Source organism: Triticum urartu, chromosome 2A, assembly GCF_056163025.1.
Source record: "Triticum urartu cultivar PI428250 chromosome 2A, HENAU_Tu73, whole genome shotgun sequence".
NCBI classification, from domain to species: domain Eukaryota; kingdom Viridiplantae; phylum Streptophyta; class Magnoliopsida; order Poales; family Poaceae; genus Triticum; species Triticum urartu.
In genome coordinates, this window is record NC_141874.1 from 206,295,338 (window position 1) to 206,367,426 (window position 72,089).

The 72,089-nt window shown below is 47.1% G+C and overlaps 1 pseudogene; it reads left to right on the forward strand.

Annotated features, from left to right (window-relative positions):
- The first annotated feature begins 5,954 nt into the window (after positions 1 to 5,954).
- On the forward strand, positions 5,955 to 33,582 carry LOC147984560 (uncharacterized; annotated as a pseudogene).
- Positions 33,583 to 72,089: the final 38,507 nt, after the last annotated feature.

Below are 72,089 nucleotides of genomic sequence, written 5' to 3' on the forward strand. Positions count from 1 at the left end.
GAGCGCCTCCCTCGAAGGACCCAAAGATGGGAAAAAGAGCGCCCAGGTTTATCCCCGAACACCCCAGCACTAGCGGCATGGGGGCAAAAGCCGATGACTCGCCATCTCTCAGTATTGATAAACAGCCGCACAGAAGGTAATATTTTAAATTCAAGCAGCATTGCTTAGCGCATATGAACAAGTTTTCAGCGCACAGGATAACACGAGAGGGTTTTACTCAAAAAATACATCCTTGGTACATTCATCCGCAACAAGGCGGGCACCCTTCAGAACATCCTAATAATAATTCTCGGGCTTGCGGTGCTCTTTCCCCGGCGGTGGCCCATCCTTCACAAGCTTCTTCGCATCCAGCTTGCCCCAGTGCACCTTAGCACGGCCAAGGGCCCTACGGGCACCTTCAATGCAGACAGAGCGCTTGATGTCTTCAAGCCTCGGACAGGCCTCCACCAGCCGCCGCACCAGCCCGAAATAGCTCCCAGGCAGAGCCTCTCTAGGCCACAGCCGAACTAGGAGGCCCTTCATGGCCTGTTCGGCCGCCTTGTGGAGCTCGACCAGTTGCTTCAGCTGGTCGCTCAAGGGCATGGGGTGTCCGGCCTCAGCGTACTGAGACCAGAACACCTTTTCCGTCGAGCTGCCCTCCTCGGCTCGATAGAATGCGGCGGCATCAGATACACTCCGGGGAAGATCTGTGAACGCTCCTGGAGAGCTCCGGATTCGGGTAAGTAACAGGTAACTCACGTTTATGTGTTTGCTTTGCATAAAGAATGCCTTACCCGCCGCAATCTTCTTCACCTCATCCAACTCCTGGAGGGTCTTCTGGGACTCGGCCTTGGCAGACTTGGCATTTTCTATAGCTGCCGCAAGCTCGGACGCTCGCGTCTTCGAGTCAAGCTCCAAACTCTCATGTTTCTTCATGAGAACCTAGAGCTCTTGCCGCACCTTGCCAACCTCAGCCTCATACCTCTCCCGCTCGGTGCACTCCACGGCCACACTCTTCTCGGCCTCGAGCAGCGCTTGCTTAAGGGTCGCCACCTCAGACGTGGCCCCTGCAATAGCCATGTCAATCCTGTCATTTTTTGCAATTGCACCTTTTTTATATACATATTCAAACAGGGTATTTCTTACCTTCCTTCTCCTCGAGCTGCTTCTTGGCATGCCGGAGCTCTTGCTCGGACTTTTCGAGACTCTGCTTCAGCACGTCCACTTCCGCAATCAGTACGGTGGACGCTAGCAGAGAAGCCTGCATATGCATATTGACTCCTTTTGTTAGAGTCTTGCGAATTCTTTGATCCTCTATTTGGCTTTTCTTCCCGAACACCCAACAGAGCATCAGGGGCTACTGTCTATGCAGTAACATTATTTGAACATTCTTTACTTACCCCAAAGCCTGTTAAAAGGCTTGTACAAGCTTCAGTCAGTCCGCTTTTGGCGGACTGAACCTTCTAGATCACCGCACTCATAATAGTGTGGTGCCCCTTGTCGATGGAGGCACCTTGGAGCGCTTCCAACATATTGTCCGGCGCCTCCGGTTGGACGGAGGTCACCGGCACGGTAGGCTTGCTCCTCTTGGAAGGAGGTCGCCCGCCGGACTCTAGAACCCTTGAAGATTCCGGAGCTGTGTCCGGCCTTAAGCCGGACTTGGAGCCCTGGGGGGTTTCATCCCCTTTACTCCTGGAGTCTAGGAGGTCGCCTTGCGGCGCCTCCAGGACCGCCTCCTCCCGGCTTGGAACCTGTTGGGACAACACTTCGGTGTCGTCCGCAGGGCGGGGGGATGAAGCCGTCGGAAGCGAGTTCACCTCCGACGGGTCCAGTGAGCCGCTCGACGATGCGTCGAGCCGGTCCTTGGGTGGGCTGCATAAACATATTCGACATAAGGAAAAGCTGTGTGAAAAACGAATACTATGAATTACCCCGATATCCGGACACTTACGATTTCGCCAGGGGCTTGGCCCTGGGCTGCCACTCCTCTTCATCGTCGTTGGTGTCAGTGGAGCAGTCCGGAGGAAGGGTTTTCCCCTTCTTGGACCCTCCGGCCTCCTCGGAGAGGGCGGCCTTCCTTTTCCTCTCTCCTCCCGCTGGAGGGGGAGAGGTCTCTTCTTCTTCCTCATCGTCTTCACGAGAGGAAGGCGCTTCGGGACTGTCGGATGACGAATCCGACACCTCCTGGCGCCGGGCACTCTTTCGAGTCCCCATGGCCCTTTTTGTGGCCTTCTTCTCCGGCACCACATAGGGTGCTGGAACCAGCAGCTTCGCGAAGCGAGCGTCCGCTGGGCCTTCGGGCAGAGGAGCCGGACAGTTGATCTATCCGGACATCGCCACCCAATCCTATCAAAGATAAGGGAACTCAGATCCTGCATAGAGTCAAACTATGAAAAACTGATACCCTGTAAAAGGAAAAAAACGGCTTACCGCATGAGCGTGATGCTGAGTACTGAATCCGCGATCCTCGGCAGCGGATGCGGGAGCCTCGGTGCCCTTGAAAAGCACCCTCCAGGCATCTTCGTACGTCGTGTCAAAGAGCCTGTTTAGAGTTTGATGCTGCCGGGTCGAACTCCCACAGATTGAAGGCCCGTCGTTGACACGGGAGGATCAGGCGGATGAGCATAACCTGGACTACATTGACAAGCTTTGTGCTTCTTGTCCACCAGGGTTTGGATGCATGTTTGGAGTCTGGTCAGCTCTCCTTTTTTACCCCACGACAGGCCGGTCTCCTTCCAGGAGGTGAGCCGCGTAGGGGGTCCGGACCGAAACTCAGGGGCTGCGACCCATTCGGGGTCGCATGGCTCGGTGATGTAAAACCACCCCGATTGCCACCCCTTCAGGGCCTCCACAAAGGAGCCCTCGAGCCACAGGACGTTGGCCATCTTGCCAACCATGGCACCGCCACACTCCGCCTGGCTGCCGCGCACCACCTTCGGCTTGACGTTGAAGGTCTTTAGCCATAAGCCGAAATGAGGGCGGATGCGGAGGAAAGCCTCGCACACGACGATAAACGCCGAGATGTTGAGGATGAAGTTCGGGGCCAGATCGTGGAAATCCAGGCCATAGTAGAACATGAGCCCCCGGACAAATGGATGCAGAGGGAAGCCCAGTCCGCGGAGGAAATGGGGGAGAAATACCACCCTCTCATGGGGCCTAGGAGTGGGGATGAGCTGCCCCTTCTCGAGGAGTCGGTGCACGATGTCGCTGGCCAGATATCCGGCCTTCCTCAGCTTTTTTATGTGTCCCTCCGTGACGGAGGAAACCATCCACTTGCCTCCCGCTCCAGACATGACTGGAGAAGATCGAGGTGGTAGTGCGGACTTGGGCGCTGGAGCTCGAGTGTGCAAGAATGGATAGGCAAAGGAGGAAGAAGGCGTGGGTGAAAAGGTGGATCCTTATCCCCTTATATGGGTGGGCGCGACTACATGCCCCCACCAGCCTGGTAAAACTTGCTTATCTCCAAGCGCCGTAATCAAAGGCGCGGTTGGGTTACCCATGCCCGTATTGATGAGAATCCCGGAATAAAGGGACACGATCTCTGCTTTGACAAGACGTGCCAAGGAAACCGCCTCGCATAACTCGCTGAGGTGGGATAATGAAACGATTTGGATAAAGGCTTGGCCGTGGCGTGTCGCACCACGGAATACGTCAGCAGATTAGATTTGTGTTAATATTATTATTCTCTCTATGGCAATATGTGGAAACTTATTTTGCAGAGAAGGACACTATCTTTATGTTCAGAATCTTCTATGAAGTGCTTGGAGGAGGAACCCGCCTTGCAATGCCGAAGACAATTTGCGCGCCGGACTCGTCGTCATTGAAGCCTGGTTCAGGGGCTACTGAGGGAGTCCTAGATTAGGGGGTGTTCGGATAGCCGAATTATACCTTCAGCCGAACTCCTGGACTATGAAGATACAAGATTGAAGACTCCGTCCCGTGTCCGGAAGGGATTTTCCTTGGCGTGGAAGGCAAGCTTGGCGATACGGATGTTCAGATCTCCTACCATTGTAACCGACTCTATGTAACCCTAACCCTATTCGGTGTCTATATAAACCGGAGGGTTCTAGTCCGTAGGACAACATACACATCAACAATCATACCATAGGCTAGCGTCTAGGGTTTAGCCTCTCTGATCTCGTGGTAGATCAACTCTTGTACTACCCATACCATCAATATTAATCAAGCAGGACATAGGGTTTTACCTCCATCGAGAGGGCCCGAACCTGGGTAAAACTTCGTGTCCCCAGCCTCCTGTTACCATCCAGCCTAGACGCACAGTTCGGGACCCCCTACCCGAGATCCGCCAGTTTTGACACCGACAGCACCCCATAGACACAACAATTGATCATTGATCTCTTAGCCGCGTGCGGTGCCCCCCTCCACCATAGTCCACCTCGATAATACTGTAGCGGTGCTTAGGCGAAGCCCTGCATCGGTAGAACATCAACATCGTCACCACGCCGTCGTGCTGATGAAACTCTCCCTCAACACTCGGCTGGATCGGAGTTCGAGTGATGTCATCGGGCTGAACGTGTGCTGAACTCGAAGGTGCCGTACGTTCAGTACTTGATCGGTTAGATCGTGAAGACGTACGACTACATCAACCGCATTGTGCTAACGCTTCCGCTTTCGGTGTACGAGGGTACGTGGACAACACTCTCCCCTCTTGTTGCTATGCATCACCATGATCTTGCATGTGCGTAGGAATTTTTTTGAAATTACTACGTTCCCCAATAGTTGCATCCGAGCCTGGTTTTATGCGTTGATGTTATATGCACGAGTAGAACACAAGTGAGTTGTGGGTGATATAAGTCATACTGCTTACCAGCATGTCATACTTTGGTTCGGCGGTATTGTTGGATGAAGCGGCCCGGACCGACATTACGCGTACGCTTACGCGAGACTGGTTCTACCGACATGCTTTGCACATAGGTGGCTGGCGGGTGTCAGTTTCTCCAACTTTAGTTGAACCGAGTGTGGCTACACCCGGTCTTTGCGAAGGTTAAAATAGCACCAACTTGACAAACTATCGATGTGGTTTTGATGCGTAGGTAAGAACGGTTCTTGCTAAGCCCGTAGCAGCCACATAAAACTTGCAACAACAAAGTAGAGGACGTCTAACTTGTTTTTGTAGGGCATGTTGTGATGTGATATGGTCAAGACATGATGCTCAATTTTATTGTATGAGATGATCATGTTTTGTAACCGAGTTATCGGCAACTGGCAGGAGCCATATGGTTGTCGCTTTATTGTATGCAATGCAATTGCCTTGTAATGCTTTACTTTATCACTAAGCGGCATCGATAGTCGTGGAAGCATAAGATTGGCGAGATGACAACGATGCTACGATGGAGATCAAGGTGTCGCACCGGTGACAATGGTGATCATGACGGTGCTTCGGAGATGGAGATCACAAGCACAAGATGATGATGGCCATATCATATCACTTATATTGATTGCATGTGATGTTTATCTTTTATGCATCTTATCTTTCTTTGATTGATGTAGCATTATAAGATGATCTCTCACTAAATTTCAAGATAAAAGTGTTCTCTTTGAGTATGCACCATTGCCAAAGTTCGTCGTGCCTAGACACCACGTGATGATCGGGTGTGATAAGCTCTATGTCCATCTACAACGGGTGCAAGCCAGTTTTGCACACACAGAATATTCAGGTTAAACTTGAAGAGCCTAGCATATGCAAATATGGCCTCGGAACACTGAGACCGAAAGGTTGAGCGTGAATCATATAGTAGATATGATCAACATAGTGATGTTCACCATTGAAAGCTACTCCATTTCACGTGATGATCGGTTATGGTTTAGTTGATTTGGATCACGTGATCACTTAGAGGATTAGGGGGATGTCTTTCTAAGTGGGAGTTCTTAAGTAATATGATTAATTGAACTTAAATTTATCATGACCTTAGTACTTGATAGTATCTTGCTTGTCTATGTTTGATTGTAGATAGATGGCCCATGCTATTGTTCCATTGAATTTTAATGCGTTCCTTGAGAAAGCAAAGTTGAAAGATGATGGTAGGAATTACACGGACTGGTTCCGTAACTTGAGGATTATCCTCATTGCTGCACATAAGAGTTCTGTCCTGGAAGCACCGCTAGGTGCACCTCCTGCGCCAGCAACCGCAGATGTTGTGAATGCCTGGCAATTGCGTGTTGATGACTACTCGATAGTTCAGTGTGCCATGCTTTACGGCTTAGAACCGGGACTTCAATGACGTTTTGAACGTCATGGAGCATATGAGATGTTCCAGGAGTTGAAGTTAATATTTCAAGCAAATTCCCGGATTGAGAGATATGAAGTCTCCAATAAGTTCTACAGATGCAAGATGGAGGAGAATAGTTCTGTCAGTGAACATATACTCAGAATGTCTGGGTACCATAATCACTTGACTCAGGTGGGAGTTGATCTTCCGGTTGATAGTGTCATTGACAGAGTTCTTCAATCACTGCCACCAAGCTACAAGAGCTTTGTGATGAACTATAATATGCAAGGGATGAATAAGACAATTCCCGAGCTCTTCGCAATGCTAAAAGCTGCGGAGGTAGAAATCAAGAAGGAGCATCAAGTGTTGATGGTCAACAAGACCACTAGTTTCAAGAAAAAGGGCAAAGGGAAGAAGAAGGGGAACTTCGAGAAGAATAGCAAGCAAGTTGCTGCTCAGGAGAAGAAACCCAAGTCTGGACCTAAGCCTGAAACTGAGTGCTTCTACTGCAAGCAGACTGATCACTGGAAGTGGAACTGCCCCAAGTATTTGGCGGATAAGAAGGATGGCAAGGTGAACAAAGGTATATGTGATATACATGTTATTGATGTGTACCTTAGTAGAGCTCGCAGTAGCACCTGGGTGTTTGATACTGGTTATGTTGCTAATATTTGCAACTCGAAATAGGGACTACGGATTAAGCAAACACTGGCAAAGGACAAGGTGACGATGCCCGTGGGAAATGGTTCCAAAGTCGATGTGATCGCGGTCGGCATGCTACCTCTACATCTACCTTCGGGATTAGTATTAGACTTAAATAATTGTTATTTGGAGCCAGTGTTGAGCATGAACATTATATCTGGATCTTGTTTGATGCGAGACAGTTATTCATTTAAATCAGAGAATAATGGTTGTTCTATTTATATGAGTAATATCTTTTATGGTCATGCACCCTTGAAGAGTGGTCTATTTTTGATGAATCTCGATAGTAGTGATACACATATTCATAATGTTTAAGACCTCGGTGAAGCTGCTTATATATTGGGCATTAAGATCTATAGAGATAGATCAAGGCGCTTAATTGCACTTTCACAAACCACATACCTTGACAAAGTTTTGAAGAAGTTCAAAATGGATCAAGCAAAGAAAGGGTTCTTGCCTGTGTTACAAGGTGTGAAGTTGAGTAAGACTCAATGCCCGACCACTTTAGAAGATAGAGAGAAAATGAAAGATGTTCCCTATGCTTCAGCCATAGGCTCTATCATGTATGCAATGTTGTGTACGAAACCTGATGTGTGCCTTGCTATAAGTCTAGCAGGGAGGTACCAAAGTAATCCAGGAGTGGATCACTGGACAGCGGTCAAGAACATCCTGAAGTACGTGAAAAGGACTAAGGATATGTTTCTCGTTTATGGAGGTGACAAAGAACTCATCGTAAATGGTTACGTTGAAGCAAGTTTTGACACTGATCCGGACGATTCTAAATCACAAACCGGATAGGTGTTTACATTGAACGGTGGAGCTGTTAGTTGGTATAGTTCTAAACAAAGCGTCGTGGCGGGATCTACATGTGAAGCGGAGTACATAGCTGCTTCAGAAGCAGCAAATGAAGGAGTCTGGATGAAGGAGTTCATATCCGATCTAGGTGTCATACCTAGTGCATCGGGTCCAATGAAAATCTTTTGTGACAATACAGGAGCAATTGCCTTAGCGAAGGAATCCAGATTTCACAAGAGAACCAAGCACATCAAGAGACGCTTCAATTCCATCTGGGATCTAGTCCAGGTGGGAGACAAAGAAATTTGCAAGATACATACGAATCTGAATGTTGCAGACCCGTTGACTAAGCCTTTTCCATGAGAAAAACATGATCAGCACCAAGGCTCCATGGGTGTTAGAATCATTACTGTGTAATCTAGATTATTGACTCTAGTGCAAGTGGGAGACTGAAGGAAATATGCCCTAGAGGCAATAATAAAGTTATTATTTATTTCCTTATATCATGATAAATGTTTATTATTCATGCTAGAATTGTATTAACCAGAAACATAATACATGTGTGAATACATAGACAAACAGAGTGTCACTAGTATGCCTCTACTTGACTAGCTCGTTGATCAAAGATGGTTAAGTTTCCTAGCCATTGACATGGGTTGTCATTTGATTAACGGGATCACATCATTAGGAGAATGATGTGATTGACAAGACCCATTCCGTTAGCTTAGCACACGTTCATTTAGTATGTTGCTATTGCTTTCTTCATGACTTATACATGTTCCTATGACTATGAGATTATGCAACTCCCGTTTACCGGAGGAACACTTTGTGTGCTACCAAACGTCACAACGTAACTGGGTGATTATAAAGGTGCTCTACAGGTGTCTCTGAAGGTACTTGTTGGGTTGGCGTATTTCGAGATTAGGATTTGTCACTCCGATTGTCGGAGAGGTATCTTTGGGCCCTCTCAGTAATGCACATCACTTAAGCCTTGCAAGCATTGCAACTAATGAGTTAGTTGCGGGATGATGTATTATGGAACGAGTAAAGAGACTTGCCGGTAATGAGATTGAACTAGGTATTGAGATACCGATGATCGAATCTCGGGCAAGTAACATACCGATGACAAAGGGAACAACATATGTTGTTATGCGGTCTGACCGATAAAGATCTTCGTAGAATATGTAGGAGCCAATATGAGAATCTAGGTTCCGCTATTGGTTATTGACTGGAGACGTGTCTCGGTCATGTCTAGATAGTTCTCGAACCCGTAGGGTCCGCACGCTTAATGTTACGAGGACAGTTATATTATGAGTTTATATGTTTTGATGTACCGAAGGTTGTTCGGAGTCCCGGATGTGATCACGGACATGACAAGGAGTCTCAAAATGGTCGAGAAATGAAGATTGATATATTGGAAGCCTATGCTTGGATATAGGAAGTGTTCCGGGTAAAATCGGGATTTTACCGTAGTACTGGGAGGTTACTGGAACCACCCGGGAATCAAATGGGCCTTAGTGGGCCTAGGTGGAAGAGAGGAGAGGAGGCAAGGGCTGGCCGCGCACCCCTCCCCCCTAGTCCGAATAGGACAAGGAGAGGGGGCGGCGCCCCCTTCCTTCCTTCTCCTCCACTCCTTCCCCCTCAAGTCCTAATCCAACTAGGAAAGGGGGAGTCCTACTCCCAGTGGGAGTAGGACTCCTCCTGGCGCGCCCTCTCCCTTGGCCGGCCACACCCCCTTGCTCCTTTATATACAGGGGCAGGGGGCACCCTATAGACACAACAATTGATTAGTGATCTCTTAGCCGTGTGCGGTGCCCCCCTCCACCACAGTCCACCTCGATAATACTGTAGCGGTGCTTAGGCGAAGCCCTGCATCGGTAGAACATCAACATCGTCACCACGCTGTCGTGCTGACGAAACTCTCCCTCAACACTCGACTGGATCGGAGTTCGAGGAACATCATCGGGCTGAACGTGTGCTGCACTCGGAGGTGCCATACGTTCTGTACTTGATCGGTCGGATCGTGAAGACGTACGACTACATCAACCACGTTGTGCTAACGCTTCCGCTTTCGGTCTACGAGGGTACGTGGACAACACTCTCCCCTCTCGTTCCTATGCATCACCATGATCTTGCATGTGCGTAGGATTTTTTTTGAAATTACTACGTTCCCCAACAAATGCTACTATCCTTTTTCCACACTTGTGCTTCAAAGTAGCACCATGATCTTCATGCTAGAGAGTCTCTTATTTTGTCACTTTCATATACTAGTGGGAGATTTTCATTATAGAACTTGTCTTGTATATTCCAACAATGGGCTTCCTCAAATCCTAGGTCTTCGTGAGCAAGAAATTTGGATGCACACCCACTTAGTTTGTTTTGTTGAGCTTTCATACATTTATAGCTCTAGTGCATCCGTTGCATGGCAATCCCTACTCACTCACATTGATATCTATTGATGGGCATCTCCATAGCCTACTGATACGCCTAGTTGATGTGAGACCGTCTTCCTCCTTTTTGTCTTCTCCACAACCACCACTCTATTCCACCTATAATGCTATGTCCATGGCTCAGGCTCATGTATTGTGTGAAAGTTGAAAAAGTTTGAGATTACTAAAGTATGAAACAATTGCTTGGCTTGTCATCGGGGTTGTGCATGATTTGGATATTTTGTGCGACGAAGATGGAGCATGACCAAACTATATGATTTTATAGGGATGAACTTTCTTTGGCCATGTTATTTTGAGAAGACATAACTACTTTGTTAGTATGCTTTAAGTATTATTGTTTTTATGTCAATATTAAACTTTTGTCTTGAATCTTTCGGATCTGAACATTCATGTCACAATAAAGAAAATTACATTGATAATTATGTTAGGTAGCATTCCACATCAAAAATTCTGTTTTTATCATTTACCTACTCGAGGACGAGCAGGAATTAAGCTTGGGGATGCTTGATACGTCTCCAACGTATCTACAATTTTTGATTGTTCCACGTTATTATATTATCAATCTTGGACGTTTTATATGCATTTATATGCTATTTTATATGATTTTTGGGACTAACTTATTAACCTAGAGCCTAGTGCCAGTTTCTGTTTTTTCTTGTTTCTGAGTTTTATAGAAAAGGAATACCAAACGGAGTCCAATTGACGTGCCATTTTTTTATGATTTTTATGGACCAAAAGAAGCCCCCGAAGTAAAAGAGTTGGGCCAGAGTAGTCCCAAGCTGAGGGTGGAGGGCGCACCCTACCCCCTTGGGCGCGTCCCCCTATCTCGTGGACGACTCAGAGATCCCCCTGATGTGAGACCTACGCCAAAAATTCCTATAAATACTGAAACCTCTAGAAAATAACCTAGATCGGGAGTTCCGCCGCCACAAGCCTCTGTAGCCACCAAAAACTAATTGGGACCCTGTTCCAGCACCCTGCCGGAGGGGGAATCCATCACCGGTGGCCATCTTCATCATCACGGCGCTCTCCATGACGAGGAGGGAGTAGTTCACCCTCGGGGCTGAGGGTATGTACCAGTAGCTATGTGTTTGATCTCTCTCTCTCTCGTGTTCTTTATATGTCACGATCTTGATGCACCGCGAGCTTTGCTATTATAGTTGGATCTTATGATGTTTCTCCCCCTCTATCTCCTTGTGATGAATTGAGTTTTCCTTTTGAAGTTATCTTATCGGATTGAGTTTTTGAGGATTTGAGAACACTTGATGTATGTCTTGCATGTGCTTATCTGTGGTGACAATGGGATATTCACGTGATCCACTTGATGTATGTTTTGGTGATCAACTTGCGAGTTCTGTGACCTTGTGAACTTATGCATAGGGGTTGGCACCCGTTTTTGTCTTGACTCTCCGGTAGAAACTTTGGGGCACTCTTTGAAGTTCTTTGTGTTGGTTGAATAGATGAATCTAAGATTGTGTGATGCATATCGTATAATCATACCCGCGGATACTTGAAGTGACATTGGAGTATCTAGGTGACATTAGGGTTTGGTTGATTTGTGTCTTAAGGTGTTATTTTACTACAAACTCTAGGGCTGTTTGTGACACTTATAGGAATAGCTCAATGGATTGATCGGAAAGAATAACTTTGAGGTGGTTTCTTACCCTACAATAATCTCTTCCTTTGTTCTCCGCTATTAGTGACTTTGGAGTGATTCTTTGTTGCATGTTGAGGGATAGTTATATGATCTAATTATGTTATCCTTGTTGAGAGAACTTGCACTAGTGAAAGTATGAACGCTAGGCCTTGTTTCGAAGCATTGCAATACCGTTTTCCCTCACTTTTATCATTAGTTACCTTGCTGTTTTTATATTTTCAGATTACATAAACCTATATCTACCATCCATATTGCACTTGTATCACCATCTCTTCGCCGAACTAGTGCACCTATACAATTTACCATTGTATTAAGTGTATTGGGGACACAAGAGACTCTTTGCTATTTGGTTGCAGGGTTGTTTGAGAGAGACAATCTTCATCCTACGCCTCCCACGGATTGATAAACCTTAGGTCATACACTCTAGGGAAATTTGTTACCGTCCTACAAACCTCTGCACTTGGAGGCCCAACAACGTCTACAAGAAGAAGGTTGTGTAGTAGACATCAACTCTTTTCTAGCGCCGTTGCCGGGGAGGTTAGTGCTTGAAGGTATATCTTTATATCTTGCAATGAATCTTTTAGTTTCTTGTTTTATCACTAGTTTAGTCTATAAAAGAAAACTACAAAAAATGGAATTAAGGTTGCCTCATATGCTTCATCTTTTTAATGTCTTTCGTGAAAATAAGGATTCCGATAATTGTGCCAAAGTGTTAGAAGAAGAATGTATTAAAATGTTTGGCACTAAATCTTTGGATGGTGAACATGATTGCAATGTTGTTAGTATGAATTCTTTGAATACCCATGATGCTAATGATATGCAAAGCCACAAGCTTGGGGATGCTATGTTTGATGAAGATGATATTTTTTGTCCCCCAAGTTTTGATGAGCAAATTCATTATGATGAAAGCATCCCTCCTATCTATGATGATTATTGTGATGACACATATGCTATAAAGAATAATGATATCCATGAAACTTGTCATCATGATTTTAACTTTCAATTGGATTATGCCTCACATGATAGTTATTTTGTTGAGTTTGCTCCCACTACTATTCATGAGAAGAAATTTGCTTATGTGGAGAGTAATAAAAATTCTATGCTTGTAGATCATGAAAAGAATGCTTTATGTGATGGTTATATTGTTGAATTCATTCATGATGCTACTGAAAATTATTATGAGAGAGGAACATATGCTTTTACATATTGCAATAATATCAAGTTTCCTCTCTATGTGTTGAAAATCTTGAAGTTATCCTTATTTTACTTTCCTATGCAAGTTGATTCTTGTTCCCACAAGTTGTTTTCTCACAAAATCCCTATGCATAGGAAGTGGGTTAGGCTTAAATGTGCTAGTTATATCCTTCATGATGCTCTCTTTATATTTCAATTCCTATCTTTTATGTGAGCATCATTGTCATCATCATGCCTAGCTATAAAGGCATTAAAGAAAAGTGCTTGTTGGGAGACAACCCAATATTTACACCTACTGTTTTTATGTTTTCACATGATTAAGCTACTGTAGTACTCATGTTTTATAGCTTTTGTTTCAATAAAGTGCCAAGTAAGACCTTTGGGATGATCTATGGTGATAGTTGATTTGATCTTGCTGAAAAACAGAAAGTATGCACTCACAAAATAATTATCATTTTTTTACCAGAGAGCGATAAAATAACAATTCCAACTGCAGTAGATCAATATACATTTTATACTGGTCTTCCTAATTTTTCAGAATTTTTGGAGTTACAGAAGTATTCGAAATCTCCAGATTACTACAGACTGTTCTGTTTTTGACAGATTCTGTTTCCAATGTGTTGTTTGCTTATTTTGATGAATCTATGAGTAGTATCGGAGGTTATGAACCATAGAGAAGATGGAATACAGTAGATATTACACCAATATGAATTTAGAATGAGTTCACAACAGTGCCTAAGTGGTGATTTATTTTCTTATACTAACGGAGCTCACGAGATTTTCTGTCGAGTTTTGTGTTGTGAAGTTTTCAAGTTTTTGGGTAAAGATTTGATGGATTTTGGAACAAGGAGTGGAAAGAGCCTAAGCTTGGGGATGCCCAAGGCACCCCAAGGTAAAATTCAAGAACAACCAAAAGCCGAAGCTTGGGGACACCCCGGAAGGCATCCCCTCTTTCGTCTTCGTCCATCGGTAACTTTACTTGAGGCTATATTTTTATTCACCACATGATATGTGTTTTGCTTGGAGCGTCTTGTATGATTTTAGTCTTTGCTTTTTAGTTTACCACAATCATCCTTGCTGTACGCACCGTTCGGGAGAGACACGCATGAATCGGAATTTATTAGAATACTCTATGTGCTTCACTTATATCTTTTGAGCTATACAATTTTGCTCTAGTGCTTCACTTATATCTTTTTAGAGCATGGTGGTGGTTCTATTTTATAGAAATTATTGATATCTCATGCTTCACTTATATTATTTTGAGAGTCTTTTAGAACAGCATGGTAATTTTCTTAGGTTATAAAACTAGTCCTAATATGATGGGCATCCAAGATGGGTATAATAAAAACTTTCATATAAAGTAGGAGAAGTTTGATAGTTGATGATTGTTTTGAGACATGAGAATGGTGATATTAGAGTCATGCTAGTCGAGTAGTTGTGAATTTGGGAAATACTTGTGTTGAGGTTTGCAAGTCCCGTAGAATGCACGTATGGTAACCATTGTGTAACAAATTTGAAGCATGAGGTATTTCTTTGATTGTCTTCCTTATGAGCGGCGGTCGGGGACGAGCGATGGTACTTTCCTACCAATCTATCCCCCTAGGAGCATGCTCGTAGTGCTTGGTTTTTGATGACTTGTAGATTTTTGCAATAAGTATGTGAGTTCTTTATGACTAATGTTGAGTCCATGGATTATACGCACTCTCACCCTTCCACCGTTGCTAGCCTCTCTAGTACCGCGGTACCATAAACCCACCATTTACCTTCCTCAAAACAGCCATGCAACCTTCCACTGTTTCGTTTATTATGACACGCTTCATCATTGTCATATTGATTTGCATGATCATGCAGTTGGCAATGTATTTGTGGCAAAGCCACAGATCATAATTCTTTCATACATGTCACTCTTGATTCATTGCACATCTCGGTACACCGCTGGAGGCACACATATAGAGTCATATTTTTTGTTCTAAGTATCGAGTTGTAATCTTTGAGTTGTAAATAAATAGAACTGGGATGATCATCATTATTAGAGCATTGTCCCATGTCAGGAAATAAAAAAAGGAGAAAGGCCAAATAAAAAAAGAGAAGGCTCAAAAAGAGAAAAGAAAAAATGAGAGAAAAAGAGAGAAGGGACAATGCTAGTATCCTTTTCCACACTTGTGCTTCAAAGTAGCACCATGATCTTCATGATAGCGAGTCTCTTATTTTGTCACTTTAATATACTAGTGGGAAATTTTCATTATATAACTTGGCTTGTATATTCCAACGATGGGCTTCCTCAAATTCCCTAGATCTTCGTGAGCAAGCAAGTTGGATGCACACCCACTTAGTTTATTTTGTTGAGCTTTCATACATTTATAGCTCTAGTGCATCCGTTGCATGGAAATCCCTACTCACTCACATAGATATCTATTGATGGGCATCTCCATAGCCTATTGGTACGCCTAGTCGATGTGAGACAATCTTCCTCCTTTTTGTCTTCTCCACAACCACCACTCTATTCCACCTATAGTGCTATGTCCATGGCTCACGCTCATATATTGCGTGAAAGTTGAAAAAGTTTGAGATTACTAAAGTATGAAACAATTGCTTGGCTTGTCATCGGGGTTGTGCATGATTTGGATATTTTGTGCGACGAAGATGGAGCATGACCAAACTATATGATTTTATAGGGATGAACTTTCTTTGGCCATGTTATTTTGAGAAGACATAATTACTTTCTTAGTATGCTTGAAGTATTATTGTTTTTATGTCAATATTAAACTTTTGTCTTGAATCTTTTGGATCTGAACATTCATGTCACAATAAAGAAAATTACATTGATAATTATGTTAGGTAGCATTCCACATCAAAAATTATGTTTTTATCATTTACCTACTCGAGGACGAGCAGGAATTAAGCTTGGGGATGCTTGATACGTCTCCAACGTATCTACAATTTTTGATTGTTCCATGCTATTATATTATCAATCTTGGACGTTTTATATGCATTTATATGATATTTTATATGATTTTTGGGACTAACCTATTAACCTAGAGCTTAGTGCCAGTTTCTGTTTTTTCCTTGTTTTTGAGTTTTATAGAAAAGGAATACCAAATGGAGTCCAATTGACATGCACATTTTTGATGATTTTTTATGGACCAAAAGAAGCCCCCGAAGTAAAAGAGTTGGGCCAGAAGAGTCCCGAGCCATCCACAAGGGTGGAGGGCGGGCCTACCCCCTGGGCGCGTCCCCCTATCTCGTGGACGACTCGGAGACCCCCCTGATGTGAGACCTACGCCAAAAATTCCTATAAATACAGAAACCTCCAGAAAATAACCTAGATCGGGAGTTCCGCCGCCGCAAGCCTCTGTAGCAACCAAAAACCATTCGGGGCCCTAATCCGGCACCCTGCCGAAGGGGGGATCCATCACCAGTGGCCATCTTCATCATCCCGGCGCTCTCCATGACGAGGAGGGAGTAGTTCACCCTCGGGGCTGAGGGTATGTACCAGTAGCTATGTGTTTGATCTCTCTCTCTCTCTCGTGTTCTTTATATGTCACGATCTTGATGCACCACGAGCTTTGCTATTATAGTTGGATCTTATGATGTTTCTCCCCCTCTATCTCCTTGTGATGAATTGAGTTTTCCCTTTGAAGTTATCTTATCGGATTGAGTTTTTGAGGATTTGAGAACACTTGATGTATGTCTTGCATGTGCTTATCTGTGGTGACAATGGGATATTCACGTGATCCACTTGATGTATGTTTTGGTGATCAACTTGCGAGTTCAGTGACCTTGTGAACTTATGCATAGGGGTTGGCACCCGTTTTTGTCTTGACTCTCCGGTAGAAACTTTGGGGCACTCTTTGAAGTTCTTTGTGTTGGTTGAATAGATGAATCTAAGATTGTGTGATGCATATCGTATAATCATACCCGCGGATACTTGAGGTGACATTGGAGTGTCTAGGTGACATTAGGGTTTGGTTGATTTGTGTCTTAAGGTGTTATTTTACTACAAACTCTAGGGCTGTTTGTGACACTTATAGGAATAGCTCAATGGATTGATCGGAAAGAATAACTTTGAGGTGGTTTCTTACCCTACAATAATCTCTTCCTTTGTTCTCCGCTATTAGTGACTTTGGAGTGATTCTTTGTTGCATGTTGAGGGATAGTTATATGATCTAATTATGTTATCCTTGTTGAGAGAACTTGCACTAGTGAAATTATGAACGCTAGGCCTTGTTTCGAAGCATTGCAATACCGTTTTCCCTCACTTTTATCATTAGTTACCTTGCTGTTTTTATATTTTCAGATTACATAAACCTATATCTACCATCCATATTGCACTTCTATCACCATCTCTTCGCTGAACTAGTGCACCTATACAATTTACCATTGCATTAGGTGTGTTGGGGACTGCTACCTCTTGAGCACTGCGTTGGTTTTCCCTTGAAGAGGAAAGGGTGATGCAGCAAAGTAGCATAAGTTTTTCTCTCAGTTTTTGAGAACCAAGGTATCAATCCAGTAGGAGGCCACGCTCAAGTCCCTTGCACCTACACAAACAAATAAGAACCTTGCAACCAACGCCATAAAGGGGTTGTCAATCCCTTCACGACCACTTGCAAAAGTGAGATCTGATAGAGAAGATAAGATAATTTTTTTTGGCATTTTTATGATAAAGACTAAAAGTAAAGAAAGCAAAATAAACGGCGCAAGAAATAGCTTGTTGATGGGAGATTAATATGATGGAAAATAGACCCGGGGCCATAGGTTTCACTAGTGTCTTCTCTCAAGATAGTATAAGTATTACGGTGGGTAAACAAATTACTGTCGAACAATTGATAGAATTGAGCATAGTTATGAGAATATCTAGGTATGATCATGTATATAGGCATCATGTCCATGACAAGTAGACCGACTCCTGCCTGCATTTACTACTATTACTCCACACATCGACCGCTATCCAACATGCATCTAGAGTATTAAGTTCATAAGGACGGAGTAACGCTTTAAGCAAGATGACATGATGTAGAGGGATAAACTCATGCAATATGATATAAACCCCATCTTTTTATCCTCGATGGCAACAATACAATACGTGTCGTTTCCCCTACCGTCACTGGGATCGAGCACCACAAGATTGAATCCAAAGCTAAGCAATTCTCCCATTGCAAGAAAGATCAGTCTAGTAGGCCAAACCAAACTGATAATTCGAAGAGACTTGCAAAGATAACCAATCATACATAAAAGAATTCAGAGAAGATTTAAATATTGTTCATAGATAATCTTGATCATAAACCCACAATTCGTCGGATCTCGACAAACACACCACAAAAGAAGATTACATCGAATAGATCTCCAAGAGAATCGAGGAGGACTTTGTATTGAGATCCAAAGAGAGAGAAGAAGCCATCTAGCTAATAACTATGGACCCGAAGGTCTGAGGTAAACTACTCACACACCATCGGAGAGGCTATGGTGTTGATGTAGAAGCCCTCTGTGATCAATGCCCCCTCCGGCGGAGCACCGAAAAAGGGCCCAAGATGGGATCTCACGGGTACAGAAGGTTGCGGCAGTGGAATTAGGTTTTCGTGGTGCTCCCCGATGGTTTGGGGGTACGTAGGAATATATAGGAGGAAGAAGTAGGTCGGTGGAGCCACGAGGGGCCCACAAGGGTGGAGGGCGCGCCCAAGGGGTAGGTGTGATCCCCTGCCTCGTGGCCTCCTCGTTGATTGCTTGACGTCCACTCCAAGTCCTCTGGATCACGTTTGTTCCAAAAATCACGCTCCCGAAGGTTTCATTCCGTTTGGACTCTGTTTGACATTCTTTTTCTGCGAAACACTGAAATAGGCAAAAAAACAGCAATTTGCTACTGTCCTACAAACCTCTGCACTTGGACGCCCAACAATGTCTACAAAAAGAAGGTTGTGTGGTAGACATCACATGACAAAGATCACACAGGCAATTTTACACAGGTTCAGGCCACCGTGAGGCGTAAAACCCTACTCCTGCTTTGGTGGATTGATGGTGGAATGGTGGTGGTAGAGCGTAGTACACTTGCCCGGCAGTGGCTACACGCGTATGGGGGTGTGAGTTATCCAACCTTCTAACCCTTCCTACGGTTGCCATGGGCCTCCTTTTATAGATTAAGGGGTCACCACAATGGCAAAGTAGTCATTATGCACTAATAAGATAGCAAACAGTGCTATCATACCTAACTCTGCAGGCTAACAGGGCGCATTAAATGCGCCGCTCGACGTCACGTCGTTGGTTGCCCGGCAAGCCTTGCCAGGATGTTTTTCCAGCTCTGTGCCTGCTCGCTTGACATGTCGCAGGACGGCTGTCTTCTATAGGAATTTCCTGTAGAAAGAGGCCGCCATGTGGCGAATGGATGCCACTTAGTCACCTTGCGGCTTGACACCGCACTGATTGACGACATGGGTCATGGCAGAGCAGTTGGTAAGGTGGTTTTGCCTTCGTGAGTCCCAACAGGCCCTGCCAGGACGTTTTGGACATCTTCTTCCGAGGGTGACCTCGCCCTTGCCGAGCTCACTTGCTCGGCAAGGGAGGCTTTTCTCCTGGTGGCTTCTTGCTTCCCTGGCTTGACTTTGGTCCTCTTGATCTGCATACCGGGCCTTCAATGCTCTTGGCCCCTAGTACTCTGACTTGGGTTGGCGCCTTAATCCTATTCCCGCGCCTGTGCACAGTCTGGGCAATAGACCCAGGGTTTGTTGCACCGACAACCTGAGTCTAATCAGCTCTACGTTGAAGGAGAACAGGGTGAAGAGAGTTTATCTTCTGTGTTAAGTCACAGCCCCTCCAACCAGACATAGCCCTTTGGCGGAAGGGTGAACTAGTCTACCAAATCTCTTGTCATGTTCGAGCACCACTAGTTAAATCTAATATACTGTATTTCCTTCAGTAGTTTTCGTTCGCGCTCTATACCGATAGTTTACCTGATCATTTATCTTGTTCTGTGGCCCTCATCCTGTGTATTTGTGTTTATTCCTATCATTATCCTCGACTATATTCCTTCGTTTGTCAGTAGGTACTTTTGTTCTAGTTGTCTAACCTTCCAGTTGCATTTCTCTCAGTTTCAGCTATGATGTGCCTTATCCTGTTACATCTGTGTGCATGTTGTATAACTCATTGTTACATCTGACAAAGAAGATTGATTTAGTATATTTCCTTCGACATTCTGTTCCGCTGCTGTGATTGGGTTAAGATTCAAAGCTTTTGAAAGAATTTTTGAATCTCCCATTCACCCCCTTTGGTCGATATACTCTCGGTCCTAACAATTGGTATCAGAGCATGTTCTCTCTGTCTCGGTTTATTAAAGGTCTAACGCCCTTGGAGTTTTGAGTATGTCGCTTGTAGGTAGATCCTCGCACTCTGAAAGGTTTCCCATCTTTGATGGAAATGACTATCTATACTGGAAGGAACGACTGAGAATCAGAATTCAAGCTGTTAACTATGATCTGTGGCAGATTGCGGAAGATGGCTACACCATTCAGCAACTTAATGATCTGACTTCCAATGATAAAGCAAATCTCCATTTGGATGCTCAAGCAAAAGATATCATCCGTGGCAGTCTATCAAAAGACATTTTCCTTCAGTTTCACAGGCTCAACACAACAAAACAAATTTGAGGTGATCTCAACAGTGCCCATGAAGAGTTTGTCACCCGACCAGATCCTCACACTAAAATCATTCATGCTATGTTCACTGGATTCAGAGGTCTTCGTAAGGAAAGTGTCATGTAACTCACTGATTGTTTGACAAAAAAATTCGAAAGATTACGTCAGCAAGGAATAACTGATATCAATGATAGAGATGTTGTCAACAAGCTTCTGAGTGCACTTGATGAATCCTCTGACTCTATTGTGTCTGAAATCAAGCAAAGACCTGACAATGAAGAGCTTCTATGTTGAGGTCATGACACTGTTGTCCATTCATGAAGAAAAGATGGAGCTGGAAAATGCTAATCAGGAATCTTCTTCAGAAAAAGAAGGAGAAATTCTCTCACATTATGGCAGTTCTAAAGAAGAGGAAGATGTCGAAAATCATCACCCAAGAACTTGAAATGCTCACTCAAAGGCTAAGTGATCTAAAGAGACACAATATCTATCTCGTCAATGATGAAGAATTTCATGCACCAGAATCATCAGGAAGATGTTTTCCACCGAAAGACATGAAGTGCTTCAAGTGCAAATTATATGGTCATGTCATCACCGATTGCCCTGGTTGGGAAGGAAAACCCACCAGCAGATGGAAATACCTTCACTGCACTGGTTTTACTCGTATGGATCGTCATACTAAGCTCTTGAAGTAAGTTGCAACTCCATCATCTTCTTCACCGAGACCTGTCACTGATTGCTCTCTAACTATAGCGCTAGAAAAGCTCCTGTCTGCTAGGACTACTTTGGTATTTCCCTAAAGAGGAAGGGATGATGAAGTACAGCGACAGTAGGTTTTTCCCTAAGTGAATAAAACAAGGTTATCGAACTAGTAGGAGAACCAAGCAACACAACATAAACAGCACCTGCACACAAATAACAACACCTCGCAACCCGACATGTTAAAGGGGTCGTCAATCCCTTTCGGGTAACGATGCCAGAAAATTGTAGTAGACTGAAATAATAGATCGCAAATAAAATAAAGTGCAACAATGTATTTTTGGTTTAATAGATCTGAATAAAAATGCAAAGGAAAAGTAGATCGCAAGCAAATATATGAGGAAGAAGACCTGGGGGCCGTAGGTTTCACTAGTGGCTTCTCTCGAGAAAGATAGCAAACGGTGGGTAAACAAATTACTGTTGTGCAATTGATAGAACCTCAAATAATTATGACGATATCTAGGCAATGATCATTACATGGGCATCACGTCCAAGATTAGTATACCGACTCCTGCCTGCATCTACTACTATTACTCCACACATCGACCGCTATCCAACATGCATCTAGTGTATTAAGTTCATGGAAAAATGGAGTAATGCAATAAGAACGATGACATGATGTAGACAAGATCCGTTTTTCTATTGTGTAGATATAGATCCCGTCTTTTTATCCTTAGTAGCAACGATACATACGTGTCGGTTCCCTTTCTGTCACTGGAATCAAGCACCGTAAGATCGAACCCACTACCGGGCACCTCTTCCCATTGCAAGATAAATAGATCAAGTTGGCCAAACAAAACCCAAATACCGGATAAGAAATACGAGGCTATAAGAGATCAAAGAAGCTCAAATGACCTTCATGGGTATAAAAAGATATGACTGATCATAAACTCAAAGTTCATCAGATCCCAACAAACACACCGCAAAAAGAGTTACATCATATGGATCTCCAAGAGACCATTGTATTGAGAATCAAGAGAGAGAGAGAGATGAAGCCATCTAGCTACTAAATACGGACCTGAAGGTCTACAAGGAACTACTCACGCATCATCAGAGAGGCACCAATGGAGGTGGTGAACCCCATCCGAGATGGTGTCTAGATTGGATTTGGTGCTTCTGGACTCTGTGGCTATTGGATGAATATTTCGTCGACTCCCCTAGGGTTTTGGGAATATTTGGGTATTTATAGAGGAAAGAGGCGGTCCTGAGGGCACCCGAGGTGGGCACAACCCACCAGGGCGCGCCTGGGCCTCCTGGCACGCCCTGGTGGGTTGTCCCCTCCTCGGGACTCCCCCAGGTGCAACCAGGGCCCAACATGTTCCTTCTGGTCCGTAAAAAATCTCCGTAAAGTTTAGTGGCATTTGGACTCCATCTGATATTGAATTTCTATGATGTAAAAAAAGAAGAAAAAGTAGGAACTGGTACTTGGCACTATGTCAATAGGTTAGTACCAAAAATGATATAAAATGACTATAAAATTATTATAAAACATCCAGGATTGATAATATAACAACATGGAACAATAAAAAATTATAGATATGTTGGAGACGTATCAGCATCCCCAAGCTTAACTCCTACTCGTCCTCGAGTAGGTAAGTGATAAAAACAGAATTTTTTACGTGGAGTTCTGTTTAACATGGCATATCATATTATTTTCTTTATAGCATGGACAATTGGACTTTTTATGTGATTTAAAGCAATAGTCTAGTTTTAACATGATGATGTAGATACTCAAGCATATCAACAAGCAACCATGTCTTTCAAAATATCAATGCTAAAATAAGTTATCCCTACAAAATCATATAGTCTTGCCATGCTCTGTCTTCTTAACACAAAGTATTTATCATGCACAACCCCGATGACAAGCCGAGCAATTGGTTCGTACTTTTTAACGCGCTTCAACTTTTTCAACTCTTACGCAATACATGAGCACAAGCCATGGATATTGCACTACGGGTGGAATAGAGTATGATGATAGGGGTAAATATAGAGAAGACAAAAAAGTAAGAAAGTCTCACATCGATGAGGCTAACCAATGGGCTATGGAGATGCCCATCAATCGATATCAACGTGAGGAGTAGGGATTTCCATTCAATTAATGCACTAAGAGCTATAAGTGTATGAAAGCTCAATATGAAAACTAAGTGGGTGTGCATCTAATCCTATAATGAAAAATTCCCACTAGTATATGAAAGTGACAACATAGGAGACTCTCCATATGAAAAACATGGTGCTAGTTTGAAGCACAAGTGTGGTAAAGGGTACTAGCAATGCCCCTTCTCTCTTTGTTTATTTTTTCTTTTTCTTTCTTTTTTTCTCCTTTTTTATTTTTCTTTTTTCTTTTTTTTTCTTTTTCTCTCTCTCATTGTTCAGAGTCTCATCCTGACTTGTGGGGGAATCATAGTCTCTAGCATCCTTTCCTCACTGGGGCACTGCTCTAAATATGAATAATGATGATCATCACACTTCTATTTACTTATAACTGAAAAGAAATAAAAATTACAACTCGATACCTATGACAAAGTATGACTCTATATGAATGCCTCTGGCATGTACCAGGATGTGCAATGATCTAGCGTAACATGTATGAAAAATGATGAACGGTGGCTGAGCCACAAACACTATGTCAGCTATATGATCATGCAAAGCAATATGCCAATAAATGCTCAAGTCATCAAACGGAAGCGGTGGAAGTTGCAAGTCAATATATCTCGGAATGGCCATGGAAAAGCCATAATAGGTAGGTATGGTGACTGTTTTGAGGAAGATATAATGAGGCTTATGTGTCATAGAGCGTATCATATCACGGGGTTTGGATGCACCAATGAAGTTTGCACCACATCTCAATGTGAGAAAGGGCAATGCATGGTACCGTAGAGGCTAGCAAATTGCAAAAAGGTAAGAGTGCGTATAATCCATGGACTCACATTAGTCATAAAGAACTCACATACTTATTGCAAAAGTTTATTAGTCCTCGAAGCAAAGTACTACTACGCATACCCCTAGGGGGATAGATTGGTAGGAAAACACCATCGCTCGTCCCCGACCGCCACTCATAAGGAAGGCAATCAAAAATAAATCATGGTCCAACATCATAGCATAACGAGAGACTATACGTGCATGCTTCGGGAATCACAAACCTTAACACCAATATTGCTACTAGAGCACAGTTACTCATTAACATAACTCACATATCACATCATCATATATCAAAACTATTACTAAGAATCAAATTTATTTTGTCCAATGATCTTCGTGACATTTTTCTTTTCTTTATCCTTCCTAGATATCTATCACTTTGGGACTAATTTTCATGTGTTGCATTTTATAAGCTCACACAAATATAAGTGAAGATCATGAGCATAATATTTCTTTCTCTCAAAATAATTTATGTGAGGCAAGAGAGATTTTCTTCAAAATTTTACTACCTCTCAAATAAATCTAAGTGAAGCAATAGAGCATTTCTTCAAAAATACTATGCACACCGTGCTCAAAAAGATATAAGTGAAGCACTAGAGCAAGTCCTAGATCATAAAAGTTTTAAGTGAAGCATAGAGAGCAATTCTAACAAGTCATGACATAATTTTGGCTCTCTCAAATAACCGTGTCCAGCAAGGATTGATGACTTAAAACACAAAATAAAAAAAGCAAAGACTCATATCATACAAGACGCTCTAAGGAAAACAAATATCATGTGACGAATAAAAAAATAGTGTCGAGTAAAATACTGATAGTTGTTGGAAGAAAGCGGGGATGCCACTCGGGGACAGCCCCAAGCTTAGTTGGTTCCCCATTCTTGGATAATAGCTTGGGATGCCGGGGCATCCCCAAGCTTAGGCTCTTCCATCCTTCCTTCATCCATCGTTACATAACCCAAAACTTGAAAATTTCAATCACACAAAACTCAACAAAACCTTCGTGAGATCCGTTAGTATAAGAATAATAAATCACTACTATAAGTGTTGTATCAAACCAATTCATATTTTGTTTTTTATTATATCTACCGTATTCCAACTTTTCTATGGCAAAAACTCATCAAAGAAAAACCATAGAGCCATCAAAATAAGCACATAACACAAAAACATAATTTTTCAAAACAGAACAGTCTATAGAAATCTGACTATTTCGAATACTTCTGTAACTCAAATTTTTTTGCAAAATTAGGACCGCCTGAGCAATTTGTATGTTTATCTATTTCAGGTGGAATGGGTATTTTATCGCTCTCTGGTAAGAAATGAAAATTAAATTCGTGAGCATAAAAGTTTCTATTTTTTGAGCAAGATCAAACAACTATCACCTAAGAAGACCCTAAAGGATTTACTTGGCACAAACACTAATTAAAACACAAAAAACACAATCATAACAGTAGAATAATTGTGCTAACACAGAAAAACATAAAGCAAAAGGCAAAAATAAATTTTATTCATTGGGTTGCATCCCAACAAGCGCTATCGTTTCACGCCCTTAGCTAGGCATAAATTTTCAACGAGGCTCACACAAAAGATAATAATTGAAACACAAAGAGAGCATCATGAAACATGTGAAAAACACATTTAAGTCTAAGATACTTCCTATGCATAGGAATTTTATAAGCAAACAAATTAGCAAGACAAGAAACATCTAACACATGCAAAGAAAAGGAATAGAATATTAACGATGTCAACATAACAAGAGGTAAATTAGTAACATGAAAATTTCTACTACCATATTTTCCTCTCTCATAATAATTGCATGTAGGATCATAATAAAATTCAACAATATAACTATCACATAAAATATTCTCTTCATGATCCACATGCATGCAAAGTTGACTCTCTTCTAAAATAGTGGGATTATCATCAAATAAAGTCATGACCTCTCCAAACTCACTTTCATAAAAAATTCACAAGATTGAACACTCTCCAAATATGAGAAATTATTTTTACCTAGAGTTGACACTCTTCCGAACCCACTTTCAATATTACTGCAAACATATTCATCATGAGGCTTAAATAAATTTTCAAGATCATAAGAAACATCACCCCAATCATGATCATTGCAACAAGTAGTGGACATAGAAAAATTAGCATCCCCAAGCTTGGGGTTTTGCATATTATTAGCACAATTGACATTAATAGAATTTATAGTAAAATCATTGTAAACATGCTTTTCATTCAAGGAGCTATCAAGAATCACTTCATAAATTTCTTCATCACAATTTTCAGATTCGCGAATCAAGCAAAACTTCATAAAGATAATCAAGTGAACTCAATTCACTAGAAATGGGTTCATCATAATTGGATCTCTTGAAAAGATTAGCAAGTGGATGAGGATCCATATTAATTGATTTTTAGCAAGCAAATAGAAGACACATGGCAACACAAGCAAACATGAGATCTGACGAGCAAATGGTGAACGGAAAAAAGAGGGCGAATAAAAGGGCAAGTTTTTGTGAAGTGGGGAGAGGAAAATGAGAGGCAAATGGCAAATAATGTAAATTGCGAGGAGATGAGATTTGTGATTAGGAACCTGGTTATGTAGAATATCCTCCCCGGCAACGGCGCCAGAAATTCCTTTTGATTGCTCTCTGACTATAGAGCTAGAAAAGCTCCTGTCTGCTAGGACTACGTCGGTATTTCCCCAAAGAGGAACGGATGATGCAGCACAGCGACGGTAGGTATTTCCCTCAGTGAAGAAACCAAGGTTATCGAACTAGTAGGAGAACCAAGCAACACAATGTAAACAACACCTGCACACAAATAACAACAGCTCGCAACCTGACGTGTTAAAGGGGTTGTCAATCCCTTTCGGGTAACGATGCCAAAAAATTATAGTAGATTGAAATAATAGATCGCAAATGAAATAAAGTGCAACAAGGTATTTTTGTATTTTTGGTTTAATAGATCTGAATAAAATGCAAAGGAAAATTAGATCGCAAGCAAATATATGAGGAAGAAGACCCGGGGGCCGTAGGTTTCACTAGTGGCTTCTCTCGAGAAAGATAGCAAACGCTGGGTAAACAAATTACTGTTGGGCAATTGATAGAACCTCAAATACTCATGACGATATCCAGGCAATGATCATTACATAGGCATCACGTCCAAGATTAGTAGACTGGCTGCTGCCAGCATCTACTACTATTACTCCACACATCAACCGCTATCCAGCATGCATCTAGTGTATTAAGTTCATGGAAAAATGGAGTAATGCAATAAGAACGATGACATGATGTAGACAAGATCCGTTTATCTATTGCGTAGATATATATCCCATCTTTTTATCCTTAGTAGCAACGATACATACGTGTCGGTTCCCTTTCTGTCACTGGGATCAAGCACCGTAAGATGGAACCCACTACTGGGCATTGAGGGAGTCCTAGACTAAGGGGTCCTTGGGCGTCCGGCCTGTTATCTATGGGCCGGACTGATGGGCCGTGAAGACATGAAGGCCCAAGACTGCACCATGTCCGGATTGGACTCTACTTGGCGTGGAAGGCAAGCTTGGCGTCCGAAGATTCCTTCTTATGTAACCGACTCCATGTAAACCCTAGATCCCCTCGCTGTCTATATAAACCGAAGGGGATAGTCCGGAAAGGACACCGCATATATTCATTACCATACCCACATAGGCTAGACTTCTAGGGTTTAGCCATTACGATCTCGTGGTAGATCCACTCTTGTAACACTCATAATCATCAATATCAATCAAGCAGGACGTAGGGTTTTACCTCCATAGAGAGGGCCCGAACCTGGGTAAACATTGTGTCCCCCGTCTCCTGTTACCATCGATCCTAGGCACACAGTTCGGTACCCCCTACCCAAGATCCTCTGTTTTGACACCGACATTGGTGCTTTCACTGAGAGTTCCACTATGTCGTCGACAAAAGGCTCGATTGCACCCTCAATCATCAATAATGACGCTTTCCAGGGAGGAATCTTCCTTCCCGGACAGATCTTCGTATTCGGCGGCTTCATACTGCAGGCCAACTCACTTTGCCACCTGGAGCAGGTCGATAGCTACGCCCCTGGCCATCAGGTCGGATTCGAAAGCTTGAACTACGCCACAGGCATCCGTGGAGACCTGATCTTCGAGGAATCAGAGCCCCCGGCGTTCGCTCCCCCTCATACCGATGAACGTGACTTAAATCTGTCATCGGATCACACCCAGGAGATGGTTCCTATGGCTGCAACGACCTTAGAGCCGAAGCAGATCGAGCCATCCAAGGCCTCAGAGTCCGCGGCATTGGAACCGCACATGGACTCGACGCCCTGCAATATTCGGTTTAACGGAACTTCAGACTTGTCTCTGGCTATAAGTTTCGGACTGTGTACGCCTGCGGACACCGAGCTAGATCGATTATCAATCTTCGAGTTCAGCACCGCTGACGTTTTCCAGCACTCGCCCTTGGGTGATGTGCTAAAATCTTTAAAGAATCTGTCCTTGGAGAAGGACTCGCAGCGGAACTACATCCGGTTCGAGATAGAGACGGATGATGAGGAATTCTTCTTCCCACCCGCCACCCACTTCATAGCCACGGTCGATGACTCAACCGACGTGCTTGACTATGGCTCTGAAGACATCGACGCCATGGACGACGATGCCGACAAGGAGCAAGGCCAGGACCCGCCATTCACTGGACGTTGGACGGCTACCTCTTCGTACGACGTGTACATGGTTGATACACCTAAAGGATCTGGCGACGACAAAGAAGAGTCGGATGCGAACAAAACCTCCGAGACACAGTCCAAGCGCCGGCGGCCCAAACGCCGCCCTAAGCCCCGTCACTCAAAGGACGGCAACACTTGCACTGGAGAAAATAGTACCTCGGGCGCCGCCAAAAATAGTGAAGACCCCGCCGGGGCTACATCCGAACAGGAACACGATAGCAGGCATGACAACACTGACGAACATGCCATAGAAGATGACCTGGAGGATGATAGTTACCGTCCACCCTCCGAGGAGGAGACAAGCCTTGGCAACGAAGACTTCATCGTGCCTGAGGATCCTCTCGAGCAAGAGCGCTTCAAGCTTCAACTCATAGCCACCGCAAGGAGCCTCAAAAAGAAACAACATCAGCTTCAAGCTGAACAAAACCTACTCGTCGACAGATGGACAGATGTCCTGATAGCCGAGCAATACGACCTCCACCGCCCAGCCAAGAGCTACCCGAAGCGCAGACTACTACCTCAATTCAACGAGGAGGCGCCAGAGCACATATCTCCCTCACGTAGTACGGACCGACCACCATGTGGTCGGGACAGGGCGGTTGAACGGCCACCTTGCGGTCGGGATAAAGCGGCAATTCAGGCCGAACAGCAGCCCGCCCCACTGCCTCGCAGAAACAAGGATAGACCAGCTCGAGACCGTACATACGATCTTCGGCAGGAATTGGACAATAGAGAAGGACACAACAGATCTATATACGGATCACGAGGACGTTTCCATACTCGTGACGACATCTACCTATTCGGACGTGACAAACTTAATCACACCCGTGTTGATAACCACAGATGAACGTCATCGGAGACACCCCGTGACGCGACCCTCTATAGAGGTGCCGCACACCCCCTCTGTTTCACAGACGAGGTGTTGGACCATGAATTCCCCGAGGGGTTCAAGCTTGTCAATATTGAATCATATGACGAAACAACCGACCCCGCAGTGTGGATTGAAGATTTTATTCTCCACATACACATGGCCCGAGGAGATGACCTCCATGCCATCAAATACCTCCCATTAAAGCTCAAAGGACTAGCTCGACACTGGCTAAATAACCTGCCTGAGAACTCCATCGGCAGCTAGGAGGACTTAGAAGAAGCCTTCCTTGACAACTTCCAAGGTACATATGTCCGGCCACCCGATGCCGATGACTTAAGCCACATAGTTCAACAACCTGGATAATCAGCCAGAAAATTCTAGACTAGGTTCCTAACCAAAAAGAACCAGATCGTTGACTGCCGAAGCCCTAGTGGCCTTTAAGCATAGCATCCATGACGAATGGCTCGCCCACCACCTCGGCCAAGAAAAGCCGAGGTCCATGGCAGCCCTCACGACACTCATGACCCGCTTTTGCGAGGGAGAGGACAATTAGCTGGCTCACAGTACAAACACAGCCAACGAAGCAGGCCCCTCTGAGGCCAAATGCAGTACCAGCAAGCTCCGGCGCAACAGACACAAACGCCGAAGAAATGGCGATAACACCGATGACACTACCATTCACGCCGGATTCAGTGGTTCCAAGTCCGGCCAACGAAAGAAGCCCTATAAAAGGAATGGTGGAGGGACATCCAGCTTGGACCGCATACTCGACCGTCCGTGCCAGATACATGGCACCCCAGACAAACAGGCCAACTATACTAACAGAGATTGCCGGGTCTTTAAGAAAGCCAGCAAAGTAAACAACGTAAACAAGGAAGGGGAATCGCAGAGCGAGGACGAAGACGAGGAGCCCCGGCAGCCTAACACTGGGGGCAGAAGAAATTCCCACCTCAAGTCAAAACGGTGAACATGATATAGGCCACACACATCCCCAAAAGGGAGTGCAAGCGCGCACTCAGGGACGTTTATGTGGTAGAGCCAACCGCCCCCAAATTTAACCCATGATCGTCAGTCCCGATCACCTTTGATCGTCGTGATCATCCAATTAGCATCCGTAATGGCAGTTCGGCCGCATTGGTACTCGACCCAATCATCGACAGATTTCACATGACACGAGTCCTAATGGACGGTGGTAGCAGCCTCAACCTGCTCTATCAGGATACAGTACGCAAGATGGGTATTAATCCCTCGCGAATCAAACCCTTGACAACTACCTTTAAAGGAGTCATACCAGGTGTAGAGGCCCGCTGTACGGGCTCGATCATGCTGGAGGTGGTCTTCGGTCCCCCGGATAACTTCCGAAGCAAAGAACTAATCTTCGATACCGCCCCATTTCACAGCAGCTATCACACCCTGCTCGGACGAACCGCATTTGCTAGATTCGATGCGGTACCACATTACGCTTATCTCAAGCTAAAAATGCCCAGCCCACGTGGCATCATTACAGTAAATAGAAACACGGAACGCTCCCTTCGTACAGAGGAGCACACTGCCGCCCTAGCAGTAGAGATACAAAGAGGCCTTCTCAAGTAGCATTATAATCCGGCTGCCGAGCCCCTGGACATCATCAAGAGGGTCCGGACCACACTGCAGCAGGACAGCTCAGCTTTACAAGAGCCGAATTAGCAATATGACCTCCGTCCCAGCCCCGATAAGGCAATGTCACTAATACCGCACATACATAAACTACACATACAAAACACCACAGGAATCGACGGAGGTATAACTCGTCCGCAATCCACTGTATGGCTCGACCGACACCGAGATTCACACGCCTTTACTTTTGCTTTTTATTACGGTTTTTTCTCTTTTTGAGGTCTATGCAGACGACTCGTTTGCAGAACACACCAAGGAGGCAAGGAGCTCTGGCAGACAAAGGAACACCCAGGTGGTCTCTATTAACAATCGCCATACTTGTTTTACATACCCTCAGGCAGCCCGCCATGGTTACGGCATGATAAATAGCTTTACTCGCTTATTGCATTATTTGCACAAAGTACGCCTCGATGTACCAAGTACATCACAATGGTGAATGAATGGTGGCATCAGCTCATTACCTAATTTTCCTGTTTTCTCACCTTTGTACATATTACTTATTGCACACGTACACCATGGTACGTATCACTGCGCCAGGGGCTTCATTACACCCAACACTATGACAATAAAAAGTCTGAACACTTTTTTAGTATAATTTGGCACCCCAAACTTATAGCATTATATGCATCGGCTCCGAATCATGTCTTTGGTCAATAGTTGGGTTGCCCGGCTCCTGTGCTTACTACCTTACGTTCCGCTATATCGGCTAGGGTAGTAAAGGGAGAACTACTGCGATTGTGTCCCGGTTCTTCTGGATGAGCACCTCAGTAGAGAAAGCCGAAAACTGACTGTCATGATGCGGCGAGAGCTGGTCAGCTGTTCGAGAGGTTCCAAATCGTTAGATATTTTTTTTCCTCTCCACGCGAAGAATCGGTCCCTCCAATTAGGCGTGTATAGCGCCCCTAGTTCGGCCTTCCGAATACTAGGGGCTTTGCCAAATTTTTTTGTCAAACTCCTATAGCTAAGTGAGGGCGGTAAAGGCCGCATAGTCTGATTGCCTTGTTCGTTGCGCTAAAAACCTCCTTTAAGGACCAGAATGTGGAGTAAAGAGTGTTTAGATTTATCCCGAACACCCCCGTACTATCTATGTGGGGGCATAAGCCGACAACTAGTCAACTCTCAGATTTCATAAACGGCCGCACAATAGGTAAAAATGTAAATCATAAGCATTATAATACATAACATCACTACTCCATATTATAGGATAGTATAATACAAATGTTCTCATGGGAAAATGATATCCTTCAAACATTGTTCCGCCACAAGGCGGGACCCCTCCAATACGCTGTCAAAATTGAGCTCGGGTCGACGATGCTCCTTGCCCTCCGGCGGTCCCTCAGTCATCAGCTTCTTGGCATCTAGCGTTGCCCAATGCGTCTTGACGCGAGCAAAGGCCATACGCGCACCTTCGATGCAGACCGACCACTTCACGGTTTCAAGCCGCGGACAGGCGTTAACAAGCCGTTTTACAAGTCCGAAATAGCTGCTAGGTATAGGCTCAGCATGCCACAACCGGACTATCAGGTCCTTCATGGCTAGCTCCGCCAACTTGTATAGCTCGACCACCTGCTTCAGCTGGTCAATGAAGGGCAACGGATGTTCGGGTCCAAGATACTGGGACCAGAATAGCTTCTTTGTAGACATTCCTTCTTCGGCTCTGTAATATTCAGCAGCATCCGATATACTGCATGGAAGATCCATAAATGCCCCTGGAAAACCCAAATTCGGATAAGTACAAGGAACGTTACTTACACACACTTGCTATGCAGGGCGAAAGATTTACCCGCCGTAATCTTCTTAGCCGCCTGAATCTCCTGGAAAGCGTCTTGGGCTTCGGCTCGGGCATCCTGTGCGCTCCGGCGGGCCATCGCCAGTTCGGATTCCTGCGACTTACAATCGCGCTCCAAGGACTCAATTTTCTCGATCACTCCCTTGAGCTGTTGCTGCGCCTCGGCAACCTAGGCCTCGTGCTTCTCGTGCGCGATGCGTTCCGTGGCCTCTTTGTCCTCAGCCTCGGCTAACGCCTTCTTAAGTGCCGCCACCTAGGTCGTGGCCACTAATAAAGTTTATGACACTTTAGTCCGGCTGGACTGCTCATTTTTTTTTGAAATATACCCATAGGTTATTGCATACCTTGGCTATCGTCCAGCTACTTCTTCACGAGGCCGAGCTCCTCCTCGGCCCGCTCCAGTTTCCGCTTCAATCCGGAAACTTCCACAGCATGAGCAGTGGCAGCCCGCAGCGATACCTGCTTATTCACATAGACAACTCATGTTAGACTCCTGGGATATTTATTCTCGATCCTCTGTTTGGCTTTTCCTCCCGAACACCAAACAGAGCATCAGGGGCTACAGTTTATACAACGATATTTTTCCTACAATCATATTACTCACCTCAAAGCCCATTAGAAGGCTGGTGCAGGCTTCGGTCAGTCCGCTTTTGACAAAACGAACCTTCTCTATTACCATGTCCATAAGAACACGATGCTCATCCATGATAGAGGCGCCCTGTAGCGCCTCCAGCAGATTATCCGGTGCCTCTGGTTGGACAAAGGTCACCGGTGGAACAGGAACGTTCCCTCCTTGGGGGGAATGCAGTTTGCGGGACCCCGGAGCCATGTAGATCTCCCAAGTGGTATCCGGCTGAGGCCCGAAGGGAACTCAAGCCCCGTCACCGGTCCCCGTGGGGACTTTTTCCCCGTATGTCCGGCGGCCGAGGAGTCATCCTGGGGCGTCACCCCGATGGTCTCCGGAATCTTCCCCCGGCCTTGGAAAGTCTTTTTGGACGCCACCTCGTCGTCACCCTAGGGTGAGATGGAATGAGCAGGTGGCGGAGACATGCTAGCCATCTCCTTTGAGTCCAGCGAATCCTCTGTCGAGGATCGCGGGGAGCCGTCGCGTGCCGGACTGCAACGACAAGGTTTAATACGCATCAATATTATTAACCAAGAAGGTGGGATGTTTTTGATTCTGGTACTCATGAGGCGGCCCGAGGTTTGGTCCGACGAGGTCGCTCCGGATTGTTGTCAACATCCCACGCGGAGTTATCCGCGAAGGAGCCTCTCCCCCTCTTGGGCGCCTCCACCTCCAAACTCGTAGAGGCCTCCCTTTTCTCCCTTCCTCTAGCAGGAGGGGAGTCGCCTCCCTCCTTGTCATCATCGTCAGCGGCTGAGGGGTTTGTCTCATAGTCAGACAAGATGACCGAGATGCTCCTTCGGCGAAGCCCACGCATGGTCCCCTTGACTGTGGTTTTGACCTTCTTCTCCGGCACGTCGTAAGGCGCCACAAATTTGCTACCTCTTGAGCACTGCGTTGTTTTTTCCCCGAAGAGGAAGGGATGATGCAGCAAAGTAGCGTAAGTATTTCCCTCAGTTTTTGAGAACCAAGGTATCAATCCAGTAGGAGGCTACGCGCGAGTCCCTCGTACCAGCACAAAACAAATAAATCCTCGCAGCCAGCACGATAAGAGGTTGTCAATCCCTACACGGCTACTTACGAGAGTGAGATCTAATAGATAAGATAATATTTTTGGTAATTTTTATGATAAAGATGCAAAGTAAAATAAAAGCAAAGTAAATAACTAAGTATTGGAAGATTAATATGATGAAGGTAGACCCGGGGGCCATAGGTTTCACTAGTGGCTTCTCTCAAGAGCATAAGTATTCTACGGTGGGTGAACGAACTACTGTTGAGCAATTGACAGAATTGAGCATAGTTATGAGAATATCTAGGTATGATCATGTATATAGGCATCACGTCTGAGACAAGTAGACCGACTCCTGCCTGCATCTACTACTATTACTCCACTCATCGAGCGCTATCCAGCATGCATCTAGAGTATTAAGTTCATGAAAACAGAGTAGCGCCTTAAGCAAGATGACATGATGTAGAGGGATAAACTCATGCAATATGATGAAAATCCCATCTTGTTATCCTCGATGGCAACAATAAAATACGTGCCTTGCTGCCCCTACTGTCACTGGGAAAGGACACTGCAAGATTGAACCCAAAGCTAAGCACTTCTCCCATTGCAAGAAAGATCAATCTAGTAGGCCAAACCAAACTGATAATTCGAAGAGACTTGCAAAGATAACCAATCATACATAAAAGAATTCAGAGAAGATTCAAATATTGTTCATAGATAGACTTGATCATAAACCCACAATTCATCGGTCTCAACAAACATACCGCAAAAAGAAGATTACATCGAATAGATCTCCACAAGAAAGGGGGAGAACATTGTATTGAGATCCAAAAAGAGAGAAGAAGCCATCTAGCTAATTACTATGGACCCGTAGGTCTGAGGTGAACTACTCACACTTCATCGGAGGGGCTATGGTGTTGATGTAGAAGCCCTTCGTGATGGATACCCCCTCCGGCGGAGCTCCGGAACAGGCCCCAAGATGGGATCTCGTGGATATAGAAAGTTGCGCCGGTGGAATTAGGGTTTTGGCTCCGTCTCTGATCATTTGGGGGTACGTAGGTATATATAGGAGGAAGGAGTACGTCGGTGGAGCAACAGGGGGCCCACGAGGGTGGAGGGCGCGCCTGGGGGGGTGGGTAGGCGCCCCCCTACCTCGTGGCCTCCTCCTTTGTTTCTTGACGTAGGGTCCAAGTCCCCTAGATCATGTTCGGTGAGAAAATCACGTTCCCGAAGGTTTGATTCTGTTTGGACTCAGTTTGATATTCCTTTTCTTCGAAACCCAAAATAGGCAAAAAAACAGCAATTCTGGACTAGGCCTCCGGTTAATAGGTTAGTCCCAAAAATAATATAAAAGTGGATAATAAAGCCCAATAATGTCCAAAACAGTAGATAATATATCATGGAGCAATCAAAAATTATAGATACGTTGGAGACGTATTAAGCATCCCCAAGCTTAATTCCTGCTCGTCCTCGAGTAGGTAAATGATAAAAACAGAATTTTTGATGCGGAGTGCTACATGGCATAATTTTAATGTAATTCTTCTTAATTGTGGTATGAATATTCGGATCCGAAAGATTCAAGATAAAAGTTCATATTGACATAAAAATAATAATACTTCAAGCATACTAACTAAGCAATTATGTCCTCTCAAAATAACATGGCCAAAGAAAGTTCATCCCTACAAAATCATATAGTTTAGTCATGCTCCATTTTCGTCACACAAGAATGCTCTCATCATGCACAACCCCGATGACAAGCCAAGCAATTGTTTCATTCTTTAGTAATCTCAAACCTATAAACCTTCACGCAATACATGAGCGCGAGCCATGGATATAGCACTATGGGTGGAATAGAATATGATGATGGGGGTTATGTGGAGAAGACAAAAAAGGAGAAAGTCTCACATCAACGAGGCTAATCAATGGGCTATGGAGATGACCATCGATTGATGTTAATGAAAGAGTAGGGATTGTCATGCAACGGATGCACTTGAGCTATAAATGTATGAAAGCTCAACAAAAGAAACTAAGTGGGTGTGCATCCAACTTGCTTGCTCACGAAGACCTAGGGCACTTGAGGAGGCCCATTGTTGGAATATACAAGCCAAGTTCTATAACGAAAAATTCCCACTAGTATATGAAAGTGACAAAACAAAAGACTCTCTATCATGAAGATTATGGTGCTACTTTGAAGCACACATGTGTAAAAAGGATAGTAGCATTGTCCCTTCTTTATATTTTTTTATTTGGCCTCCTTTTTTTGGCCTTTCTCTTTTTTTAGGACAATGCTCTATGAATGATGGTCATCACACTTCTATTTACTTACAACTCAAGAATTACAACTCGATACTTAGAACAAGAAATGACTCTATATGAATGCCTCCGGCGGTGTACCAGGATATGCAATGAACCAAGAGTGACATGTACGAAAGAATTATGAACGGTGGCTTTGACACAAATACTATGTCAACTACATGATCATGCTCAGCAATATGACAATGATGAATGTGTCATAATGAACGGAATGGTGGAAAGTTGCATGGCAATATATCTCGAAATGGCTATGGAAATGCCATAATAGGTTGGTATGGTGGCTGCTTTGAGGAAGATATAAGAAGGTTTATGTGTGAAAGAGCGTATCATATCACGGGGTTTGGATGCACCGGTGAAGTTTGCACCAACTCTCAATGTGAGAAAGGGCAATGCACGGTACCGAAGAGGCTAGCAATGATGGAAGGGTGAGAGTGCGTATAATCCATGGACTCAACATTAGTCACAAAGAACTCACATACTTATTGCAAAAATCTACAAGTCATCAAAAACCAAAGCACTACGCGCATACTCCTAGGGGTATAGATTGGTAGGAAAAGTCCATCGCTCGTCCCTAACTGCCACTCATAAGGAAGACAATCAAATAACACCTCATGTTTCAAATTTGTTACATAACGTTTACCATACGTGCATGCTACGGGACTTGCAAACTTCAACACAAGCATTTCTCAAACTCACAACTACTCAACTAGCACGACTTTGATATTATTACCTCCATATCTCAAAACAATCATCAAGCATCAAACTCCTCTTAATCTCAAAACACTCATAAGAATTTTTTTATTAATCTTGAACACCTAGCATATTAGGATTATTTAATCAAATTATTATGCTATTTAAGACTCTCAAAATAATCTAAGTGAAGCATGAGAGATCAATAGTTTCTATAAAACAAATCCACCACGGTGTTCTAAAAGATATAAGTGAAGTACTAGAGCAAAACTATATAACTCAAATGATATAAGCGAAGCACATAGAGTATTCTAACAAATTCCAAATAAAGTATGGCTCTCTCAAAAGTTTTGTACATCAAGGATGATTGTGGTAAACTAAAAAGCAAAGACTCAAATCATACAAGACACTCCAAGCAAAACACATATCATGTGGTGACTAAAAATATAGCTCCAAGTAAAGTTACCGATATAAGTAGAGAAAAGAGGGGATGCCTTCCGGGGCATCCCCAAGCTTTGGATTTTAGGTGTCCTTAGATTATCTTGGGGGTTCCATGGGCACCCCCAAGCTTAGGCTCTTGCCACTCCTTGTTCCATAATCCATCAAATCTTTACCCAAAACTTGAAAACTTCACAACACAAAACTCAAAGTAGAAAATCTCGTGAGCTCCATTAGCGAAAGAAAACAAAAGACCACTTCAAGGTACTGTAATGAACTCATTATTTATTTATATTTGTGTTAAACCTACTGTATTCCAACTTTTCTATGGTTTGTAAACTATTTTACTAGCCATAGATTCATCAAAATAAGTAAACAACACACGAAAAACAGAATCTGTCAAAAACAGAACAGTCTGTAGTAATCTGTATCTAGCGCAAGATCTGGAACCCCAAAAATTCTAAAATAAATTTCTGGACGTGATTAATTTATCTATTAATCATATTTAAAAGAATTAACTAAATAACACTTTCCAAATAAAAATTGCAGCAGTTCTCGTGAGCGCTAAAGTTTCTGTTTTTTTACAGCAAGATATCAAGACTTTCCCCAAGTCTTCCCAACGGTTCTACTTGGCAGAAACACTAATTAAACACAAAAAACACAACCTAAACAGAGGCTAGATAAATTATTTATTAATAAACAGGAGCGAAAAGCAAGGAACAAAATTAAAATTGGGTTGCCTCCCAACCAGCTCTATCGTTTAACGGCCCTAGCTTGGCATAAAAAGCAAGGATAGATCTAGGTATTGCCATAATAACAAGATAGATCATTAAAACTCATTTCATATTCTCTATGCTCGGCAGCAAGTTTTCTTTGAGGCAAGCAAAAATAAACAAAAGGGCTAAATTTAATGGGACAAAAGTCCGCAAGATCAACTTTAGGAGGTATAGGTTCCTCCTTCGGCCCTTCGTATTGCACAACCAATTCATCATTATAAGCATTCTTTTGACAGAACTTTGTGAGCTTATACTCAAGAGAGTATCCTAGCTCATTATTTTGAATAGAAAAATCATTATTAAGTTTAGAAAGTCTATCAATTAAAATATTGGTGGGAACCTTTTTTCTAAGGTTTTCATTAAAAGCAACATAATCTAGAGATTGAAAACGCATTATTTCCTCTTGATAAAATAGGATAGTTTCTATGGGAGGACGGCTAGCGTCCACCCTATAATGTGCAAAGATTTCTTTGGCTTCTCTTATTATAAATCTGAATTCAGTAGCCAAGAAGATAGTAGTGGCACGCTTGACAGAAGAATGCTCAATATTAGAAAATTCTAGGAAAATTGTTTGTATGCAAGGATGCAAGTGCATAAATTGCCTTTCAAGTTCAACTACAAGCATGGCAATAGCGTCCGCAAGACAACTAGTTCTATGAAGGATATAAATACCCATAGAAGGTAAAGCACCGACACAAGTAAAGAAATCTTGGATAACTCCTTTTCCAATAATATTACCGCTACCAATACGGAATTTTTTTTATGTAAGATAGGGGGTTCCTCAGTAGGAGCATCAGAATTTTTCATGATATTATTGTCCATGTCGACAATAGTTTCCCCAATTTTATACATAACAGCATAAGGTGCAATGGGCAAAGGGAGGCAAACAGGAAAGAGAGGGAGGATAGAGAGAGAGAGGGCGAATAAAACGGCAAGGGTGAATTGGGGGAGAGGAAAACAAGAGGCAAATGGCAAATAATGTAATGTGGGAGATAGGGATTGTGATGGGTACTTGGTATATTGACTTTCGCGTAGACTCCCCGGCAACGGCGCCAGAAATCCTTCTTGCTACCTCTTGAGCACTGCGTTGGTTTTTCCCCGAAGAGGAAGGGATGATGCAGCAAAGTAGCGTATGTATTTCCCTCAGTTTTTGAGAACCAAGGTATCAATCTAGTAGGAGGCTATGCGCGAGTCCCTCGTACCTGCACAAAACAAATAAATCCTCGCAACCAACACGATAAGGGGTTGTCAATCCCTACACGACCACTTACTAGAGTGAGATCTGATAGATAAGATAATATTTTTGGTAATTTTTATGATAAAGATGCAAAGTAAAATAAAAGCAAAATAAATAACTAAGTATTGGAAGATTAATATGATGAAGATAGACCCGAGGGCCATAGGTTTCACTAGTAGCTTCTCTCAAGAGCATAAGTATTCTACGGTGGGTGAACGAATTACTGTTGAGCAATTGACAGAATTGAGCATAGTTATGAGAATATCTAGGTATGATCATGTATATAGGCATCACGTCCGAGACAAGTAGACCGACTCCTGCCTGCATCTACTACTATTACTCCACTCGTCGACCGCTATCCAGCATGCATCTAGAGTATTAAGTTCATGAAAACATAGTAACGCCTTAAGCAAGATGACATGATGTAGAGGGATAAACTCATGCAATATGATGAAAACCCCATCTTGTTATCCTCGATGGCAACAATACAATACGTGCCTTGTTGCCCCTACTGTCACTGGGAAAGGACACCGCAAGATTGAACCAAAGCTAAGCACTTCTCCCATTGCAAGAAAGATCAATCTAGTAGGCCAAACCAAACTGATAATTTGAAGAGACTTGCAAAGATAACCAATCATACATAAAAGAATTCAGACACTACGAAAAGAGACACATCCATGACATTTTGGGCCGAACAAATTTTTTTCTGTCATACATATGACACTTCTATGACGATAATTGTGAAAAAACCCGATATTATCATAGATGTGGTGGGCTCCTACTTCTATGACAAAAAATCATGACAGAAAATGGGCTTTTCGTCCTGGGTGGGCCGGAGACGCAACTGCATGACATTCTTTGGGCCGTCCATGACGGAAAAAACCATGGTAGAAGCGAGGGGGAGGAAAATTTCAGGGAGTTCCCGGTTACGGTGGGAGGTCAGGGGCCGAGCGATCCGCATTTCTCTCGTACAGGTACGCGCGTGTGTGCGAGGCGTTGGCTCTTACTGAACTCGAGCGGGGCGTTGGGCTCTAACTGAACTCGAGCGATTGCACTGTAGGCTACGCGTTACAGGGCGACCGATCGATGGTTGTTAACTGAATCCGACCGAGCGATTCCTTCGCTACTGCTGCTAACTGAAGCCGATCAATTGGATGAACAGTGAGCGCTGCGGGAGGGGGGGGTGGATGAACAATGAGCGGTGGCGTTGCCTCTAGATGAACAGGACCCCATGGTGTGGAGGGCTGGATGAACTGTAGACGGTGGAGGGGTGCTCGTGGAGGGGTGGTTGAACAGGACCCCGTGGTGTGGAGGGCTGGATGAACAGTAGACGGTGGAGGGGTGCCCGTGGAGGGGTGGTTGAACAGTAGCCGGTGGAGTAGCGCGCGGTGGAGGCTGGATGAACAGGAGCCCGTGGAGGCTGGAGGAGGTCGACGGTAGCCCGTGGAGGCTGGAGGAGGTCGACGGTGGAGATGAACAGTATCCCATGGAGTCCCGTTTTGCGGTACGCCACACCCCTCCTGATGAACAGGACCCCCGTCTCGACCGTAGGAGGTCTGTTTTGTCCGTTTTGCGGTACACCACACCCCTCCCGATCAATAGGACCCCCGTTTCAACCGTAGGTGGTCCATTTCATTCGTTTTGCGGTATGCCACACCCCTCTCGATCAACAGGACCCCCGTTTCGACCGTAGGAGGTCCGCTTCCTCCGTTTTGCGGTACCCAGACCCCTCCCGATCAACCGGACCCCGTTCCGAACGTAGGAGGTACGTTTCCTCCGTTGTGCGGTACGCCAGACCTTGTTTCCATCGCCTGTTCCATCCAAGCCCTCCCGATGAACACGACCACACATTCCGTTCCGACCCAGCCGGTTGGCTCCCACGCGTTCCATTGCCTCCCGATGAACACGATGCATTCCATTACCTCCCCATGAACACGACGCATTCGGTTGCCTCCCCATGAACATGAGGACGACGCTGTTTCTTAGTTCCGACCCAGCCATGTACACGAGCCCTGGCCATACGTATGCGCGAGTAAGCGTTCGAGTCCCCGCCCGTATGTACACATACGTGGCCATTTTTTCTTTCTTGCACTCCGGTCGATGTACGTACGTGTACATGCTACGTGCGCGCCTCTACTACGACACATACGCGCTTCTACTACGACACATGCGCGCATCTACATCCACCAGTATATATGTATGTACATGTTCGCGACCAGAATGACAACGCTACGTATGCTTCGACCAGGTGGGTCCCAACTGTCAGGCACTTCCTTGCCTGCGAAGATGTAGCTGGTGGGTCCAAGTAGTCAGGGGGCGAATCATTTTTTTTGCCCGGACAAACTTCCTTGCATGGGAAGATGTAGCTAGTGGGTCCCAGCAGTCAGGGGGAAACGTTTTTTTCGTGAAATACAGTGGCCCGTCCGGTGGGTCCCATCTGTCAGGTGGATGAATCATTATTTTCCGCGTAGTAAGGAGGCACTTCCTTGCTGCGGCCGTGGACCCAGCTGTCAGCCTCTCCTTGTACAGTCCACGTCCGATGGAAGTCGTTCCTTGACCACGTTGACCAGGCCGCGGCGAGAGCACCATGGCGGTGGACGACGACGAGGCTTAGGAAGGGGACGACGCGGAGTCGGGGAAGACGCGGTAGTGGAAGCCCGCGCGGAGAGGAGTACAAGGGTTCACTAGTTCGGCTGCGGTCGCCACAGGGCCTGGCCAGCGGTGGGAATAGTAGTAGGCGGTGAGGCCTCCGCGGCAGCATAGTCGGCCATGGGAGGCAGGAGCATGCGGCACAATCGACGCTACTTTGGGTGGCTGGAGCAAGAAGACTAGAGGTTGAATAAGCACTACGGCCGTTGGATGGACATCGTACGGTCACTAGAGCTAGAATCGTTCATATTGACTAAGTTGACAAAGCCCTCCGTCCCCGTCAACTTAGTTGGCCCACAAGTCATCCTCCCATTATGGTGGGTCCCAGCTAGCAGGGGTATTCATTTTTTGTGCGTAATAAGGAGGCACTTCCTTGTGTACGAAGATATAGCTGGTGGGTCCGACATGTCAGCGGGGGGAACATTTTTTCGCGAAATACAGAGGCCCTTCCGGTGGGCCCCGGCTGTCAGGTGCAGGAATCATTATTTTGCGCATACAGTCCACGGCCGATGGATGTCGTTCGTGGACCACGTTGACCAGGCCGCGCTGAGAGCACCATGGCGGTGGACGAAGGCGAGGCCTAGGAAGGGAACGACACAGAGCCGGGGAAGACTCGGTAATGGTTGCCCACGCGGTGGGGAGTACGTGGGTTTACTGGTCCGGCTGCCGCCGCCAGAAAATAACAGGAGGTGTGGGTGAGTAGAGGAATGGCCTGGCCAGCAATGAAGTAGGGTGGGGCGGTGCGGCCTGTGTGGCAGCACAGCCGGCCACAGGAGGCGGGAGCAGGCAATATCACCGGAGCTGGTTTGGGCGGCTGGAGCAAGAAGATCAGATATTGAAGAAGCAGCACGGCCGTTGGATTAACATCCAACGGTCACTGCTGCTAGAATCGTTTGTGGACTAAGTTGACAAAGCCAAAGTACACGTCAACCTAGTAGACCCACAAGTCAGCCTCCAAATCTGTCCCAAACAACATATAGCCCGAAATTTATAGCCAGATTCAAATAAATTTTAAATCTAAATATATCTTAATTTAAATTCAATGAAATTTTACCGCACAAAAACAATGAAATTTAAAATATCAAAATCCGAAAGAAAACAGTATTTTGGAACTAATTGCCTGTTTGCTGTATTTTTTCATTTTACAGCCTATTTATTATTACTTATAGCCCATTTTCTGGGCAAAATGCATCCCTCCTCGTCTTGAAAGATTTCCGGCCCAGCAGGGCATAGAAAAGCAAGTAGGCCTACGTTGGTTATTCTGCAAAAAACAAAATAGCTGGCTAGCCATTTTCAGAAAGGAAAAAAAATCAAACTAGGATGGTCATGTGCTAAACATATGAAATAAAAGCCTGGGCTAGACGGGCCACGGGTCCCGCACAACCCAGTTGATACCCTTCTCCGTCCCGAAAAAACAAAATTATTGCGCGCGCTGCTGGGTCCCTACTATCATCCTCACCATGTACAGTCATCTCCTTATTCCTCTCGGTTGCTGACCATGTTGACAACACCAGAGGGCGGCGCCGCGGCGAGCGAACCAAGGCGGAGGATGATGGTGAGGCCTCGGACGGGAACGAACAGGAGCCGGGGAAGATCACAGCCAGCCGTGGGAGGCGGGAGCAGGCGGTCCCGCCGGCGCTGGTTTGGCTTTGGCGGCTCGAGGAAGAAGAGATTGAAGAAACGCGACAGACGTTGAATGTCAATCCAACGGTCAAGGTTGGCACAATCGTTTGTTTACTAAGTGGACACCAAGTAGCATACTTTTTTATATATAGGAACGCGTTCGTCTGCCGTCCTCCTCACAGGGAACGTTCGCCACATAAGTGACTAGCACCTTTGGTTTTCAACCAAGAGGTATTGGGTTCGAGTCCCAGGAACTCTCAATTTTGTCCTCCTTCCTTCCTCGCAAAAAAGGGAAAGAAAATCAAAGACTTGGGAAGGCGTACATAACAAGCTAGTGTACCAGTAAATAGACGTTGCCGAGTTTTATAAAAAAGAAAGATGTGCTCCTGTAGCTGGTTCGAATCCAAACCTAGACTATGACTATATATGGTGCTATGCTACTCTGCAAGTAATGAAACTAACATATCCAACATTCGCTTCTCCTCTTCTCTACTTACTCTGCCTAGCATCAGAAGCTCTGGCCGCAGCAACCATGTCCGCTAGCTGCTCGTCCACTTGCTCTTCAGTAGGCAACAACCAGATATGCGCCAAGTCGCCACCCGTACCATCGCCTATGGGTCTCATCACACCCCCGCCGGCACGCACACCGCAGCCGATTGCTCATCGCAACCCGCTGCCGTTGGTGTGGTGCCACTGCTGCAAATCACACAGAGTCATCCGTCGCGTCTCAACCACAATCCGCAACCCTAGTCGAGTCTTCTACAAATGCCCAAATCATGGGGTAATAATATGTTTAAGTGTTGTTCTACTGCTTTCAGTTGCTAATTTTTTTAATAGTTTGGTTGATGATCTTCCAATTTGATTCGTGTAGAAAAGGGAAGATTCGTGTGATTTGTATTTCTGGGAAATTGCTGATGTGGGGGAATGCAACTACGCTAATTATTTGGTTAGCCGAGGAATCCCAATACCAGCAGGTTGGGGTGTTGGACAAGTAACTGAAGGAACGGCAGAAGAGGAAGATGCAGAGCAGAAGGTTAAAGATGCAGTTCCTCTGATCATGGCCAAGCAACAGCTGCTGAACGACCTTGACAGCAATGAGGAGATGAAAGAGCTTGTGAAGATACTGGGCAAAACCAATCTGCTCTGTAGGATGATTGTCTCTTTATTTGTAGTGTATGTAGCACTCGTGATGTATTCAGTGGCTACGACATGAGCACTTTGCTGAAACTAGTAATGAATGAAACATGTGTAGCAGGCTGGGCGTAGTGTTGTGAACATCTAATGATTTCTATTAATGGAAATCAGGGGGTATCCCCTTTTGCTCATATAAATAAATAAATAAATAAATAGTAGAGGCCCTATTCGGTCAGCATTGTTCTCATTCGAAGACGTCGAGCAAATTGCAGTCCAACAACAAACTATGTCATCAAATTCAAGTTTCACAGCCAAATATGAGTACAACTAAACAACAATGTCATCATGTTTTAGTTGTCATACAATCACCAAACACAAATCAGCATACATAACAAGTGATGTTCTCACAGCAAAATACTAAACAACATGTCCATCAGGTTTCAGTTGTCATAGCAAACACAATTTCACATAGTAGGTAAAAAACGTCTTCTGACAGGCAAATACGACAAAAGCAATGTAATCATCATCCGCAACAGCAGCGTGAACATCTTCGCCATGTGTATCAGTCTGAATCGTAATTCCCCACGGTGTCATCTTCTTCTTCGTCCTCAACGTCCTCGAACATTGGCTTCTTCTTGATCAACTCTTGTATGTCCACAGCACGACAGACAATCTTTTCGCCGGCGTCATTGACGTGATGGTTCTCAAAGATATTAGGAACATCTGTGTTCTCTTGTACATCAGGAGCAGTGTAAGTATCGTCTTGTTGTGCAACTTAATTAAACGAATTCCTCTGCTCAAACCTTTGCAATACTCTCCAGTCATCGCTACGTGCAAATGTGTCTTCCAAGAAAAATATTTGTGTTGCTTGATTTACCAAAATAAAAGGCTCGTTGGTCTGGTACGCCGCCTTGACATTGATGGATTTGAAATAATCATCAGCTCTGGGTTTTGCGATCCTGGAAAACAGGTTATACCAACGACACCACAACAGAACCACACACCGATGATCCTCGAAACTACAGATATACTGCAACTGAACAATGTCTGTTATGTTAGCATACATTTCAGTTGTCTCTTTATCATACGTATCCGTGCTCATGATGGCACTATTTTGTGTCTTCCTGCCTTCGTCTCGTTCAAGGGTGTTATAGCGCACATCTCCAACAACGCAAGATTCATAATGTCTTACCCAAGTATCAAGATCCATTGCTAGTGAGTAAAGGGCATCATCAACTGCCTGCCCATCCTCCCGCATCTTCTTAGCCTATGGTTAGAAAGTAGACAAGCTGATCATCTTATGTACTCAATATATTAAAAAAACTGACAGTGCACTTCAAAAGCTTACATGGTTCTTGAACCATTTCGCAAATCCGGCCATAACTAGTTTGTCAATGTTTCTTGGATTTTGCAGCAGTAACTCCTCTTTGTAGATGCTGCACAACATAGTGATTGCATCAAACATCTAAAAATATAAGAATGTGCTGCAAGTTTAGTAGATTACGATGTATAAGCTGCAGTACTGCACTTACTTGATATAAGGTAGTATCTCAGGACAGTTATTCAACACATACCAAACCATTTTGTCCAAATCTTTAGGTTTGTCCTCTTGTCGACTCTTCCCTGTAACTCGAACAGAATAATCGAAAACATTGAGCCCGGGATTGTCTTCACCCGCCTCTTTAGTAAGATGATCAGCTGTTTCAATGTATTTTGAGCAGAATGTCAACACTTCTGTAGCAATGTAAGCCTCTGCAATGGAACCCTTGGGTCTAGCTCTGTTCCTAACATAGCCCTTGAAAGTGCCTAGCCGCCTTTCAATAGGGTACATCCAGCCATACTGTAATGGACCTCTAAGTAGTGCCTCATCAGGTAAATGAACAGCCAAATGCACCATCACATCAAAGAAGGCTAGAGGATATATCTTCTCAAGGTCGCATAGGATAGTTGGTATCTTGTCTCTAAGACACTCCAAAGCATATATCCTGATATTCCTACTGCAGAGTTCCTTGAAGAATTGTCCCAACTCTGCAACTGCTCTATATAAGTCAGGGCGGCCCAATCCTCTAAGGATAACAGGTAAAACCCTTTGAAGTAGGACGTGGCAGTCATGAGTTTTCAACCCTTGTACCTTGTTTCCATCTGCACTAACTCTCCTTTCAGGGTTGGAAGCAAATCCATGTGGGAATCTCACACGTGACAGGACCTCACAGAATTCTTGTCTTTTTACCTTGTCCAAGATGTACACAGCTGGTGCCATATCCCGTGGTTTACCTTCATCTTGCACCTGCAAATCCTTTCTGATACCCAGGTGTGTCAAATCAATCCTAGATTTTAAGGTATCTTTCGTCTTGCCTTCAATATTAAGAAGTGTGCCGATAATGCTGTCACATATATTTTTCTCGATGTGCATCACATCAAGATTATGCTACAGATCCAAATCTTTCCAATACTCCAAGTCCCACAAAGTGGACCTGTGGGTAAACAATAATCTCTCTTCTACCCTGCCATGCTTCCTTTTCCCGCTACCATTACCAGGATGGTTTCCTGGTGTAATATTCCCGACCTTCTCTAATTCCACTTGCAACTCATCGGCGGTGAGCCTCTTTGGCGCATCACGGTTTTCATGCTTTGCATTGAACACATGTCTTCGGTATTTTCTAGGATGCGGCTTGTCCTTGGCAAGGAAATGGCGGTGTCCAATGTAACAGATCTTTCTAAGTATTGTGTATGACAGCGGATTCCTGTCACAGCGAACACATGCATTGTAACCATGTCTCGTTCGCCCTGACATAGTGCCCAAAGCCGGATAATCATGGATGCACCAAATTATAACAACACGCAGAAAGAAATCAGCTGGTGGGCTGCTATATAGGTCTCGAGTGAGAACACCCTTCCATAGCTGTTGAAGTTCCTCCACAAGAGGCTCCATGAACAAATCAAAATCCTTTCCAGGACTTTTTGGACCTGGGATGAGCAAGGCCATCATGTAGTTTGATTCTTTGGTGCAGACATTTGGAGGCATGTTGTAAGGGATAACAAGCATTGGCCACATGCTATATGTGGCGCTCTGGTGGCCAAATGGGTTAAATCCATCTGAAGCTAAGCCAAGTCTAATGTTTCTTGGGTCAGCAGCAAACTCTGTGTGTTTATCATTGAAGCTTTTCCACTCACTACCATGAGATGGATGGCTCATTATATTCTGATCTCTGTACTCCTAGTTCCTAGAATGCCACAGTACATCCTCTCTTTTCAGCATCATGAAACAACCTCTGCAATCTTGGTGTAATTGGAAAATGTCTCAGAACATTATGAGGAATCCTCTTCACAACATCGGCATCTTTCCATCTTGATGATTTGCATTTCGGGCATTCATTTAAGTTGGCATAATCCTACCGGAACAGAACACAATTATTCTTACAAACATGGATCATATCATATCCAATTCCAACTGCATGAAGGAAATTCTTCAGTTTACTGTAGGTGTGTGGTAGCTCAGACGCATCTGGGAAAGATTTGCGGAAAGCAGCCAACATCGCATCGAATGATTTGTTGGTCATCCGCTCAGATGTCTTCACCTGAAGAAAGGTGACCATAGCTAAGAATACTGACATCTTATTTCCTGGGGTGACAACAACGTTGCATTGTTCCAACATGCGGGCCCACCATTTTTCTTCTGCAGGTGAAAGTTCACGGAATGCACGAGCATTTCGTAGCATTGTTTCAATGTTGGTCAAACTCACTGGCTCTGCTACTACCACCTCCTCCTCCTCTTCCACCTGAGCATCAGGCAGATCAAGATGGTGATCTGCTACTTCCACGTAGTCAATAACATTGACGTTCACAGCTTCACCATGATGAACCCACCTAGTATATGTGACCGACATCCCATACAAGTGTAGATGATTTTGCACAGTTGACTGGGGTCTTGTAACTGAATTCATACAACTGCTACACGGGCAGAGCACATCTGATTTCGGACCACCGTACTCAGCTCTGATAAAGTTCATGAAGTTTTCAACCCCCACGACATATGCAGCGGAGAATCTTCGAGCAGAAGTTATCCAAGTCCTGTCCATCTGTTAGACATACAAATTAGTTCTTCTACTAGATATTACAGGAAAAACATATATGCTTTTTTATGAAGTCCAGAAAAAAATAACCTAGGTCGATGTCTAAAGCTATGGCAAGATATTTGGACGAGCAGATCTAAGTAACGAAATATATGTAAAGCTAATTCAGCAAACAGATTTGAGTGCCAAATTATGGCAGGCTGTTTCAGCAGTCCATGAGGCCGAGCACACAGCCATCGAACTATCGAAGGCCATCGCAGCAACAAAGATCGAGTATAAAACGGTGTAGAGCTATTTCACCTAACAGATTGGCTACTAGACCATGGCAATCTACGTCACAATAAATATATGGTAGGATATTTTAGCAACTAATCAGCCTTGGCATGCCATCTCAGCTAAGCAGATTGAGTGCAGAATAGGGCAAGGAAGCTTCTTAAGCAGAGCATATTGACAGTAAACTACTTCAGAAAATAATGAGATTAACAACGTCTATCAGCTAACATTCAGCGCTACACCGACATGAACGGGGCCTCAGTCTAGAATGCGCGTACCATGGGAGAAGCTGACCACCGTGCGTCTCCACAGGAACGTCGCCAGCGGTGGCGGCGCTGACCGCCGTGCGCCTCCACAAGAACGTAGCTAGAGGTGGCGGCGCGGCTAGAGGAGGCAGTCTACAAGAGCGTACTGTGGGAGCGAGAGGATCGCCGAACCGCGGTGCCGACGTTCGGTGCGGTGGGGAGGGCGGCTTTGGCAGAGCGAATGGAGTGGAGGGGGACAACGGGGGAGGAGGGTTTGGGGAATATTATTGGCTAGTTGGCCGAAGGGCGGTTGAATCGGATTTGGGGGGAATTTTTGGGTGTGGGGGGGAGGGAGGATTTTCGCACGGTGGGCGGGGGGAGTTTGGCGCATGGTTGATTTCTCCAAGTGCAGTCCCACGTGTAAGTGAAGAGGCAAGCCGAAGCACGTTCCGTTTGCGTGAGCCGTGTGGAGGACCGAACGTGTGTGGGGTGCAATGTGACCGCGACAGGAGTGTTGTGAGTGTACCGCCTTTTTTCCTTTTAAACTAGGTGCTTCGCCCCTCAAAAAAAAATTTGTTGCTTCGCGCGATCCATCGATACTACTACTAGTAATCCGGTAATCCCGACTAAAACGGCGCGGCCGGGTCTTTTCCCGTGCGATATGCTGGGTGGTTGGCTTAGTTGGGTTTTTTAGGACGAGTAATGCTACACCTACGTAATCCCAGTTACGTAATTAACGTAATGTGAAACGTGTGAGCTGTTGATTTTAGATTGGGGGGAGGGAGGGGCCCGCCACCATGAAAATCAGGGGAGGAGAGAGAGAGGCAATTTACGTTAACCCTTTTGTAGGTTCCCGTAGATGTAGAAAGATGTGAAATGCGTGAATGTGTAGTGGACGTACTATTGGAGTGCCTAAGATAATGTGTGTATGTATAGACCCTATGTGTTTATTTTACTTCGCATGTTAGATTTGTCTCGGTTCAATAAAAAGCAGAGTTGGTGATGATGGTGTGCCTGTCATCATGCAATATAGGCCGTCCGATCTATATCTAACGGATAGGGAGGAAACTATGACAATTTACCCGCACTCCTCTCCACATTTGCAGATAAGGCTTTCCCTCGTTCGTCCTTTTCTCCCACAAGATCTTGATCTTCTGTGCAACGCACGGGCATCTTGCTAGTACTCCTACAATATGTATATTATTGTGAAATTTCATATACACCGGCGGAGATTAATGCAAACACGGCAGATTTTCATTACATTTCGAACTTTTATAAGATAGAAAAATAAAAGAAACCCGACCCTAAACCTATTCTACGGCGGCGACCGATGTCCTCCATCTGCGATCTCTATGTACGGGGGCGGGGTTCAAGACCCGTGAAGTGAAGGTGCGGTCTCCGGCGAGGAAGAGTGGAACACGGGATACGGACCGGCCAGTTGGCACACCATGCCCTACCGCCTCCCATGCCCTACTCATCCTCGGAGAAGTCCCCGACCTTGGCAGTGCGGGACGTTGGACGGCGGCAAGTAGGACGCGTGGCTGACGGTGCTCCCGTCATCGGCCACCAGCGTGGCCACCGCTTGTGCGGTCGCGTCCGCGTCCGGCTATGCCGCTATTGCGTCGCGAGAGGCGACTTGAGCGAGGGCGGCGACCTCGAGCTTCATCCCCGAAGACAAGCTCTCCGGCAGAACGTTCGCACTTGCGGTCATGGCAGATGTGGTGCCAGGTAGGAGGATGATGCGCTATGGTGTGGAGGTTAGTTGGGCGTTGCCGCTTTAAGTAGCGCATTCCGGTGAGGCCAAGAGTCCGGGTGCGTCATTTAGTCGCCGGAGTTGGTTCCTCGGGCACCGAGCCTCTTAACGACGACATACGAATGGACGGCATGAATGCGGGCAGCTGGCGCCGGTTGGGAACGCACCGTGTGACGATGCGAGGGACGAGGGTTTTGGTGTGCCAGGGTAGTCAGCTGCGGTCGTGGCAACGTTGGAGATGCCCTTTGCTCACATGCGATCCCCGCATGTCATTGAAAAAGGAAGACAACCCGGCATGGTCTCAGGTCCAGAGGATGCAGTTGGCCGCGCTACACCACTCCGCGGACGCGGCGCGGCGCCACGTGCATCCTCGACGAACCGGGTGTTGGGGTGTGTTTGGATTGTGGCCAAAGGGCACCTTACCAAAATTTTGGTCATGACCCAAAGATTGGTCTTTGTTTGGATGGTTGCCATTTTTTTGGCATGCCAATGAACTCTAGCCAACTCTAGTTCATTTTTCTTGCCAATGTCGGCCAAATCATGGGCAACCAATACCTCAACCAAAATTTTTGTCGTGACCCAAAGATTGCTCTTTGTTTGGATGGTTGCCATTTCTTTGGCATGCCAATGAACTCTAGCCAACTCTAGTTCATTTTTCTTGCCAATGTCGGCCAAATCATGGGCAACCAATACCTCAACCAAAATTTTGGCTACCCAATGCTTTGATGGGGCAACCTTGGGCACAAACCAAACATACCGTTGGTCATGCCACAACACTAACGCCACCCTCGGCACACTGAAACCGACCGTTTCTAGCGACGATATGAGTGTGTCGCTCACCGCGGTCGCCGTGTCCAGAGGCGTTGCTGGAGCTGCGCCCCATTGTTGGCCCCAACGACCCACATGAACGGTTCTCGGTTGCGAGGAGGTCGTGGGCCAGCTCCTCCATTGGACTAGTCTGCGCTACGACGTCCCGACGGGTGTGCCCCACATGTCGGTTTCCCTATTTTCCCGGCCATATTCGAGCGTCAGTGCTCCGCGTTGCGCATTAGGCCTTTCACTATGTAGGCCAAGCGAGACAACTTATTGTTTATTTGAGCCGTTCAAGTATAATCATGTGGCGTTTGCTTATTTCTCATTCCTCTCCAACCCTCTTCTCCATCGATCATGTCGCCCTCCAGTCGAGTCCATCCTCCCGCATGCCTCATTTGAACATTCCACCGAGTATCATTCGCATGTACCCACCATAGTCCTCTTTCAATAGATCTCCGGACCTCGAGATGAAATCGAGAGGGAATGAGTGGGGGCACGTGATACCTAAGGCGGATTCAGAATTTTGAACCAGTGATCATAGCATCCGTAAATCATATATAAAGGGTATTCAATGTTTGTTTCGTTTTTGAATGTACAATATACTCCCTCCAACCTTTCTAGTTTACATATAAGTTTTATGTGTAGTCAAAGTATCTCTACTTTGATCAAAAAGGTATCAACATTCAACAATGCCCAATCAATATTGTTAGATTCGTACGTACTCCTAGATTTGTACTCGAGATGGTTTCCAATTTGACTATTGACAAGATTAATAGTACATGAGATGTATAATGTGAAAATTATATCATTGGAAACTCCTTTCACATACGAATTTGACCGTACGCTTTGTGTAAGTTGCATGTCATATATTATTACTCTAACATTTGGTCAAAGTTAGCCTCAAAAAACGCATTAGACCATGTATGCTTTGTGTAAGTTGCATCCCATATATTATTACTCTAACATTTGTGTTAGTTGCATGTCATATATTATTACTCTAACATTTGGTCAAAGTAGTATAGTGGAAGTGGATCCTCTGACGTAGGTATCCCTGCCTTACCCTCCCTTTCGGTCACTTACTGGCGGACCCCATGCTTGCTAGGCCCCGCATGTCAGTTACTCAATGGGTTCGGCCATGTCAGGGGATCCTCATCCGTAGTATACTCCCTCTATTTTTATTACCTCCGCATAAAACGAAGGGAGTGGTGGTATAATAAATGACGCGGGCGGGAGAGGGGGAGGGACGTCGGTTTGCTCTCAACTGAGCGAAAACGCAAGACGAAGGACGTTCCATTAGGTGAGCGACGTGGAGGGTCCAGTGTGCCGGGCTGCAACACGAACACGACAAGAGCGATGTACAGTCAAAACTGATTGACCGGTCATCACCGGAACCACTATTCACACCAGAACCTTCTCTGCTCGGCCTATGCCAGCCACTGCCCTAAAACCACACCAAATCTCCAGCCCATTCCCCCGCCTTTCGATACCCTAGCCCGCATCAAGTGTCCCCTAGTTCGCCGGAAAGCCATGGTGCACCGCAAGATCACTTACTACAAGATGCTGACGCCGGAGCGCCGTGCAGAAATCGCGGCGGCGGTCGGCGCCACAGACCTCCGTTCCCAAGCTCGCTTTGCGGCGGGCCAATCCCCGACTTCTCTGGAGCCAAGCTACGAGGAGGAGGAAGCCGATCCAATGTTCATGGCGGAGGTCGCGGCGCAGAAGGCCCCTGATGGGTATGAGACGATGGACGTCGACTTCGTGCCGGCGTCCGAGTCCCCCATGGTGCAGGCGGACTAGCGGTTCAACATGGCGATACTGAAGGAGGACCGGGAGGCAGAGGCTCAACTCGACGTGGAGCGCGCGCATGCTGCTGCCATCGAGGCTCTCCTGCAGGCAGAACCGGATGTCGTGGATGTGAACCGGGCGGCGGAGGCTCAACTTGAGGCGGAGCGCGCGGATGCCGTTGCCATGGAGGCCCTCCTACAGGCGGAACCGGACGTCCTGGACTTGAACCGGGTGGCAGAGGCTCGACTCAATGCAGAGCGCGCGGATGCCGCTCACATCGACGCCCTCCTGCAGGCGGAACTGGACGTCCTGGACTTGAACCGGGAGGCGGAGGCTCGACTTGACGCGGAGCGCGCGAATGCCGCTGCCATCGAGGCCCTCCTGCAGGCGGAACCGGACGTCCTCGACTTGTACCGGGCTGTGCTCTCGTCCGTGCAGAGCGCCCGCACACTCCGCTTGAACGAGTAGCTGGAGGCCGAGGACAACCACAGTGCGGAGACACACGTCGGCAGTGACGACTGGTTCGCGTTGGCAGCCAAAGACGACGAGGCTGTCTCTTTCCACGAGCAGTGATAGTTTTTCTTTATGTTGTTGTTTTTATGGATCTTTTGCTGTGTAAAAACCTATATTTGTTATGCAAGTCGCCTGACTTGGGTCAGTCTACCATTTCAGGCGGTTGGATGAATATCCTACGTCTCCTAACCCTTCTTTCCTTCTTCCTCACCTCTTCTTCTTCCCCAACAGACCACCGCACGGGCCGTACGGATACTCCCCAACATGTGGTTGGATAAACATACTCTATGAACAAAAATAATGTGTCAGCGATAGGATGGCTGAGTTTGGTTTGTTCACATGAGACAACACGTGTCAGTGAGGGTGCGTTCCCTTGGTTGGGTTTGCGGCGTGCAGGAGCGACTATGTGAGGGTGCGGTGCGACCGCGGCGTGCAGGAGCGACCGTGTGAGGGTGCGGTGCGACCGCGACAGCCGTGCGCAAGTGTACCTCCTTCTCATTTTGAAAACTTTAGGAGAGCTTGGCAAAAATGTATGGTGAAGTTTGGCAATGCAAGGCCTAGACCCAAACAGGATAAGTACGTACATACTAGGAGTACTAGTGTTAAAAAAGAAAGGCGGGGTTTTCCTTCGCAGGATTTAATCAATACAAATCCTCGTTTCATGTCTCAATTAATGCGTATTTTTTTCTCCAAAGACCAAAGAGCTAACCATCTCACTCCTCATCGCTTGATTAATACAGCGCCATGCAAACCAACCTTCTCACTTCCGCATGCATGCAGGGGATATTAATGTCCTTGGTTGCTAACCCCATCAATTTTGCCTTGATTAGTGTTAGTGGCCCTTTGCAAATTGTAATTTTGATATACTGGCCTTGTGTACAAAAAAAATGGAGGTAGTAACTATATTTGACTTCCTTCCCCATTGCGGTGACGTCGACGATATCTTTTTTTTGGTGGTTTGGCGAAGTGCGTTCGATAGAGAACACCATTGAGGGAGACCACGGTAAGTCGTTCGCAAGTGCCTCCTGCAAGCCGAGACAACCGCCTGCAAGCCGAGACAACATTATTTGCATCCAGGAAGTCCTTTACTAGTACTACTAGGAGTACTAGTGCGGTGAGATGGTTTCTCAAAGAAGACGATGGAGAAGCGGAGTCAGCGAAGAGTGAAATGATGGTTGCTTCGTCCGTGCTTTTGTGATGTGACGCCTCACTGCTTTGTGATTTGTGATAGAAGGGACAGGGGAGTAGACTCTGTGCTCTATACTATACTACATGTGTCCAAGCATGGGATAAAGAGGAGAGACGTTGCATTTTTCTATTCCTTCAATCAATCAATCAATCAATCAGGGAGCTTCGGTTCCATCTTTTTGGCTTTGGCAACACCGTCCACAATGGTTCCCACGATGCCAAAAGCTATTTTCACATTTGGCTACACATTGTGGATGCCCTAAACCGTACCACTTGGTTTTGCTCCTGTGTGCTATCTATACAAATCTCAATTAAATTGATCTAAAAAAATATAGAATCGAGATTAGTAAAAAGGAGGTGATTTTGCCGCGCGGATGGCGGGGGAGGTTTCTTATTTGAGCAATGCTACATCCACGTAATGGTTTACGTAAAGTTACAAACTGATGTGATGTGGGACTATTTGATTGGATTAAAGGAGAGGATTAGGCCCACCCCACCTGAAAATCAGGGGGCATATATAGATTAGATGGAAAGTATACGTATCAGTTATGTAGCCCTTTGTAAGTCTAGCATTAGGCTTCTTATTTTTGGAGGACGTTGTCCTGGCGGTTTGCTAACATGTGGTCCCACGTGTCAGTGCTTTACCAAGCCGATCTGCGTCCCACATGAGGCAGAACAACGGCAGAAGCAACACGTTGTTAACTTGAAGAAGATGAGGGAGAAGCGGATTCAGCAATGAGTGAAATGATGGTTGCTTTGTCCCTCCAACTTAACTGCGGGAAAGGTGCAGCTTTGTGATTTGACGCCTCATTGCTCATTACTACGCCAGCGCCATGACTGGGGTGCTTCACCCCGGCTGCTCTGCACTGTATTCCGGTATGGCATGTGGACCCGGTAGCTTGATGTCCCACATGTCGGCGAAAGGGACTAGAAGATTTATGAAAGCGAGCGCTCCACTCTTACGACGGAGGAGTAGACGACACGACGGCCCAGTGAACTGTCACTTGTACTGTATAGTACTATAGTTTTGCTGTTTCGCACGATTGATCGATACAAACCCGATTAAACAGGAAAGGGCGTGATTTTTCCCGCGCGGTAGATGATACTGGCCATACATTTCAAAGGCAATTTTAATGTATGCAAACTGAATAATTATAAGTAACAATATGATATCTAGTAAAACTAAAAACACATATGATTTATTGTGTTAGAGTGTAGTAGTAGTCCTGTATTGCATAGTTGTTAGATGTAACATGCGAGAACGTGTAGAGATGTAGTTTTGGAGGGCCTACAGAGAGAAAAGTGTAATACGGTCACCGAACTTCAGAATAAGCCGATTACGGTCACTATATACGTTTTGCGGTGATTATACGGTCACTTGCTCACAGTTTAGCATCAGATTGCACTCTGTTGACCGGCCAAATAGTCTGCGTGGTGCCATGTTGACTAGTTAAATTGACCACATTCCTTTTGGGTCCCACCTGTCAGTTCGCATAGGCAAAAGGTCAGATAAACACAAATTTACGCAGGCGCGACAAGGCTCCAACCTGTGCGCGGGAATCACCTGGTTGTGTATGTGTCTGTCAGGGCCTGATGTGTGCGCATGCACGTGTAGGTTGAGCACTTGAGCATGAGAGTGTGTGTTGGTCGTGTGGTGTACTGGTGTGTGCATGCATGCGTGTGTGCGTGTGAGTGTTGCGTGCGTGAGTGTGAATGTTGCGTGCGTGCATGGCTGCATGTGTACGTGTGAGTGTTGCGTGCGTGCGTGGGTGCATGTGTTTGTGTGAGTGTTGCGTGGATGCAGTTCGTGTGCATGCGTGCGTGTGTGTATAATCACCACACCAGCTCCTGTGTGTTAAACCAGACGGGTCAGCATACCAATACAAGGCCACCTTGTCAGCTGTGCCCGCGGTCATGACTTTGAACCACCGTCCAAATATTTTTTTTGTCGTTTTTTTTTCATTCTTACTAGCAAGATGCCCGTGCGTTGCACGTAACATCTAGATGCATTTGTATGACTTGTTTATCTTATGAGAGAAAAGGATGAATGAGGGAAGGCCTTATTTGCAAATGTGGAGAGGTGTGTGGGTACCTTGTTGCAAAATTGCCATAGTTTCTTTCCTATCCGTCAGATATAAATCGGACGACCTATATTGCAGGATGGCAGGCACACCATCATCACCAACTCTGTTTTTTACAAGAGTGTATTTTATGTATTTTATAAGAGTGTATATGTAGAGTAGATACAAGTCGACAGTTGGGCACGATGGTAGTGAGATAATGTGATGCAACACTAGAGGTGCCACGTGGAGCGTTTAACTGGTCAACTAGTCATGTCATGAGCAAATACAGAGTTGTACGGTGAGCCCGTGACTGTATAATAACCACTAAACGTAAATGGTGACCGTAATGAGTGGATTCTGAAGTCCAATGTACGTATCGTGCTTTCACTTCAAATACAATGATCGTCATTGCATATATCGCGAGAGAAAGATGAAACATGCGTGAATTTCCGGGGGCTTACTTTTACAGGACCTGGAGATAGTTTTGTGTGCATACGTGAAAGGGGCGTACAGAGGGGTATGCGATGGAGAGAGAGATGCTCTTCGTTTCTCTTTATTATGACTAACTTTGTATATAGTATAAAAATATACAAATTCACAGTGCGAAATACATATCATTGTGGGCACCATGCAATGCAAATTAGCGTTCGTACTCCTCCATATAACTTTGTAATGTTGTATATATGTAGAAAATCTAAAATAAATTGTTGGCCACACTTTATTCAAAAGGAATGTTGTATGCGAAATAAACGTGAAGAGAGGGCTTTTAGATCAATGGGGTATGTGATGTAACATGTGTGAATGTGTAGTTGATGCATTTGGCGGGGCCTAGAGAGGTATCTGTGTGTATTACGTATTCGAGAGAGGCATGGATAGAGGGGCCGATGGGGGAGGGGGGCGTGGGAGAGATAGCACGAGAAATGAGAGTGGTGTAGAGAGAGAGAGACGAATATGACGTCACGACAAGAGATTCCATTCCCTTGAGTGTGTATATGCAAGGGGGAGGGAATAGAGGCACCATGAGAAATTTTCTGTGTGTGTGGTGTTTGTGTTGGTATGTGTGGGTGTGAGAAGATAATGAGACATGGGGGCAGAGGGTGTGTCACCGCGTGAGGTCCGGTGGGTCGAGGTGAGGCCCTTCGTTCGGTTCCGTCCTGCGCCACATTGGTCGGCCCGTGACGCATTTAGGAAGACCCATGGATGACTAGTCGTACAAGACAAAGATAGCAGAATTGTGAAGGACTTTGTGTCCACTGACAAAGCCGGCTAGGATTTGTAAACCTAGGTTCTCCGACTAAGGTAACCCCATTATCTCTGATATTACTACTCATCCAACCTAACTTTAAGGGGCATCCTACAGAATGCTCTGCTAGAATCATACTCGTCGATTAGGAAGAGAGGTGTGAGACAATGCGTGAGAGACAGGCGTAAAGATAATGTGCGTACGTGAGACACGTAGGTAGGTCCATGTATATAGAAAGGGTCGATGAGGATTGTGCGTGTGTATGTTTGCGAGAGGAAGAGTGCTTGCGATAAAGGTTAGTGAAAACAGTTGTAAATGGTTACGAGAGGGAGGGAGGGTTAATATCTAGAGTATGTGTGCGAGAAAGACACCTTGGGGGAGAGTGTGTGAGCATGTGTGAGAGACCACCGATGGAGAGTGAAACTACACGTAAAAGACTGCTCTACACATTGATTAAAGATATAAATTGTATCCAAATATTAGGATGGGATCATGATATTTGCAATTCGCGTAAGGAGCGGTCATTGATCCATCAGACATCTAGATTCTATCGAATTTGAGCATGTCTATGTTATTATTCGACATAGTTGATCCACATAGTTAGTATTTTGAACTCCAGGCAATGCATCGCTTTAGCAATCGAATACAAACGTGAGTATAGTTCATGTTGTGTGTGTAAAGCACATTATACATACGAAAGTTACACAATGGACATTATAAATAGCTACCTATGAACTAGCATACATTTGAATTCAACTTAAGGTGGTTTAAAAAAATCGAATTCAACATGAAGTCCATTCAATTATTTGAATTTGATGTCATGGCATTTGTAAACCATACCTAAATTATGGGGGCACCAATCTTTGCTCTGATTTTGTACATAATAGCATATGTAGTCGTGTACAAAATAGATTCTAATTTAGCTCCTCCATTCCAAAATAATCGTAGTTATAGGATTTTCAAGTGTCAAAATTTCAAAAAGAAGCGGATAATTTAATGAGGTTTTGAAACATACAAGGTCAAATATAACGTTGTCTATTTAGGTCAATCCTCATAGTTCAAGAGTACTCTAAACGTGAATGCTTGTGTTTCAAAATTTCGAACGAAGCGCCAAAAGAGCCTCTACTCACCCAAAACCGCGTGAGACCAATGTTTGGTAGTACAAGGAAATTACTTTTCTAATAACTCCGACCCGTGAAACCTACCGGCCCGACGTCCAAAGGTCTAAACCTGGGTAGGTTTGTAGCTTCATCTAGACGCCACGCAACCGCATCCGAAAAACATTCATACATAGTGGCCGCCTAAGCACACATGCGCGCGGCCGAAATTGCTCCCGCCCACTATTTGGGACACCTGGGATTACCATCCTACCCCCGACCCGCAGTATGTCTGAAATTTAAGAGGGGGGCAAAGTTTGTACTTTCCCCAAATTTCAAACAAGCGCGTCCCATCTTCTGTTCAAAAAAGCCAAAAACAAGCACGTCCCAAACCGAAACATGGTTCCCCCACCCGTCCGATTCCCCATTCGTACTCCGTGGGTGCCAAAACTGCCTCTCCACCAGCCGCGAAACCCCGGCATCCTCCGTCCGCCACCCCATCCCATCCATCAACCGCCGCCCTCCTCCATCACGCCGGAGCCGATACCCCGACGTCGTCGTCCACCGCAACCTCAACCGCAACGCCCTCCACGGCTAGTAGTTGAAGCCGAGGCCGAGCCGTTCGTACCCGAGCCAGTTCAATCACGCCGTCCTGCGCCTCACCGCTGCCGCTCCAACTTCACCACCCTGCACCGCACCAGAGCTGTTCCTGCTATGCCGTCCTTCGCCGCCTCGGATCTGCTTCCCCTCCGCTAACATACGGCCACGGCAACACAGTCAACAATTTGGCCATGGGTTCGTCCAAGCCTGCACCCTCCAGAACATCGGTTTCCTCGGTAAAAAGAAGAAGATCAGCGCGACATGTGGAGGTGACCACACCGGCAACCGAAAAAGGTACTCCTCTTCCCTTATTCGTGCAAATCTTATGTCTTTGCTTGCACGATATTCATCCCACAGAAGACACTAGTTGACCGCTTCTTCTTGATACTAGATGTTCCTAGTAACTCGCGATGCACAAGGTTTCTCCTCATATACTATTCAGCTTAGCTAGAGGTCCGTCGCCCCCCTGAATTTCAATTTCTGGCCAGTTGATTCCCAATTAACGGAAGCATTCCCCGGCGTAACAGGGGCTAGTACGCCTATTACGCCGGGGAAGCAGCGCCTTGGTGTTTATCTTAGGGGCGTGTGCGGCCTAGAGCTACTGGCGCTCGATCTGGAGGTCGGCCAGGATTAAAGGGATGGCCTGGGGGCGCTGCCAAGCACGACGGTGGTGCGAGGTCGATGGGATGTCGGGGCGGTGGAGGCAGGGGTCTAGGCCGGTGGTCGCTGGCGGTTCGAGAAAGATCGTCAACAGTGACTGGCGGGAGGTAGACGAAGGCCATCTACCCGTTCCTTATAGATCGGACGGTTCATTAAAAAAATTGACTGACCTATTTATTTTCACTCGACTGTTATCTTAGATATGACGACATGTGGTGGTGTGCTGGAGAAGTACCTGCATTTCCTGCGCTCATATATTACAAAATCATACGGAGTAGAATCTAATTTTGTTTGCCATGCAATGTTGTAGAGCTATCATATTTCTCCTGTCATTTATTTTTCAGCCACCTGCTATCTGCTACTTTTACAGTGCACTAGTGCTGCACACACTTCACCCTTACTCTCACTATTGTGTTTTTATGCAAGGGTATTTCAGACTCTGCTGCCATGAGAGAAGCCAAAAAGAAAAGAGAGAAGTCGCTCCAATTTCATATGCGGGTAGGCAAGACACGTTACAGTGCTATAAAGGGTGCAGTGTCAGCAGATGGAGACGGTAAACGTAGCTCTGGAGCTGATGACCTCGCTCGCAATGAACCACCATCCCAGGTGCTTTCTTTAACTTTGCGGTGTCATATGTGGTTGCATGTTCCATATGGTGTCTGGCTTGTATTCTAAAGGACGAAGTCGGTAAGATGAGGAAAGATATTTTTTTATATGAACCACCATCCCGTGAGCACCAGAAGACAAATAGCTAGTCAGGGCACTGGCCGAGCCAGTTTCAAGCCCAGCAAAGATAGGCATCACCTGGAAGCCAACTAAAAAGCTGCGATGGTGGCGAAGCAGCCCGCCTCCCACCAGGCTCTCAGGTCCTAGATGATCATGCTGACCACTCCAGCCGGATGTCTAGCTTGTATTGCTTCCAATTTGGTTAAATTGCATCTGCTTAGCTTACACATTATACCTTTGAATATGACATGCCTTTCTGTTTTTGGTACATACTAGTACATCTGTGTATTAACCACGTTCTTACATCAAACTAATGTTCTTGTGTATCCCTCATCAATCACTTATGACGAGGCAGGCAGGCAAGGGGACTACTCCTCATTTCAAGAATGCAGCGTCAGCCTCCCGACATGATTCTCAAGAAATAGAAATGCTAGATGAAGATAGTGAACGTAGCTCTGTAGTTGATTACAGCATTTCCCCTACACTAGCATCATAGGTGCTTGCTCTAACTTGGCAGCGTGATATGTGGTTGCATGTTGCATATGGTGTCTAGATTGTAATTCTTCCAATCTGGTTAAACTGCATGTGCTAGTCTTCTTAGCTTATACATTATACCTGTTAATGTGACATGCCTTCCTGTATTTAGTACATAGTACATCTGTCTATTAAGCATGTCCTTACATAAAACTATTGTTTTTTTGTATCCCGCATCAATCAACATGATGAGACACCTTTAATATATGCAGTGCGATATTAGTTGCATCTTTCATATGGTTTATAGCATGCGCTGCTTCTAATTTGTTGAAATTCCATTTATGATGGGACGCTTTTAACTTGGTAGAGTCATATTGGTTGCATCTTTCATGTGGTGTGTAGCTTGCATTGCTTATTATTTGCTGGAATGGTTTCTGCTTAGTTTACACAAACAGTTGTAAACATGCCATGCCGTCCTGTTTTTCATACATATTCCATCCTGGTATCATGTGTTTGCCTTACATCAAAGTAGTGATTGTCAGTTGTCCGATTTCGGGTTCCGGCAGACCCTTGAGGTTCGAACACTGGGGTGCGCGCGGAGATCTCTCCCCTACCGATCTACGTCCAATCTCCTCGCGTGATCTAAGCTGCAAACAATGAACAACGCAAGGGACACGAGGTTTATACTGGTTCGGGCCACCATTGTGGTGTAATACCCTACTCCAGTGTGTGGTGTGGTGGATTGCCTTAGGGGCTGATGATGAACAGTACAAGGGAAGAACAGCCTCGCGAGAGGTGTCTTTGAGCTGGTGCGATGAACTGCTAGGGTGAGTTCAGTCGCCTCTCTCTCTCTCTACTAGGGTTCTACCAGATCTCTAGCCGTTTTCCTGGTGTTCTCTACTCTGTGGTGGCTAGCTCTATTTATAGAGGCCCTGGGCCTCTCCCCAAATAATGAGCGGGAAGGGCGGCAACACTTGGCCATTTTTAAGGGGAACATATTGTACAAGTTATCCTGACCAAAGGTGGTCTTTGGCTGCCAAAAGCGCTGGTGATGACGCCGTCTTGGGCTCCATGGTGACCTCCGTCTTGCCGCTCTGCTGGTCTTGGTCTTGTTGCACCGGAATGGTAACCTTTGCCCGATGCCTCGACCTGTGCTTGCCCGCTTTGCACCAAAGGGGAAACAAGGACACTGTGTAGGCCGGCGCCCGCCTGGCGCCCTCCTGGTCTCCATCGTCATGGCTTGCGTCACGGGTTCCTTGCGAGGTATCCCCGCCTTGATCTCTCCGCCTCCTCGCGAGCCTGCCGGATGAGGCCGCCTCTGAGGAAGCTTCCTGTCGTCCGCCCCGCGAGGCTTGGCCCCTCACGAGGGTCTTGAGCTTGAGCCGATGAAGACGGGCCATGCTGGGCCCCCACTTGAGCCACGCCACAGGCCGCAGGCAGGCATGTCTGGGGACCCCCGTTCCCAGAACGCCAACTGTGGCCCTCGGGCCCAAGGCGCGGCCGGGCTTGGCCTAGCAGGAAAGCGAAGGGGCAAGCACGAAGCGCCACGGGCCCTAATAGCCTGCGACCTTGGGCGCCGCGTGGCGATTGATTGGACGTGGGCGTTTGCGCTCCCCACGACGCCTCGGCAACTGCCCATCTGACAAAAGAGGTGCCCGGGCCTGACTTACTTGCCTTGTTCTCGGTTGCCTCGCTCCAGATCCCCTTTCTCGCTCTCCTCCTTCTTGCTTCCGAAATCCTCCAGATCTGTCTCAATCCTTCTCATCCGGCACACCATGGCGCCTCGCAAGTCCCCGACCGAGGCCTAGTACTCGCCGGCCCTGGATTCCCCGAACTTGTCGGAGAAGAACCTCACCCTTACGCGCCTGATGACGGTGGCGCCGGGAAGCAAGGGGGTGACTGTGCTCAAGGCCGGCTCCGACCAGCCTGAAGCCAAGGGGAGCACCTTCTATCCGCTCTTTGTGAGCGCCATTGTCGCCGGTCTGGTGCCTCCTTTTCTGAGTTCTTCTTTGCTGTTCTCCGCCAGTACAACTTGCAGGCTCTGCACCTCCACCCCAACTCCGTTCTTCTCCTGGCGATCTTTGCTTACTATTGTGAGGCTCACGTCGGGTAAAGCCCTCGGTGGCCTTCTTGCGTCACTATTTTTCCCTCCGGGTTTCTGGTGTCCATGTCTCCGTGTGTGCGAGCTTCATCGCGTATTCCAACTCCAATGCCATCTTGAAGCCTGGGAAGAGGATCGAAGGCTTCTGGAGCAAGTGGGTCATGGTCGGGCGCCTCCACCCCCGTCTGGTGCTTCCTATGGGGCAGCCCAAGGCCGTCGACGTGTGGTCCCGCATGGAGCTCATCAACCCCCACGCGAGGGCGGTGCTAAAGAGGATGGACGCAGACCTGAGGCCGAGCAACTTGGGGGCGGCGAAGCTGACTGGAGCCACACTCCTAAGGGAGTTCTTGGAGCACCGGGTGGCTCCGCTCCAGGAGCACTTGCTCCCGTTGTGGAGGCTTGGGGTAGCGGACGACGCCTCGCACCTAAGCTCTGAGGCCCTGACCGATGAGAATCTGGTCGCGGCCCTCCATTCCTTGGTTGGGGGAGATGTGGCGAAGCTGGTGGGCGCCCCCGTCCCCCTGTTCCTTCGCGACGACTGGGAGCAGGTGGTGAATGACATGCCCACCTTCAACGGTGAGGGGCTGGTGCCCGTGGTAGCTCCCGAGGATCTTGCGGCGCTGGCGATGGTGGACGTGTCCTCCAACAGCTCCAGCGAGAGTGAGGAGGAAGAAGAGGCGGAGGAGGAAGAGTCCGTCTTCGAGGTGACTGGCGAGGAGTCAGGGGAGTCCTTCCCTCGGCTCAGGTCTAGGGCCCTCCGCTCCATGCCGGATGACGACGATGCCGGCGCCGGGCTAGGAGGGGAGGACTCTCCCTTGGTCACAAGGAAGGGCAGGTCGGGGCTGGTTCCCCCAGGGTCCGCTCCGATCCTTGGGCAGTCTGAAGCTAGCCCCAGCCCTCCCGACTTGGCTTTAGCTTCCGGGCCTCCCAAGGCTGACCCAAGCTACAGGCTCTCGGGCTTCAAGTTCGGCCGGAAGTTGCTTGGGTCCGCAAGCGACGACTAGTAAGTGCTTGATTCCCGCTTTGCTTGGTTTCTGCCATCGAGGCTTGACGTCCATATTCTCTTGTCAGGCCGGCGCCTGTGGCGAAGAGGTTGAGAGGGGCTTCTGCGGCTCCGCTTCGGGCGAGTCCATCTGCCGGGGTGGTGCCTTCGTCCGCTGGGGAGGAAGATGGCGCGGCTCGTGCCTCCCTGGTCCGATCGTCCTCGCGAGGCCGACTGGGACGCCTTGGTGAGGAGTCAGCCCCCGTGGCCCCACTGACCCTGGAGTCGACTGCGCTCGATGCTGCAATCGGGGCGACCAATGCCCAGGGGGTTCCTTCCTGCCAAGCCATGATCACGCCGCCGTCTTCTTTGCCTGCTTCGCCAGTTCCCGCTTCTTCTGCATCCTCTGCCACCGTCCTGGACCAGGTCGCCAATGAACTGAGCCAGCTGCGGGAGGATCTTCTGAGCGCGGACCCTCGCCTAGCGGCCTGGCGCGTGGAGCTAGCTTTTGGCTGGGCCCGTTCTGCTACCTCTGTCCGAGCAACGCTGAGCCAGGACGTGGCGACCTCCAATGGGGAGAAGAAGGCCACCAACCAAGCCAAGGCCACCTGCGACGCTGCCCTGGGCGATGCTGCGGCTGCCAAGGCTCGCTGCAAGGAGCTGGAGGTCAAGCTGCAAGGCCTGCGCGACGAGCTCGCCAAGGAGGTCCATGGCCGCCAGGAGAAAGAGAAGGAGATGATGGCTCGGGAGGCTGCCGTCAAGGACCGGGACGCCAAGCTCGATGACCGCCACGGCAAACTAGAGATGATGGAGCGGTCACTGCAGCGAAGAGGGCCGAGCTGGACGCCAAGGCGAAGGTCCTGGCGGAGGATCGGGTGGCCTTCGCGAAGATGGAGAAGAAGGCTCGTGTCACGCTGAAGACACTTTACGAGAGCGGCTTGGAGGAGCCGCTGGCCGGCATGAAGGACGGCCCCACCAAGCTGCTTCCCTTCCTAGTCCGCGCGCTTGAAGATGTCGTAGACGGCCTTGGCCCCACGGCCGAGGCTGAGGCGCGCGCCCTGTCTTCGGGGGCGCTGACGCGTGTCCTCAGCCACGTCTACCTGCGCAACCCCAACATCAACCTCGACAGCCTGCTGGAGCCCGTGAGCGACGACCTTGCCGGCGCTGCCGCTGAGGCCGTGAAAGGCCGGGCCGAAGCTTTGCTGGGGAGGTTCCGCGCCTTCAGCATCTTGCCCGGGCGTGGTGCCGCTAGCTCCGCGGCCCCAGGAGGCGACGCCACTGGAGAGTGATCCCTTCGCGGCTTCTATCCTGTTTTTATTCCTACAACATGCACCATGCCTCGCGGAGGCGTTTAGACTTGTGTTTGATGTCGTGAAACAATCTATGGCTTGTAATATTTGCTTTGAATTTCCTGGAATTTGCATTTTTCTCCCCTACTTGCTCGCGCTCTACGTCGGCAGGGCTTGGCCCCGCACGTACCTCACCCAGCGTTAGCCCCGACCAGAAACCAGGACGGGACTAAGGAGCAAGGGGCTACGTGGAAAGTTAGGCTCCTGAGTCGCGATGCTCAGGACTCCCCCTTGACGCACAAGCAACAAGTAGGAAAGGGGGAACGAGGAGTGGATTGATCGTTCTGCGTCGGCAGGGCCCGGCCCCGCGCGTACCTCACCCAGCGTTAGCCCCGACCGGAAACCAGGACGGGACTAAGGACTAAGGGGCTATGGGGCAAGTTTGGCTCATGAGTCGCGATGCTCAAGAGTCCCCCTTGACGTTCAAACGGGTTTCCATACCTTGGCTCCGCTCGGGGAGTGGCACGTGACGACCAGGTCCGAGGGACCTGACTGGGTGGCATGCGCTCGTGCGATGCCCGGGCGTAGCCCCCGTGTCCAGCCCCCTCACGCGGCGCTCCCGAGGGGAGGCGTTGAGATGGTGCCGGACACTGAGCTCTAGGCTCCCTGAGGTTGGTACGGCCGGAGGCCGCCCTCAGATGTTTATCACCAGCGTAGAGCATAGCGCTTCTGTATGTGTAGGGGCATAGCCGCTCCTTGGCAGTGTCGTCAGCCAGCGCGGAGCATGGTGCTTCCTTATGTGTACGGGCATACCCGCTCCTCGGCAGTGTCACCAGCCAGCACGGAGCATGGTGCTTCCACTGGTACGTGGGAGGGGGCTCCCCTCCGGGAGGAGCCCCCGGGGCGTGTACAGCCCCGCCCTGACACGTGGCCGGCACGGTAGGGCTAGGAGAGGTGTATCTGGGCACTCATGAGCTAGCGCGGGACTCACGAGGCCCTACCTCGAGGCGGGTTGCGCCTGGCTCTAGGCCTTTATCAATGGCGTGTTCCTCCAGGGTGGTTAGAATGCAAATGCTCTACGTCCTCAGGTCCCGGCCCTCGAGCGAGCTCAGCCGCCACTGGTATGACAGGTCGCGATGCCGTGGGTCAAGGCCAGGGGGTGAGGGCTGGCGAGCCAGTAGGAGCCCATGAGTCGCGATGCTCAGGTACCCCCCTTTTAATGTGCAAGCGCTTTGCATGAAAGCAGAGAAGTCCGTGATAAGCAGCAGGTGATAATTGAGCGCGAAAGAGCAAATTTATTTTAAGTAGACGCGGGAAAAGCAAACGCCACAGGGCTAGGCCCGAGCAGCTCGGGGATGATGCAGCCCGAGGGGTGCCCCCAACAAGGTAAGTAAAGAGCATAAGCAAAACGGATACATGCCGCAGGGACGGACCCACACGACCTGGGAATAATGCGGCCCTATGGGCGCTCCCAGCTAAAAACGGAACTTAGAAAGATGTCACCTGGTGCCGTTGAAGATGGAGCGATGCTGAAGAAGCGGGCGATGCGCGATGAAGACGCCGACCCTCACGAGCCCCCAGGCCCAGGAACCTCGGGAGGCTCCGGGGGCACAGGTGGGTCTCCGAGAGCCGTCTCCATCTCCGCCCGGGCCGCACGATGCCTGACCTCCTGAGCCTCCAGAATGCTCCTCAGCAAGCGCTGATGAGTGGCGACCGCGTTCGGCAGGCCGAAAGGCATGCGAACGTAGCTGTGAGGTGGACCCTCGCAGCGCCCCACGCACGAAGGCCAGAGGCGCTCCTGAGATGCGGCTTGGTTGAGTCCTGGCACATCGACGCAGACGCATAGCCCACCATCCTCGCCTGGATGTGGGGCCATGGCGGGCAAGCAACGGCTGCCGCACATGACTCTCGACTCCTGTAGCTCCTGAGTGTTGCTTGCGATGAACTCCTGAGGGTTTGGTCTTCCTTGCCTTATACCTTTCTGAGGGAAACGTGCCTGGAAGCACCCCTGCAAATGGTGCCCGAGCGCCTCCCTCGCGACCTTGGCAAAGTCGGTGGCTCTCCAAGAAAGAGCCCCCGAGCCCTGCCCGAGGAGGGCGCCGAGCGCGCCTTCCTATGCGAGAGAGGGTGGCGCTCCTTGATTGGGCGCAGATCCTAACCCAACACCTCCGGAGGTGCCTGCCTCCTGATGGCTTGGGCCAGGCGAAGCCTTCTTCTTCTTGGGGGTCACCTCGGGAAGTCTTCCGTTTCTGTGGTCCGGGTCTTCGATTGTTGCGGCGCGCTCAAGTGAACACACTGCGTCCCTTTCTTCACAGGGTACGGTGATGACTCCACCGCTGCCTGGTATCTTGAGGACATTGTATCCATGGTGAGTCACTGCCATGAACTTGGCCAGGGCCGGGTACCCGAGGATGGTGTTGTATGGCAAACGGATGTGGGCGGCGTTGAAGTCGATGAGCTCGGTGCGGTAGTTGTTGCGCTGCCCGAAGGTGACCGGAAGGCAAACCAGCCCTATCGGAACAGTGGAACCATCAGTGACTCCTGAGAAGGGCTTGGTTGGCTGAAGCTGATCATACAGCACTTGGAGATTGTCGAACGTCTCGACGGACAGGACATTGAGTCCTGCTCCGCCGTCAATGAGGGTCCTGGTGACCTGCACGTTGCTGATGACCGGGGAGCAAAGCATCGGGAGGACTCTGGCCGTTGCCACGCACTTGAGCTGATCCGCTGAGCTGAACATGATAGCGCATGCGGACCACCTGAGAGGGCGCGTGGCCTCAAGCTTGGGGAGGACTGCATTCACCTCGCAAGCAAACTGCTTGAAGATACGCTGTGAGGCTGGGGCCTGCGCGCCACCCAAGATGCAAGCGATTGTGCGCGGCTCCTGGAAGCCCCCATTCTCCTCATCCTGATGTTGGTCTTCGTTCCTCCTTGGCGGTGGCGGCAGAGGAGGAAGGCCTGCGTTGCCGCGCGGGCGATCCTCACGAGGCTGCTCTCTCCATCCTCCCTCGCGAGGCTGGTCCTGCCAGTGATCCTCGCGAGGTCGGTCACGCCACCCTTGGCGAGGGCCACGGTCTTCCCATCGTCCGCCACCTCTTCCTCCTCCTCGGCCATAGCCCCTGTCGTTGCACTCGGGGCGTCGGCCGACACATCCATCTCTCACAGCCCTGAGCTCTTGACATTCATTGGTGTTGTGGGTGTGGAGGTCGTGGTACACGCAGTACCGGCTGCCCTTGGATGACTCGGGTTGATCCCTACCTCGCTTGTTGTCTGGCTCCGCTGCAAGCACGGCAGCCCCCTTGCGCTTCACGTCCTTGGCCTTGGGGCTTCTTCTCTTTTGGGGATTACCGCGCGCCGCCGCTTGGAGCAGAGCGGGGTCTTGGCGTGGAGGTGCAGGGACGCGATCTTGGCACGCTGGCGCTGGGAGCATGCGAGCACCTTCTTGGGGACGAGGGATCTCTTGGTAGCTCCTTTCTTGCTGCGCAGGCGCCGGACGCGGAGGGTCTCGCCTAGCCAGGGCGCCTCCTTGGGGAGGAGGTGGTGGAGGCATCTCCTGATCCTCGCCTCCTGCGCGGAATGGAGAGCAAGGCAGCGAGAGGGACGGCAAGGGGGAGCCCCCTGCGGCGCTGACGAGCTCGGTGATGCGGGTGAGCCAGTCTTCGTAGAGGTCGTCGACGGGGCGGCAGTGCAAGAGCTCTCTTGCCAGGAGCAGCGCGGCGTGCGCGTCCACGGGGGCGTGACGGGCGTGAGACAACGAAGCGGCTGGAGTCAGCGATGGTGTGGCGGTGCAGCCTTCGCGCCGTACCGAAGGATGCTGGGACGAGGCCTGCTGCTCGTTCCCCGCCGGGCCGGTGGCGGCGTTGGCGGCAGGAGACGGGGAATGATGAGGGCGTCCGCGGACAGGTGCCGTCTGGGCGACACGGGTGGCGAGAGCGGCCCGGCACTCAGCGCGAGCCCGACGAGCGTCAGCCATGGACACGACAGAAGATCACACACGAACAGCAGAAGAAAGATTCTGGCGCACCCCTACCTGGCGCACCAAATGTCGGATTTCGGGTTCCGACAGACCCTTGAGGTTCGAACGCAGGGGTGCGCACGGAGATCTCTCCCCTACCGATCTACGTCCAGTCTCCTCGCGTGATCTAAGCTGGAAACAACGGACAACGCAAGGGACATGAGGTTTATACTGGTTCGGGCCACCGTTGTGGTGTAATACCCTACTCCAGTTTGTGGTGTGGTGGATTGCCTCAGGGGCTGATGATGAACAGTACAAGGGAAAAACAGCCTCGCGAGAGGTGTCTTTGAGCTGGTGCGATGAACTGCTAGGGTGAGTTCAGTCGCCTCTCTCTCTCTCTACTAGGGTTCTA